The sequence below is a fragment of the Apus apus genome, chromosome 3, assembly GCF_020740795.1.
Source record: "Apus apus isolate bApuApu2 chromosome 3, bApuApu2.pri.cur, whole genome shotgun sequence".
Classification (NCBI taxonomy): domain Eukaryota; kingdom Metazoa; phylum Chordata; class Aves; order Apodiformes; family Apodidae; genus Apus; species Apus apus.
The window spans coordinates 291,742-363,667 of record NC_067284.1 but is presented as its reverse complement, the minus strand read 5'-3'; the positions used below and the strand labels follow the sequence as shown (position 1 = coordinate 363,667).

Sequence of the window (71,926 nt, the reverse complement as noted above, 5' to 3'; positions counted from 1 at the left end):
TTCCTGCTGAATGCATACCTTTTGTTGGTTGGGTTTGGTTTGGTTTGTGTATTTTTTTATTATTTTTTTTTTAATTCAGCTGTCTACCATTTTAACTTTGGCTTGTATGTTCTCCAGTTGCCCTGGTATTTCTCTATAGCTTTAGAAATGTATTGAAACTATGCTATAATTGCTGAGGGACAAAAAATAAATGGATGTAAAACAAGATCCTCTTCACCAGTGTCATTCTTGGAGTACATGTGTTTGAAGTCTGGTGCATAATTGCTTTGCTGAGGGGTTTTTATAACGTGGCTGTAAAAACCTGTTCTGAGACTCGTGATGTCTTGGCCATAGAGTCAATGTCTCTTTTTAATAAATATATATATATTTAAATCCAAGGATTCTTAAAGAGAAGTCTGAATCTCTTCTTCCCTTTTTTTTTTTTCTTTTTTTGTGTCAAACTGTCTGTGTACATATGAATAAAATAATCACTAGTGAAGTTCTTTTCCAGATTTTTCCCAAACTGCTCTCTTCAGACTTTCAGGTTCCATCCTGGCTCAGCTGGTGGAGTTTTCTGAAGCACTTCCAGTTCCTGGTGGTGCAGGATTGCTGCTGCCCCAGGAGCTGGGTTCCTGGCCTGGGGCTTTGTCCATTCCATGGCTTGGCTTGACTTGAAATCTCTTTCCAACTCTTAATGGTAGAATTTCAAAAATATGTCTGAAGAAGACCAGTTGCATGGGCTGCTTTCCTGGGACCAGCAGTCGAGCAAGTTTCAATGATACCAGTTTTCCACCGTGTGGTTTCAGAAGGCAGGAATTGGAAAGGGTTCAGGGTAATGGAAATGGAGTTTTGAGTTGTGCTAGAGCTTCCCTCTTCCCTCTGACCCCAAGGGACTGAGGGTCCCTCCCCTGCTCTTGTAGGAGACCCTTATTTATGTGCAAGGAAAACAAAGGGGCGTTAGTGACTGCTGAGATGGTTCATCCTCGAAAGCTTCATGCCTGGTTTGATTGCACTGGTGGCTGCTGTGCCTCAGTGAAAATACTAGTCACAATAAGTGTTGGAATTTCAAAAAATTCACTCAAAGTTTGCATGCATGTGACTTTAAAATGTGTGATTTCAAGCTGGTTTTCTTGTGGGTTTCTGTGGCTCTTTGCAAGCAGGATGTTACTATTGCTATTAACAAGGTAACTTCTCTTGTGCTGAAACAAGGTAGTAATTTTAGGGAAAATTTAAACTGGAGTCTAATTTAGCCTGACTAGGGGCTGTAGAGGTTTACTTTTTAATGTTTATTTACTTGGACCAAAGTCTTCCTTGTTCAAGGTCAAAACTTGGTTGTAAAAAGTCCTTTCAAATCTGGTGCCTCTCTGGGTTATATCTCAAGCTCTCCAAATCACAAAGTCTTACCTCAAGTACTCGAGTTCTGTACCTGATAGTTACTGATGTCAAGTTGTAGAGACTTTACCTTCAGGCAAAGGAAGTGAGGCCAAAAAAGGGAGAGGCGAGCTGGGCGAGGGAGGGGAGCTTGGCCTTTGGCTTCTGCTGGAGCTGGTCCCCTTCCCCCTGGTGTGCAGGAGCACTGTGCACACCCAGTGTCCACGTATCAACTCGTGACATACCTAGAAACTCCTGCTGGCTGTACCTGTCGCACATGTTGCATATACAAGTGTTTATTCTGTGAGAGAGGACATTGCTTGTGTTTTAAGAATGTTTTTTTCTTACCTAATACTGTTTGAAAGGGTTAACTGGTGAACTTCACTTGCAAATGATTAGGTAAAGGTCAAAGGTTTCCATCTGCTTTGATTGCTTGGATTTTTCTAAGTTGCAGGATCTTTTTTTGTTGTTTGTTTTGGTTTTTTTAAATCCAGAATATGTGTTCTGTATATACCGTAATACCCGTTAATGGTTTCCTGCTAAATCAGTCCCATGAATGTAGTCTCTATGCTGCTTGCCTAGTAAAGGAGTAAAAGGTCACCCGTGGTGATACCCGTCTCATTTTGGGGTTTGTCTGTCGGGTTTGAAGGGATGGAGGAGAAATGTGGTTTCCACCATGAAGGCTCAGTGAAAAGCATCCTGTTTCTAGGTCATGGCCGATTTTCCTACTTTCCTGCTTAGGTCACTGGGGCAGAATAAAGCAGGTACTTCCCAAAGTATGCAGCAAGCTAAAATTTGTGTTCATAGCGTATTGTAGTCAGTGAGCTTCATTTGTCCTCTTTACAATTGCAGGGACCTCAGCTAATTGGCAGTGAATGGGAACTATTGGGATGGCAGCGATTCCAGCCAGGAGGCAGGCAGGTCGGGCAGGTCCCATCCTGGGATAAAGGGATGTAGGAAGTGGGATCTGCTGGAGGGCAGGGTCACCAGAGGCTGTGGCTTGGCTGCCCCGGGAGACCCCGTGAGCTGCTCGGGGCTGGTGCTGCTGGGAGGAGGTGGGAAAGGAGGAGCTGGGAAGGAAGGAGCTGGGAAAGGAGGTGTTGGGAAGGATGTTCCATGGGGTGTTTACTGAGACAGCTGCTGAGATTGCTCTGGAGTGGGAACACTGCCTATTGGAAAGATCAGAAGAGGGCGAGCAATGGGGTCACAGTTATGACCATGGCTAAACAGATGAGTGACCAAAGAGTTGTCCTGTGAATGAAATACTTACATTTGAGCTATGTTATTGAATAAACTTTAGATATGAAAGCAAGAGGCTTGGCTTTAGAACTGCCCCTGGTTTAGGACATGAGTAATGTTACCTGGTAGAGGTGACATAAAATTTCAGTTAATGCTTTCAGAAAGTTTTGAAATCTTACAGGTATGATTTATACATCTTTGTCCTTGGTCTTTTTATAAGAAGATGTGTCCAGAACAGGACTACCAAGGTACTAGATGAAACAGGACATCAGTAATTCCTGGTAGAAAGACCCAGACAAAATACATTAAATATTACTTCTCAGAATTATGATGAATTTAGATAAAGTGGCAAATCCATTATTCCATTAAAAGGAGAGGGTTTTTTCTTTAATTTTTGTTGTAGTTTGGTGCCTAACACGATTCTGATTTCAGAGCAGCAACACGGGAGGTGCTGCTGGTGGTGTAGGTGCTGTTATCACCATATAGGTAAGAGTTCCAGGACTGGAGATTCTTACTTTAGTTACTGTGACCTGCACCGGGAGAGCACTGGGGAGGAATGTTTTGAGCCAAGGAACGCTGCCTCCTGAGGTCCTTTCAGCACCACCGCCGATGCTGTTGGTAATGAAGTATTTCACAGTCTCTCTTAGCAGAGACCACGGTGACTAGAGATTTATTTTTAGGTACAGCCCAAGCTCGACTGTCTCCTGAAGTGCACGGCTTAGTTTCTAAAGAAGAAAGAGGAAGTAAAATAGCTATGAATCTATTGGTTAGGGAAATGGTACTTTGTGGGTACCTGTAATAGCTGCAAGAAGTGACTTCCTAGCCTGTACTGGAGTAGTTATCTCTCTGAAACTTGGTATGTAGACTCCCCTGAATATTTTAAATTAATTTGATAATACAAAAGCCATGTTTGCAAGGGAACAAAACCCACTGTGGAGCTGTTGCTAATAGACTGGTTGCTGGAAAGAACTGTCCTGGACCAGTAAATGAAGAACTTCACAGGCAGGATCTTTACAAAAGGAGAGTGAGAGGTGAAAAAAAAAACAACAACAACAAACCAAACACCAAATTTAGGAACTGAAGGAAAAAACTGCTTTTTTCCTAGCCCTCTGGAGCAAGGCTCTCAGGGGTGTAAAGTAACCCCCTTCTGTCTTTAAAAAATAATTTAATTATGAGAGAGACTGTCTCCACCAGAGTGAAAACCGAGCCCCTTTCAAAAACCACCAAGGAAGCCAAACCCACATCAGCTGAGGGCAGCATTTCTCAGGGAGGAACCATTAGGCCAGTCCCAAGCCCTTCGTGGCCACTCAGGAGCCTGTTAAAGCAAGTTTACCAGGCACAGCAGCTCTGAGGAGACTGGGCTGCAAATATTTTCCATCTCAGTAATCAAACAAAATGGCAGAAATCATAGGCTGATAATCAGAGTGCATGAAGAAACATGATTTTTTTCCCCCGTGGTTCTATTTTTGCATATGCTACATTTGTATTTGGTTTCTAAGAAATATCCAGGAAGAAAATGTAAAACAGTGGAGAGAGAATAATTCCAAAATTTATCAGAATCCATTTCCCTGGACATTTTTATACAGGTATATTTGAATTTTGTTTTCAAATTTTGTTTTTCTGTTTAACATCTAACATTACAAGTAAGTGCTCACATGGAGAAGCAAGGCATGTGCATCCTAAATTAGACAAGAAATTTTGTGAAGGGCTCATTAAAGCTTCATTCTCCTGTCACTGAGATCTGTGAGAGGGAGGTTAACCAATACAAAGCACTTCTAAAATTCCCCCATAGTAATTTTTTTGCTAATGGTAAGAGGAATAAACATGATTTTTCCACGCAGCATCCACCTGCCTCCCAAGATGGAGTGTGTGCAGTAAAAGGTCAGAAGTGCCTGTGCTGGGAGGCTGAGGACACACAGGAGCGTGCTGGAAAAATAGGCAGGAGCATTTCCACGTGTTTCTGTCACAAATGACAGAACCAAGATGCTGTTGGGAACTGATAAACCTGAGAGTTCACACCCTGGAGCTTCTCCAGACCTGGCTTGTCCCCTGCCACCACCACCTGGAGTCCTTCTCTTACTCGACAAGCCTGGACATAGAAGTAATGATGCAGGAAAATGTATTTAAAAGGGTGCATGAAGAGTTTGCTCTTTGCAACGTAAAAATGGTGGGGGTTTGTGTTCATTGATAACAACAGAATGCTCTGGGATCTGGTAAGTTGCTTGCCTTTGTGTTGCCTACGCAGAAAGTTGTCATTTCAAGATCATGAAGCTTCTGATGTTACTATAAATTGGGCCAAAGGGGAGAGTGAAGAGGAAAATATCTTTCCAGTGATGTTAGAATAGGACAATCAACTTTGGTAAACAGAGAAGAGAGATTCCAAGCCAACTGTTCTCTATTTAAATCCCAGTGCAAATCTAATCTCATCTAAAGAGGCTTTAGGGCTTTGACTTGGCGTCTTGTTGTTGTTATTGCATACATGTTATGATAGTCATTAGTTTAATAATCTGCAGATATATAGAAGCAGAAGGGAAGCAGTGCTTCTGAAGCTCATCTCCTCCTAAACTCTTCATGGTAGACATTCCAGGTGTAACTGCAAGAAGCAATCCCTGGAAACGTGGCTCTGTGCTGTGGAGTTGCAGGAGACAGGCACGCTAAGTTGTTCTTGAGGGTTTTCAGAGAAACAACACACTCTCTATCTTTTGTGACAAAATGAGGAACATGTGTAGCTTAACTGTCCAGGCAAGCCACACAGGTTCAGGTGACTCAAGATGCTCCCAGCAGCATTTGAGCGAAGCGACACGCGGGACACGCACCGTTTGCAAGTGCGACTGGACACGTTTGCTCTTTCCAGGGTCTTTCTGCAGGTTTCCTCTCACACCGACCTGCAGCACCGCAGGCAGTGGAGCAGCAGCTGGCAGGGATGTGGCCAGATGGGAAGAAATCCCAGAGGAGGAGCCCAGCCCGGGGTGGGCTCTGGGCAGCAGGGCACGCAGCACAGCATTCCCCTGGGAGCGGCTCCTGGGAAACGCTCGCGTGGTGAGGGGGGCTCAGGGGGCTCAGGGGGCTCAGGTTCTGCACGAGCCTTGCTCGGGCCACTCTGTGAACATCAGCCAGAGGCAGTCTCTGCTCAGAAAAAGCTTCCAGGCTCAATGCAGAACAGGTGAGGCCGTTCCACTTCCTACCATTGTTAGAGTCTCTTCCATTTGTCTCGGTCGAGATTTTGCGGGGGGAGGGAATTAATTACCAGCTTCCTCTTTTTTCTTTCCCAGATAGGTGTTTCAGGCAAGCCGCTGCTGCCGGTGCGTGCTGTGCGGTGCCGGTGCGTGCTGTGCGGTGCCGGTGCGTGCTGTGCGGTGCCGGTGCGTGCTGTGCGGTGCCGGGGCGTGCTGTGCGGTGCCGGTGCGTGCTGTGCGGTGCAGCTCTCTGCTGACGCCCGGAGGCCTCGCCCTGCACTGAAACGCAGCCTCTGCTGCTGCGAGCGCCGGCTGCAATTTCCACCCGGGGGGGCAGTTTGGCTTCTCATGGAGTCACGGAGTCATCCTGGTTGGAAGCGACCTTGAAGGTCATCGAGCCCAACCATAACCTAAATCTCCCTTCATCACCTGGTTTACCCGTTCACTAAGCACTGTATCTATATTTCATTTAAGCACCTCCAGGGATGGTGCCTGCACCACCTCCCTGGGCAGCCTGTTCCACTGCCCAACCACTCTCTGGGTAAAGAAATTCTTCCTGACACCCAGGCTAACCCTCCCCTGCTGCAGCTTCAGGCCATTTCCCCTGGTCCTGTCATTATTCACTTGGGAGCAGAGCCCAACTCCCACCTCCCTACACCCTCCTCTCAGGCAGTTTTAGAGGGCAATGAGGTCTCCCCTCAGGAGAGGGGCAGGGAGGAGCCTAGTTCAGGGAGAGCATCTGCACTGAGATGTGTGGGGCCTCTTTCTGGGCTGGCTAGCTCATTCTTTATCAAAGTATAGCCTCACCTTTCCTAAATACTGGCATACTGAAGTACAAATACGTTGATTCTTCTTGGGTTTTCTTTTCTATCACAAAAGTGCCTTAAAGCCCTGAGTTTTCCAGTTATTTTTTGTGATTCCTAACAATTTTAATAAGACTTCTGCTCAGTCCAAATTGTATTTTAAAACTACAGGTGTCAGAGGAAAATGTATGTATTCCAGCTTACTTACTGCAGGAAAACCAGAATGGAGCTACTGGGAAAGAGGTTCAGACTCATCATCTGAAATGCTGTGAGTCCACGTGAGCCAGCAGCCCGACGACCTGCAATGTACCTGTATATTGGATCAAAAGATGTTTATTAGAGATTTTTCATATTTATCTTCACACAGCTTTGAAAGAAAGCGGCCTCACTGGTTTATACCATTGGTTGTATTCACTGTATCTTCTAGCACACCATGCCAAGTTTATCCAAGGGACTTACCTGCAAATTGCAAGTTCAAAAACTTCTCTAAGATAGACAGGAATGGTAGTGCAGGGATTGCCTGATGACATTTTCACCATCATGTTGCATAAATCAGCTGAAGTGGTAAAAACACTTGTGGTTTGGCTGCATTTGTAGTCTCTGTATTGCTAGCAGCATGGGAGAGCTCTGGGAGGGAAATTCCCTGAAATGGTTATAGCCAGTGGAACCAGTGAGACATCCAGCACTTGTTGCTACCAAGGGTGTTAAACTTGGAAAACTCTTTCTACAACATGCCAAGAGGAGGAAAGAATAAATTAATAATTAAAAAAAAAAAAAGGAAAAGGAAAAAAAAAGTAGCAGTCAAAGGATTTCACACAGCATTAGGAAATAAGCTGAATACTTTCTGAGTCATTAGTGAGAGCTTTTGACAGCAAAAAGAGGTGGTCTGGAGAAATGGAGAAAGGAGCTATGAGACTGATTTTGGGTATGGTTTCACAAAGGAGCTGGGAAAAGAGGAGTGAGAAGTGGTTGGGGAGTAAAAAAAAGAAAACAGAGGGACTGGCAGAAGGACAAAGTGACACGAGTGTTGTGTGGGACCCCAACACTGAGAAGCAAGGACTAGGGGAATTACAGACAGAGCAGCCACCAAAGAGTACTAAAAATGCACTAGAACAAATGCATTTGTAGGGAAAGAAAATAGTAAGAAATAGGAAAGTTCAGCTTCAGAAGCATGACACATCAAGTCAGTGTAGTTTTGTCTGTATATCCAGGCTAGTAGTTGTGAGGGAGTCAGGAGCTGTGGCAGATCTTTGGTAATACTTTTTATGCTGTCTGTGCAACATTCTTATAAGCTTGGCCCGGGAAATAAGAACTAGGAGCACAGATGCTGAGCTAAGTCATCTGAAAAGAATAACCTCAAGGTAGAAAGGTTTGCTTCCATACTGGGAGGACTGGCAGTGCACATAGAAGGGAACTCAGAATCCTGTCCTACCTCACATGGTGTTAAACTGGAGACTTGATCCAAGTGAAGCAGAAGCTCAAAAGTCTGTGCTCCAAGAACCAGAAGAAATCCAATTCAGAGACAGAAAATGGGGAGTGTCCAGGCACAAGGAAGGGAGGCTGTGGTCCAGGTGGCTCACAAACCGTATCAGTCAAGTGTTAGTCCTCTCTGAGTGCAAAGGCAAGGGCTCAACAGGATCTTTTTCAGGGTCTTTTAAGAAAGATGCACTTTAAGAGCAATCTTGGGCAAGATGGAAATCACACCGTGAAGCAACACAGGCTTGGCAAAGAAGAGTTGTGTTTGTGGACTCTAGGCAAGGAGGGGTTTGGAGGGCTGGGAGTTTAGTTTGGTTTTTCAACACATGAGAGGCTATAATAAAGAGAAATCAGTTATTCTCTGTGACATCTGGAGGCAGGACCACAAATAATTAACATAGTTTTTAGGACAGAGGATACTGGTTAAGTTTTAGCAAAGGATTTCTAGCTACAAGCATAATTCCATGGTCTAACAGATTACTCAACAGGAAAGTTGTGGAAAATCTTCTTTCCTGTGGAGGTCTGAGGTTACAACAGATAATCTGAGAGGGACAGTATGTCTTTATCCTACCTTAATGCCAGTGGTGGCCACAAGTACAGCTCAAGATCCCTTCCCTACCTATATATCTTTGCTTTGGAATTTTAATTCAATGTAGAGATTTCCAAAAGATCTTGAGAGACCAGCGAAAACTTTATCTTGTGTTTCAGGAAAAGTTAAGCTGGTGTGCAGGAAAGGGAGGGTACAATAACTGCTGTCCAGAATTTACCTCATGAGATACATGTGTAAACATCCAACTAAATAAAAATACACGTGCTCTAACAGAGCCATGTATTATTCTTAATGGAGTTATCAGTAATGTCTCTGAGCAGAAACAGACTTTGGAAATAAATCAGTTGTCCTCAACATTTATTTTATAAAATAATAGTAATATAATATTCCATTGTATGTTAAGTATTCAGTCCAAGGGACAGATCCCGTTGAGTTAGGTAATATGTCCTTACAGTAACAATGAGATCCCCAGCAAAATCTGTTGCCTGTGGAGAAAAAGAGTTGCAAGCTAAAGAGCACTGGAGCATTGCCATTCCTGTTTCATGAGGAGTCACTGCTTTTCCAGTAGCAGTGTCCCAGTCCTATAGTATTTGGCATCAAACCACTTGAATTAAGTGTCTGTGGTGACCAGAAGTAGAAAGACCATCTGTTAAAGGTAGTGATTTACATATCTACAAGCATAGCCGTGTATTACAATCCATGACAGACCTGCAGCAAATGTGGTTTATATCTCAATAGGGTTGTAGAGAGCAGCTGTACACAGTGACAAGACCATGACATCTGTAACAGGCTGACCAACAGCACAGATTAGTCAGCAAAGTAAAAGATAAGTGCTCATCATTCTTCACCGGGTTCTTCCTTTTGCTCTGATCTTCGGCCACTAAAAACAGATCCACATTTTCAGTCTATAACCTCTTTTATACACACACACGTCTACGTTACACATGAAAACTGAAGTTGGCTGTTTTCTGCAAAAAGCCTTCATGGAAATGTTCATGCTGTCGCCCTGAACGAGGGGATCTTGCCCCAGGTGCCTGGCTCAGCCAGCACAGGGATTCGGCAGCACCTTCCCCTGCGGTGCCTGCAGTCCTGGGACACAGGCTTGTGTCTGCAGTGGATCAGCAAACACAGCAGCAGGGCAGAGGTTTTCCTCACAGCAGAGCAGAACCAGGCCAGTGTCGCTCACGTCTTGCAATCCAGGCACAAAATGGTAAGGAAGAGGAGAAGAGGCAGTTTTGGCTGCTCAGAGCCCTGGTCCCCTGTCCTGGCAACCTGTGCCCTGAGCTGCTTTGCTCCCCAGCCTCGGGCAAGTGCTTCATCTGGCATCTCAGAAGTATTTTGTGGGTTTGTTTTCCATGCTGGCTGAATATTTACCAGCCTAGCCTAACAAAGTAGGAATGGTCCATCCGCTGGTATTTAGGGGTTTTGTACATGAGAATGAAGAATGCAGGGGCACAGGACAGCTTGGAAGCCTCGTTTCTAATCACTCTGCACTGTAGTTCTCTCTCTATAAGGGGGAATAACATAACTCCTTGATTTCACACATGGATTTGATGTCCAGGCTCCCTTTATAATGTCTGGAGAAAGTTAGCTACCTGGGAAAGACATTTCCAATGCCCAGATCCCAGCTGCCCCGTTTAGCCAGTGGGAAACACAGCAAAGAGGAAAAGGAAGGATGTGGGGGACTTTCTACATATGTTTTTATGTCATTATTTTTACAATAGCTGAGAGTTAGAGTGCTCTTGGGAGCTGCTGGCCAGCTTACACGCCTGGCTGAAGAGATGTGAATACCAATCTCAAAGAAAAGCCCCTGTAGTCCCCCCCTGCTCCCAGTGGACACACTCTAGCAGGAGAGAAGGAGCAGGAAAGGCAGAGTTAAAGACCTGACTGGGGCCATTCTGTTGGACTCCACATTATTCAATACTTAGTGGACCAGAGAATGAGGTACCTGAAGTCTTACTTTTTCTTGGGATTGAGTACTTGAGTTTAAAGACATTCTTTGCCTCAACACGGGCTCTTGCCAAAGTGGGTTGTAAGCTCTGTAAGAACATAAAGAGTGTGAAATCTTCACACTGCTGTAGCAACAGCCTTTGGGGTTTTCTGGCTTTCAAGAGGGTATTTGTCAACCTTTCAGTTTAGTCTAGTTTTTGGATATAATTTCTCTGCTTTAGATTAAAAGGGCACGAAAGAGTCTGGCTGTACACATGCAAAATTATGTCACTGTACCAACTTCAGTAAGGTCATCAGGTCTGACCCCTGGACTGGGATGAACTGGTGAAGGGAGCTGACAATGGTCTCCAAACCTTCCACTCCCTCATGGACAGAAGCCATGGCATCCACTTGGGCTTTTGCAACTCAATTGGCCTTCGCAGCTGGAGTTCTTGACAAATGTATCCATAACTGAGATGTCATTAAAGATATTCTTAGTAAATGATCCCTGGCAAACTCACTTTAAACAAGGGTTCAAAACTAAGTTAAGAAGAAGGGAGAGGGGGAAAATGAAAGAGGTCTACATGGTATGCAGAAAAACGACAAGTTGATTTAGAACTACTTACCCAATTTTCTTCAGCCCAAGAGTTTTCTTGAAGTGGCTATATCATAAGCCAACATAAAGATTTCTGCCTTGCCATTTTTGGCTTAAGCAGATGCAGAAGATTTCGGTAACAACATATGGAAGATTTTTTTCCACGTCCATTTAGCTGAAACTGTTTTGTTCAAACTTTTCTGACATAATCCAAGATGAAAACCAAATATGGAAATCCTCAGTCCCAGATGAATGTAAGAAATTAATGAGAGGTGCTAAGTTGAAGCTAAAATGAAAGTTGGCATGGAATTCTACCTAAACAGCCATTAGGATGGATTTTTAACAGTGCTGCAGCCATCTTGGGTACTTTGTTAAGAAGGGGAGGAAAAAAAAAAAAAAAGACCCACAAAAATCCTCCCTGATCACTCATGAATCTTTTAAAGGGCAGCCTTGCCAAGCTCATTACTAGACTTTGAGTTGTTCCACCAGGCCTTTAAAGAAATACTGCTTTTACAGTATGTGTGTACATCAAACCCCCATATGTCTTGCAGGAGATGAGCACAGATGCACGTGAGCTGCAAACAAGCACTAACCAAGCTGCAAACGCTCTGGTGAGCACTGGGAATGGTAACTGGGAATGGTGACTGCCAGAACAGAAACTGGTAAAGCCAGCCCCATCATCCTCCCATTGGAGTCATGGCCTTATGTAAATAGTCCAGCCCCTCTGTCATTTGTCATAGAATCATAGAATCATAGAATCATAGAATCATAGAATCATAGAATCATAGAATCATAGAATCATAGAATCATAGAATCATAGAATCATAGGGGTTGGAAGGGACCTTGAAAGATCACCCAGTCCAACCCCCCTGCCAGAGCAGGGTCACCCAGAGCACATCACACAGGAAGGCGTCCAGGGGGGTTTGAATGTCTCCAGTGAAGAAGACTCCACAACCTCTCTGGGCAGCCTGTCCCAGGGCTCTGTCACTCTCACAGTAAAAAATTTTTTTCTGATATTCACCTTAAACCTCCTATGCTCCAATTTGTATCCATTACTCCTTGTCCTATCACTGGTCATCACTGAAAAAAGCTTAACTCCATCCTCCTGACACTCACCCTTTACGTATTTGTAAACATTGATGAGGTCACCCCTCAGTCTCCTTTTCTCCAAACTAAAGAGACCCAGCTCTCTCAGCCTTTCCTCATAAGGGAGATGTTCCACTCCCTTAATCATCTTTGTGGCTCTGCCCTGGACTCTTTCAAGCAGTTCCCTGTCCTTCTGGAACTGAGGGGCCCAGAACTGGACACAATACTCCAGATGTGGCCTCACCAATGCAGAATAGAGGGGGAGGAGAACCTCTCTTGACCGACTAACCACCCCCTTTCTAATACACCCCAGGATCCATTGGCCTTCTTAGCCACAAGGGCACATTGCTGGCTCATGGTCATCCTCCTGTCCACCAGGACCCCCAGGTCCCTTTCACCTACACTGCTCTCCAGCAGGTCAGCCCCCAACCTGCACTGGTACATGGTGTTTTTCTTCCCCAAATGCAAAACTCTACACTTGCCCTTGTTGAACTTCATCAGGTTTTTCCCCGTCCAAGTCTCCAGCCTGTCTAAGTCTCTCTGAATGGCAGCACAGCCTTCTGGTGTGTCGGCCACTTTGTCAGACAAAGGTTTTATTTATGTGTATTTATTCTGTGCACTGTATCACTGGGGTGGCAATTTGGCCAAGTTGCACAGCCGTGGTGAGAGGGCAGCTGTGCTGAGGGCAGGCAGAGGTGTGCAGCACATCCCCATGGGAGAGGGATGTACTCTCAGCTCAGCCCAGATGCTCTCAGGATGTGGTGGCACCCACACTGCCCAGCCACCTCCTGCAGGAGCAGCCCTGGGGCAGGAGAGGCCGGACTGCCCCAGACAGGTCTGCTCCTGCTCACCAGCCCAGCCAGGAGCTGCAGCTTCCCCAGCTGCACAGCAGACCCAGCAGCCCTGCGTGGTGGCTGCACTTGGGCTCTGCTCAGAGAAACCTCCTGGGGCTGCTGGGTGCTGCCAGCAGTGTCATGCAGCCTGGCTCCTTGCCCCTGGGGAGCAGTCAGCTGGCTGTTGGCCACCTCTTTCCCAGGAGCCCAGCACGGGACCAAGGGTTCCCTCTGCAGAAACTTCATTCTTTGGGTCTTGCTTGTAATTGCATGTGTGGCTGCCATGAGTGAGGGTTGTCTGTACCTACCCGGGTGCAGAAACAGCGTGTTGGAGGATGTCCTTGCTGAGGAACACCCAGTGTTTGACAGTGTTAAGGAATGGGATGAATCATGGTACTTACACGAGAGCATTGCCCTAAACCCCTCCCATGAGCAGATTTTGTGTGCAGGCCTCCCTTGCTGATTGGTTTTATCTTCTCGTGCTTTATTCAGCTTTGGCTATGACTGCCTGAAATAAATAGCAAGGCTTCCAGTTTTGTTCCCTGTCAAAGACTGAACCCTGCATGCTTGCTTCATGGGAACCATCTAACCAGCTTCTGGGCCAGTGATCCAGCCCCTGCCTGCAGAGGAGCGAAAGCTGGCTCTCAGTGGCAGCACTGTGCTCTGCTAAACACTGGCTTAAATACCACTAACGACATAATTAAGGGCCAGACTAGATCCTTTTCATTATCTTGTTCAGCTAAGCAAACACATTTCAAAGCTCCAAATGAGTCACTCAACTTCCAGAAAAGTTGATTTATCAGGAAGAGGCAGCCAAAGATGTCCTGCATTCCTTTCAGAGAAATAGCCCTTTCCAAAGCTAAACAAGTATAGCAACAGCTTCCCAAAAGAAATGTCATTTGTGCAATGAAAATCTTACAGAGAGCAGATCAGATTATTAATGAGCCAGAAAATGTCATTAAAGCTTCTCATTTTTACTAAACTGACCTTACAAATTATCTAGTGTGGAAGTGAAACAGCTACAATGGAAACATCATGTCATGCTACTGTATGTATTAGCAAGTACCTGATTTTAGTTCAATTTTAAATAAAATACTTATTTCTCCTCCAAAAGTTGCATTCCTGTTTAAAAACTCAACGAAGCACCTTTTGCAGGCAAGGGAGTGCAGAGCTGCCTTTGCCCCAGTGCTCTGTTGGTGTCAGATACTTCTGTGGGAAAAGCTGTCTCTGTCTGCTGGAGATGTTTCCATTTTGCTTTTCAGGAACCACCAAACACCACCAGTTCAAAACATAAGGCACTTCTGATGTATTTCAAGTAGCGAAACCATTCAATGAAAATTCTCAAGAACACAGGTCATTTTTTGAAGTGTTAATCATGCAGTTTAATTATCCCTTACAAGCACTGGGTAAATCAAGCCCTTAAGATTTAAGATTTAAAAAAATACCCAGCTGCTAAGCTTGAGGAATATACAACTGTTGACATTCTTTATTTTATTTTTATTGCACAATAGTGAAATATACTGTCCAGTGTTTTAAACAACTGTAATAAATATAACCCTCTCTGATAATTTTTTAAACTGTCAGTTTCTTAGAATAATTCAAGCAATGTAGATCAGAGTTATTAACAAATGTTTCTGAGTCATAAGATCTGTAACACTCATCCTTCTCAGAAACAGCATGTTATTTTAGAAGGGCTGCAGCACAGCAAAAGGCTGCTGGATTTTGGGGACACCGTGAGTGAGAAGCTCTGTGGTCAGCAGACCTGCTGGTGGGCAACCCCAGGGGTGCAGCACCATCCTGGCCCTCTCAGGGGGCTCTGCCCAGAGGATTGCTGTGCCAGCAAGGGTGTCACAGCTCTGGGATGGAGCTTTCCTCACAAATTCCTCAGACTCCTCAGGCTGACACAGACAAGTCCCCACTGCACAGAATTCAGGTGGTCCCAGAAAGAGCATTTGTCTCTGAGCTCATTCCATTACCCCTTCTCCTTGCTGGGTGCCACCAGGCCCTACGTGCAGCCCCAGGACCTGCTTCTCAGCCTTCCCCATTTCTTTTTAGCATCCACAGTTATCTCATTAGGCTAGAAGGAAGGAAGGGGGATCCAAAGTCTCCCCTGATGTCCCCAAGCCCCCTGTGCTGTGGAGCCCTGCTCCTGGGACCACCCGGCCCTTCAGCTCTGGGGTTGCCAACTGGGGCTGACAACTTCAGACAGTAACAGGGCTCTGCAGGCTCCAGTAAGTGAGCTCCAGGCCTGTGGAATGGATCCCTCCTTTCTGACCCAGCCAGGATGCCTGGTGTGCTCAGGCACCTCCCTGATCCCCGCGGCCCCTCCCCGCGCTCTGATGCACACGAGTCGTGCCCGTGTCCCACACCAGGGTGCTTCACAGGGAGAGACTGGCTCAACTAAAAACACCTGCCCTCTGCTTGCCTTGTCATTTCAGCTCCCCAGCAGGGAGGGGGATAGAAGAGACACGCTGCTGGGGGACATGTCACCTTCCCATCCCACCAGTCAAAAAGCCAGACTCCCGAGAGCCATTTAGCAGGATAGATGGAACGTGCAGCTGTGCTCTGAGTTGGCCTTCACATCCCCTTTGAAGTTCCCCTGTGCTCTTCCTCCCCCACCAGTGATCAGCCTTCTTCCCTAGGGCACAGAGGCTGAGTGGGAAAGGGGTGAGCACCCAGGAATTGCATCCGACACGGCCCTTGTCCCACAGGAAGAACAGCTGGCTGCCCCACACTCCTGTTCTACATCTCAATGCCTCTTCAAAGAGCACCCTTCAACCATGAGTTCTTTGAATTCAGTTCCACCTCCTCCACTTCTATCCCTCCTTCTAGGTCTGTGCTTGGAAGCAGCTCCTCCCCAGCCAGTCTGCTAGCCCACCCCAGCACTTCTAGCAGTCACCATCTTCTAGAGACAAGGCGAGAAAGGGTCGTGTCTCCATCCTGGAGGGGATAAAGGGAAGGGATGGACCTAAGGGCCTTCCCAAACAGCAGTTAGTCCTGAGGAGACACACTGTGAAGAGCAAAAATGCTCTATTGTTGTCAAGTGCAAACACATTTTATTGGCCTCACACAGAGAGACTGCTGGCAAGGACCAAGCTCTGAAAGCCAGCCCATGCTTGATAGCCTTCCAGGGACTCTCTGCCCCACTGGGACACTAAAAGAAGAGAAAATATGTACACACAAGCCAGGCTTTCTAACTAGGCTCAGCCTACACTGCAGCCTTCACAAGCAGAAAATATTTTCAGCTAGGCCACCCTTGTTTCTTGGGGCCATTTGGACACCCTCAGAGTCGGTTCAGATGAAAGGTATGTAGAGGTTCTTCTCAGGCAGGGGCATTGAGTTGGGTTATTCTGAGAAAGCAAACATAACACAAACAGGCTGTTTTCTGGTCTGGGCCATAAAAAAACCTGAAAGACAGAAAGACCCCCACCCTTCCAAGGACCACTCATCCTTAGAAGCAGAGTAAACAAAAGCAAGTGCCAACAGCCCTTCCCACCACAGTTCTGAGGCACAAACCCAGACAATAGGCTGCCTGTCCATGCACTCTTTAAAAGCATCTGTTACTACAGGCTGTGAAAACATAGACAGGGCATCCTGCCCCTGGAGATGAAAGCAGCCAGACCCAAAAAGCCCAGGAAGACTTTACATCCCCCAGTGGTCCCGTTACACCCTTCTGGCCCGCAAAGCCATGAGCTCCTCAGCTCCCCACAGCTGCAGGTCCATCTGCCTCTGGGCAGGGCTGGGTGATGCTGGAGCTGCAGCAGCTGCAGCCTCTCCCACCAGTCCCACCCCTGCAGCTGCAGCGGGACACCCGGGGGGCTCCAGCAGGACGGTGCCCCCAGCAGCAAAGCTGTGCTGCTCTGCCCTCCCAACAGCCTTGCGACCACCCCCTCCCTGCTCCCCATCACTGCTACCAGCAGGCAACCCCACCTCGCCCGTCCTCCCGGGTGGCCTGGAGAAAGTGGGTGTAGGCCCAAAAAACATCTCAAGAGCCTGGACTTTCTGGAGGCAGCGTGCAAAGCACCCTGCAGGAGAGACAGCAAGCGAGGCAGGTCTGTGCTGCTCCTGCCCTGGCTCTGGGAGCCTTCAAAGGAGAGATGGGATTAGCTGGAAAGCACAGTGTGCAAATACATTTTTGAGGGACAGTGTGAAGACAGCTTGTCTATCTCTTCATCCTGTGTGCCCTAGAAAGGAAAAAGAGGGGAATCCTTCCTTTGGCTGTTGCAATGACACATATTGGAACAGTCAAACTGTCTGCCTTGCTACAGGAGATATGACAGTGCCAGTGCCAGAAAGCTGCATTCCCCTGCTTTGAAGAGCAGATTTATAATTAATGAGCAGCAAACTCTAAAAGGACCTGCAAAGGTTTTCTCTAATAATAATAGTAGTAGTAGTAGTAGTAGTAGTAATAATAATAATAATAATAATAATAATAATAATAATAATAATAATAATAATAATAATAATACAAAAGAAACAACAGCTACAGCCTCAATTTTACACTGAGGGTTTGGATCTGTTTTAAGTATTTTCACATGATAAAAGGCATTGGCTGAACCAGAAAAAGATGACATGGGCCAGATGTTGACGTGCTCTACAGGTCTCTGTCACTGCCCAGCATCAAGCTCTCTTGGCCATCAGAGATGCCCCTGGGGTCAGGGAGGAATTCTGCTCCTTCCACACCCTGGTGCAGGCAGCAGGAGCTGCAGCCACAGCATCATCCCAGCAGCATCACTCAGAACTTGGCTCTACTGGCCAAAGACAAGGGACAGCCCAAAGTCTTCCATTTTACCTTTCTTCCTTGGCTGCTCCATTTTGTACAAGTCACATCAATGGATCTTTTCCAGCTCAGCCTACAGGAAAAACAAAACCAAAAACAAACAAACAAACAAATAAAAAACACCAAAAAAAAAAAAAAAAACCAAACCAGTGATTTTCAACAGGAGGAGACTCCAACAGTTGTCAGCACTCACAGTTTTTCTCCATAGAAATAATGGAATTGCAGATTTACTTTTTTTTTTTCTTTGTCCTGAAACAGTGTAGGAAATTCATCAGGCAGTCACAGAAGTATCTCTCAGGCTGCTTTCCTTGTAAGGACAAATGTCTTTTAGAAATGGGGGCTGAAGTGTAACAACTGGAAGCATTTTGGTTGGAACTAGTGTGCCTTGCCAGTGGTGTGCAGCCATGGCTTGAGGGACACGCAGAGCCCTTCCTCACTGAACTGCCTCCTTTCACTGGTTACTCTGTCACCTTAGTGACACCACAGCCTTTCAGCTTGAGCTTTCCTTAATGATTGTGACAGAGCTTCAAATCTGTGTTTTCCTAATGAGAAAACAAGCCTGTAGGGAAGTTCTTCCTGCCTCACCATATGCACCACAGATAAAGTCCCTGCTGCCTTTTGCCCTCCTCCAAAGTCCCATGGCATCAAGCTCCTATTTGGTCCCTGCAGATTCAACTTCCCTGCTCCTTCTTCTCCCCAAAACTAAGGCCTTGCATGGGGACAGATGGAGAGGAGAGACTGGTCCTGCTGCTCCCTTGGCTCCCTCTTGCTCCCTCCTCCAAGCAGGCAGAATAGCAAGGGATGCCAACAGCATCACCACCTGCCCTGACTGCTGGTGGCCAGGAGGGAGAAATAGAGTAACCCAGGCACAGACCCTCTGCCAACAGACACCCCTGTGATTTTAGCCAGAATTTCGCATACAAAGCACACGTAGTTTCTCTGCACAAGCACAGGGACTTCAGTCCACAGAGACCCCGCACACCCTGCCTGCCTCAGCCTGCATGTCAGAAACTGCCCTTCATCCTGGGGCTCTGTCCAGGAGGACTGAATAAAATATCCATACGATCCAGATAGTAAACTAGACACCTGACATCTTCAATTCTACCTAAACTTTCCAGACTATTCTAGAAGCACTGTTGTTCCACTACAATTCCAAACCAGGAGCTCAGTGGAAAGCAGAAAAAGGACCATATATTCCTATTTTCTTCTTTCCCAGCTCACTAGTAGTTTTCTCTTTATTGGTTTAAACAATGTTTCTTGACCTGAGCAATCCTCAAAGCAATGTGCTACCACAAGACTGCCTCTACTGCAGCTATTTTCCAAGTAGATATTTGGTCAGAGACAGGGAAGGTAATTAAATCTTTATGTATTTCTTTCCAGCTGTTGACAGGATCCTATCTTTGTGCTCCAAACTGAAGGGAAACAGCCACAAGTTAAATCTGCTTTTCCAGGAAGAAGAGGACCATGCGTTTTTGACACCTGCTCAAGTCTTCATAAGAGACAAGAAAACCTGAAAAATAAGGTACCATATGGGTGTCCATCTGTAGTACGAGAACTGGTGGGTCTGCAGCACAAGGTGTCTGTGGTCCCTGGGAAAGCCTTCTCACAGGGAGCTGTGACTGAGGGAGATCTTGGAGACTGGATGTGATACCCTACAGCTTGCACAGCTGGAGAAGGAAACACAGATGTAACTTCCTCAGAGCAATTTTCCAGGCCCAAGGGGACCTGGAACTAGTATTTGGGCATTTCCTCAGGGCCTCCCAACACATACAAAACAGCTTCTCCTCTGTCTGGGCATCTGGAAGGAGTCTCCTTTCCCCATGGGCTGCGGGGCTGGTTTCCTGCAGAAGCTTCATGGGTGCAGAACATCAGCTGCCCCCACCAGCCCCTGTGCGAGCCTGGAGCGGTGGGGGGGGGGTCCTTCACAGGTGCTCCTTGCTCTGTCACCCTGAGGGGTTTTGGCTCAGCCCTGAAGAAGGAGGGCTCTCCACAGTGTGTGCTGCCCAGTGCCAACAGGGTGGAAAGGGTGTTGCCAGTGGTTCCACGGCCCACATGCCACCTGCAGGCAGAGCAGACCTGCCTCCTGGCTGCCCTGTGCCCTGGTCTCTGCAAGCCACCATGGGCTGCCCACCCTTCCTCCCTCCCCCCAGGCTGGGCCACCCCATTTTCTGCCTGGTGTTTATTTGGTGGAGATGGATGTTCCTCAGGAGGTGGTGCTAAGGAGCGCCTTAATTCCCTTGCTTTCAGTGGCTGTGTCTTGCCTCTCAGGTGAGCCCCGAGAGGGGCTCAACACGAGGATGTGTTCGGTGGCGACGTGAGATGCAAATACAAGCAAAAGCACAATGGAGACTCTCACACGTTCAATGTTACCTGCTCATAATCCCTTCTCTTCCCTCCTGAGGTGTGTTTTTTAATCCCCTCAGGCACTTCTGCAGTGACTTTGTTTCTGCTGAAATAGATCTTTTCAAATTTGGGAGCTGATGGGCTAAATTTGCTGATATTTGCAGAACCCAGGAGGGTGGTTCAGGCTGAAGCTGCTGCTGGGCTGGCTCTGTGCTGCCCAGCCTCTGCATTCCCCCAAAAGAGCTCCAAGCCTGCATCCCAGCCAAGATGACTGCCTTCTTGTTGGGAATACACTATTGATTGCTAGGTAGCCATAAAGGAGAACCTGAGCCCTAGGAGTGTGAGAGACAGGGAGATTCCCCTCACACTTACCCTTAGCTGTGTTCTCTAATTACCATTTCACTCACATCGTGCTGATTATTACACTGGGGCTGAATAGATGCAACCAAGATCACAATTTGGTTCTTACTAAGTTTCTGCAGCCCAGGGAGACAGATCTTGTGATCCCAGAGGAATGAGAAGGGATGGCCATGGAAACAAAAGAGTAAAAGCTGGGTCATAAAATAGCCCAGAGAATTTTTGTAGTTTTTCTTAAGTCATTTGAGGACGGGAGGATGATGCACACAAAGAGGAGTGGATTCAGACCCAGCTGAAAGGAGGAGGACATTTGGTCCATCCAGCATCTCAAACCCATTCTCCTGGAAGCCAGCCCCTTTGGAAAGGTATCCAGTCTAAGTCTCTGTACATTCGATGAAGTGTTTACACAAAACCCAGCTCTGTATGAGTCTGCAGATAAAGGGTTCTCCATTAGGCTAATTTTTCTCTGCTGCTGCTTTAACCTCATTATTTCTGTTCTGTTGTCATTAACTAATGATAGAAATTTGATGTAGCCTGTTCTTTCAGAATCTCTGAAGAGATTCAACAGTCATGTTTACTCCTGCAACCCCCATCGAAATAAACCTTCATTAAGATGCAATTAAGGTTGCTCAAGCAATATACCACTGTAACAGCAACTGGCAGGGGAAACCTTTCCAGGTCACCCTGTCCCCATTGTTTTTGGCTTCCTTCTTTGGAACACCTCATCTGCATCCACTGCTCAGACCTCACTGCCTTTCTGCAAGACCTCTGCAACTTCATGTGATCACTCTCAGAAAATGTCATTTTTTTAACAAACTGCTGGAATTTCAAACACGAGTCATACACAGCCCTGGGTTTCACTGAACAGCTCTTGCTGGGGCCCATCACACTAGCACCAGAGGAGTGACATTGGTACTGGACCTGAGCAGCTGTGTTGGGTGGTGGTTGTGAAACCCAACGAGGTGAAGCTGAGTTGAGGAACAGGTCTTGATGTGACAGGTTCTTGCATTCTGGGGTAGATCCATGCAGCGCTTTTGTCACTTTAGGCTGGATGAGGAAGGGCCTGCTCCTTTGCATTCTGAGGTGGCCAGAGACTCCCTTTAGCAAAAGCTCATTAGAACATCTGCACATTTAAACATGTACCTTGTCTCTGGCTGTTTGGCAAGTTAAGTCGTGGAAACTAGAAATCCAGGAGACTGATGGTTTTGCAGGAAAAAACCCACCACAATTAATAGTACAGGCTTTCTAGTTTAATGTATTTTATATGTTGAATAGGTTTAGTGAACATTCAGTGCCCACAGCAAGAGATCCACCCGGCCCTAAGTTATCCAAGTCCCTGGGCAACAGAGCCCCCAGGGAGCCCCCACCTCTGCTGTTGGGCAGGTGAATAACGATATCCTGGCCTCAGCTTTGCCCTGAGCTGCCTGAAGAAGGACCTCCAACAGAAGTGTTCAAGTCTTGTTGTGGATCTGTTCTTGAGAAGACTGAGCTTCCCTCTTTCCCACGGCTGGTCAGTTTATCCCCCTGCATCCCCGTGGGAAGACTGGCTTCTGGGGCTTTATTCTCTGAGCTCTCAGGCACCATATTCTGACATCTCACATTCAACCTAAGCCCACGTTTCCTCATGGCCGTGCTAACCTCTCAGAGGCCTCTTTCTGGCAAGAAACTGCAGCTCAGGACAAGGCTGGGACCAAGGCCAGGAGGATCTGAAGGAGGATCTGGTGGCTCTGTTGGAGGATCTGGTGGCTCTGTTGGAGGATCTCACTGCCATGAAACAAGGGAGTGCCTGGAAGCTGGGCACTGCAAGGCCCTTGCTTCATCATCTCTCTCCATGAATGGCCTCATTTCTTGCCAGATGTCTAATAAAACAGCCTGTGGAATGGCAACCTCGCAGATCAGTTTTAAAATAAAATTAAAATGGCATGCTCTAAAGAGATATCAACTAGCATCACAGACAGCAAGAGCCATGCAAAGTTATAGCTGGGGAGTGTATATGAGACTCTGTGTCAGAAGTATTCTGGGTTCAGCAAAAAGCAAAAATAGATATTGCAGGAGACACCCTTATTTAGTACTTTTATTGCTCCCTTAGAGAAATGCTTCAACAATTCTCCTCTATCTGAATCCTGTCATTCAGAGAAGAGGGATCATTCTCAAGGTAGAGTGAAAATAAGGATCTGCACTGGCTGTTTCTGATTCCTTCTTGTCCCCAGGGAAGCTCAGGTGATGGACCATAGCATGTACAGAAACATCAGTTGCTGACAGGGACAGAGACACAAACCCAGGCTTTAGAGAGTCACACAGAGGAACTCAAGCTGACCAAAATACTTCCCATCTTTACACGTTTTCCTCCTGGAACAGTATCGTGACAAGTGATATATTTTCATTTACCTACATGCAGATTCTTTGTCTTCCCCTTTCAAACTTGCATCCTCCCAGATGTGGCCACTCCTTGCTGCCCACCCTGCCCTGGTCTCTGTCAGTGGTGACTTCATTGCCCAGCCCAAAAGGCTGGAAATCATCCCCCAGGAGATCACCTCATGTCAGCACTGATCTGATTGCCCTGCACATCTCAAATGGAGCAAACGGGCTGAGAGGGACAGCTCAGCCACTCAGATCATCAGAAGCTTCTGCAAAATACATTCTTTTCACTATAACTATCAAAACATTAATTCAGGAAAGCTGGAGCTGAATAAGTGGAGTTACCCTGTATTTGCCCTTCTCTTTGCACAGACATATATTTACAGGAATTTCTGTCTCTTCTGGTTGGGCAGATAACCTTTCAAGTACAAACTGAGGGGAGTGCTGGCTTGAGTCTGGAGCCAAACACATGGAAACAATAACACCAGACACAAGCTGCCTTCATTCATCTCAGTGGGATGTCAGCAATGAAGCTGCTACGACAATGTACAAGCCAGATTGTTAACTGTTTCACTGCTGCCTGTTGGCAACAGCAAATCTGGTGCATCTGATGGATCCATCACAGCCCCACAGGCTTTTCCTGTGAAAGGATCTGCCACATCATGTGACTGTGCATTTGAAATACGTGCATAATGCATCATTTCTGCCTTGGCCAGATTCCTCTGTGCTTGTTTTAAGAACTGATTTTCTGCATGTCACAGTCTGCTCGGTACTGAACACTGAATAAAACCCTTTCTTGAATAAGTTTTCTTTTTCAAGAAGAATCCTTTCTTTCTTTTCTTTCTTTCTTTCTTTCTTTCTTTCTTTCTTTCTTTCTTTCTTTCTTTCTTTCTTTCTTTCTTTCTTTCTTTCTTTCTTTCTTTCTTTCTTTCTTTCTTTCTTTCTTTCTTTCTTTCTTTCTTCCCTCTCTTTCTCTCTCTTTCTCTCTTTTTCTCTCTCTCTTTCTCTCTTTTTCTCTCTCTCTTTCTCTCTTTTTCTCTCTCTCTTTCTCTCTCTCTGTCTTTTCCACTCTTTCTTTCACTCTTTTGCTCTTTATTTTGCTTTTTCATTTTTCTTTCACTTTTTCTTTCACTTTTTCCTTCTTTTTTTCTCTCTTTCTTTCGTGCCTTCTTTCATTCTTTATCTTCCTTTTCCAAAGGGGAGCTGTGGCTGAGCAATCCCAGGACTACACTGATTCCTTTGCAGGTCAGGGACACCCCTGGCTCCAGCAGTCTGTCTGTCTGTCTGCCTGTCAGTCAGTTGGTGCAGACACTGAACCTGGCCAGCTCAGCCAGCAAACAAGGGCTCGGTCAGAGGCAGTTTCCTCTGGTTCCTTCTGGGATCCTGGTCACTAACAGGATCTGTAGGATCTGAAAATCAGTCTGCCCTGAGCCTCTGCTGGCTGGGGCTGCCCAGCTGGGCAGTGTGAAGTTGCACAGAGTTCCTGGCAGAGCAGGAAGCTCCGGTGTGGGCACCGCAGGGCTGGGGCAGCGAGCTTTGTGAGAGGGGACAGACACCTTGTGCTGGTGACGAGCTGCATCGCAAGAGTTGTCCATCTGCTCCTTCCCTCTGCTGGCCACAGCCCGAGCCAGGCCCCAGACAGCAGCAGGGCCTCTTATCACCTCCCTCCAGTTGGTGTTGAGGTCAACAGGAAACAAATCTATGTAGTCATAGCATTGATGCCCGTCATCTGCTTCTGGTGCTGCCCCTGTCCCTCACAAGGGAGATAAAGCCAAAAGAGAACGTGATAGCACCACTCCAAGGATGGAACTGGGTCACAGCATCAGAGGGACACAAGGACTCAGAGTAGTTAATGTTAGAGCAGGCTGAAAAAACACGCACCCTGGACTTCTAAAAAATGCTGACTCTTCTTGATGCTGGAGCTTCAGTCCTTGTGGTGCCTTGCAGTGTGCTCCTGGGAGATTCTCAGTAATCCCTTGCTTCATTCCTGGCCGTTGTTTCAAGTTGCATGAAGTGTCCCATCCAAATCAGCCCCACTGGAAGATGAGGAGTGGTCTTCCTGACTTCAGTGGATTTGTGCTCAAGCTGTAATGCAGACCCTCAGGGCTGCACGGAGGGCTCTTCTGCAACAGAGGGTTTGGCTGAGCTCTATGGAGCTGAACAAGCCACAGCAAGAGTGAGAAACATTTGAAATTACTTAGTCTTACCAGAGACATCTGGTACACTGGATCTTGTTTCCAAAAATCGTGAGTTCTTTCTTTAGAAGCTTTTCTTCAGGAAAACTGCACTTTCTCCCCATCAAAATGTTTAACATAATTCTTCATGACTACGCAGGAATGTTGTGGCATTCTCTTTCTCCAGCTGCAAGCTGCTGTGTTTCAGAAATGGTTTAGGTCTGTAGCAGCGTTTCTAGGAGAAGTTTACTTTCTTACAAGTATCACTTATCTAATTGTTTTTTTGAAGCATAGAACATAATTGTGATCACTGTTTAGTTCTGATTTGTATTTTGTTGAGGGCTGCTGGTGGTGGGCTGGGAAGAGGTTCTTTGGGTTGTATGGGAAGTTTGGGAGATTCCCTGTTCCCTTCCTCAGCAGCAGGAAGCACAAGAAAAACACAGACCTGTTGGAGAGAGTCCAGAGGAGGCCACCAAGATGACCCTTGGGCTGGAGCAGCTCTGCTCTGGAGACAGGCTGGGAGAGTTGGGGTGCTCAGCCTGGAGAAGAGAAGGCTCCAGGGAGACCTTAGAGCACCTTCCAGTGCCTGAAGGGGCTCCAGGAAAGCTGGGGAGGGGCTTTTCATCAGATAAGATAGTGACAGGACAAGGGGTGATGGTTTTAAACTGAGAGAGTTTCTTTCAAATGCCTCCTAGTGCTCTAGGCAGAGACCAGAATCTGCCTTTTCATAAACATAAAAAGCACATTGTTCATTTCAATGGGTAAATTCAGGCATGAATATCAGTCCTAGTAGCACAGGCTTAAGAGCCTCACACCAGGATAAAGAGTTTCATACCATTTGCAAGAAATAGTGTATTCCCTGAGTTCCAGTTTCACTAGGAGGATTTCTGTGATATACCTGGATAAAGTGCCAGTGCTGACGGTGCTGGGAAGGCTCATACCTGTTAAGCTGTCCATCAGTAGGTGATTTTCTTGTCTGGCTGCTGCTGGAAACAGTCAGATGGGCAGGCTTGCTCCATTTCAGCTTTCTTCTTTCTGTGTTGCACTTTCTCTCTCAGGCCTTTTACTGGACTTAGAGAACGTTAAGCTGTAAATGTGTCCACTTAGGAGGGCTTCTCACAGCAGTGCAGTCCTGGCTGAAATACAGATTTCCAATTGGGTGTGTTGGGAGAGCAGCTTGTGCCTGCACACACACACACACGGGTCTGTGGGTGACTAGAATCTAACCCATAATACTGTGTTTTTTCTATTGCTGTGGTGGGAACAGTAAAAATGTTCAACTTCTCTCTGGACCATTAAATAATGTAAATGTAGCAAAGTGGTGTTTTCCTTCACTCTCTCTGCCCTTGCCTCCAAATGTGGTTTGTCCTCAGCACTCAAACACTTCACACTGTTTAAAGTTCTGGCAGTTCCAGAGCTGTTATTTCTCAAGCAGATGAACACTATCAGTGGGAAGTGCCTTCCAACATAACTAGGTTGGGCTCTGTCCACCTCAGCTGCTTGGGTTTTCATCCTCCCTCCAGCACTGACACACACATTTTTACCCTGAAATCCAAACTCTTGTGATCGAATGTTCTTTACTCTTTCTTTTATGTTTCTACAGACGTTAATTTGTGCTTCTCTTGAACATTTCCTGATGCTCATAGTTCAGGTCTTTGTCACTATGGAGCTTTCAACTTATGCATTGGAATGGAACTGGTTTACCCCAGAACAAAAGAGCATTTCTAGGTTTTACAGGTCAAGCAGGTCACTAAAAAACACTCCTATAGCAAAACTGAAGGGAGCAAACTGTAACAGTACACACAGAATAGGGGCTGCCATTTATTCTAACAGCCAATTGACAGCATTTCAGTAATTGAACCCCTCTGGGAAATGCTGTATCCCCAGGATCCAGCCGCTGTGACTCTGTTGCCTCAGAAGATTTTCTCCCCTGGAGCATCCCTGCTCTGGAGCTGCCCAGACGAACTAAACCATCTCAGAGCCAGGTCAGCCTGAAGCTGCAGACACCAAGAGCTTCCCAGGGCCACCCGTGCCCATGCCCAGCACAGCCTTGGGTGGCTGCACAGAGTGTTGCAGGACGTGGTGACAGGGCTTCCCCCTCAGGAAGAGCACTTCAGGAAGCAGGCACTGGTTTAGCTGCCTGGCATGGTCCCTTTGTGCTCCTGGCACTTTGCTGGGGAGGAACCCAGCTCAGCAAAAGGTGCTGCTTTGCAGGAGGGGTTTCTGCCTGGTGGGCTCCCTGGGAGCACTCTGGGGACAAGGGGGGCACCAGGACCCTCTGCAGGTGTTACTGCCACAGCCAAAATCCACCTCCTGAAATTAAAAGCAGGAAGATGCAAACATGGGCTGCAGTGTCCATTAATTACAGTTTTTCATAGCAAACAGGTCTTTTCCAACTCTCTTGTGCTAATGGTGATCTTTGAACTACTTTCAGTGTCCCTGTCAGGCTGTGACTGTGGTGTGGGCATGGCTGGGACTGAAGGGAAAAGCTTGGAGGCTTCCCAGGCAGGCCACCTGCACTGCACCATCCCGGGGCTCATGAGCAACAGGACTTTGATCCAGGAGGGCACATTCTAGGGTAAAACGACCTCCTTCTATTTCCACATGAAAAGCAGAATGAGGACTCTTTAATGTAAGAAACTGTAGCTTGTCTCAAACTTCTGCATTTTCAGCTAAATCAGGGGAACACACGATTTGAAAGGGCAAAGTAAGTAAAACTTTAGAGTTACTGAATCCTTTGAAATCCTCCTCTCGTGCCTTTGCAGAGGCAGGGAGCATTTCCTGACACCTACATGTAGACAACCTTCCTGTGGGGAAAAATAATTAAAGAAGCAACAAAAATAAATCCTCTGATGGAGTCTGCCTACAAGATAAGTTTGTGGCTACAGTTTAAATGTTTGTTTCTGTTTACATGATTAAAAGGAGAACTGTGACAAGCTCTTTATAGTGAGGATATTCTGCACTCCTGGGATGTTTTCAAGATCTATGGAAGCTGTAGGTTTTTCTCCATGTTCAGTGTTAGCCCATAAAGACCAAGGAAGGCATTCTGGTGCCTGAGGGGGAGACAACTGTGCTAAGCTGATACCTTCTGCTTTTGAAAGGAAAAGAATTAATCAATTCAATGACACCTTGGTGCCATTTTGACAGCCAGCTAGTGATAGTGCCTCAGTTTCCTGCAGTTAGGTGTCCTGGCACGTTAAAATGCCAAATAATAGCCACAGAATTTCAAAGTACTTTTTCCAGATTTTGATCAATATAAGGAACGAATCAGGCTTGTTAAAGTTAATCTGCACGTGGTTAGTGCAGGTCTCCTTTCCCAGGGGCAGGTCGGGTTCAAAATAATGATGTTTTTGGTAAGAAACTCCATTGTTTCTCCTTGGATTTTACCCACATACTTTGTTTGTAAGGGACTACCACTATTTGATTTTTATTAGTTTGTTGTTTTCTAGAGGTTTTAGTGGTTTTTAATTAGTGAGAAACTTGTCCCTGTGATTTTCATAGAATCATAGAATGTGCTGAGTTGGAAGGGACCTATCAGGGTCTTTGAGTCCAACTCCTGTCCCTGTGTAGGATACCCCAAGAATCACCCCATGTGCCTGAGAGCATGTGTTGTCTCACATCAGTGTGTGAGAGAGAACAGACCTACAACTTGATTATTATTTCAAGTGACAGAAACAGATGAAATTCAAAAAGTTTCTGCTTTTGCCAAATAAGAGTATTCCAGCAACTGCAACAGCACTAACACAGGTAGGGCTCGTCCAAGAATAGAGGCACTGAGCTGTTTGCATGTCAAAGGGAGGGCAGGGGTATCACCAGTGTGCCTGGGATGGCTCCATACCAGGAAGGAGAGCACAACCCCCTGATCAGGCAGGCAATCCCAGCCCTTCCCACTGCACTTACTGGCATCCTCTTGAGCCAGCTTGAAGCTGAAAGCTCCAGAACTACCTTCATCACACCTGATCTCAAAACAAGCAGGCTCCAGCCTGCTCCAGCACCATGGAGTGGCTGCAGCCTCAGTGCAGCAACATCAAGCCCCATATCTACCTCTTGTCCTGCTGCAGCAGCAGGAACCATCCTGGGGCTGAGGAGGGATGTGTGGTTTGCTGGTGGAGCTCATCTCCAGAACCCTGACCCTCATGGTCACAACTGTGGCAACCACAGCTCCCTGCAGTGACAGGGCTGCACCACTGCAGGTTCAGGGGTAAGAACAGGCTGGCACAGCATGGTTTTCATCTGGCCTTCATCATGCAGGAAGGTCACCACAATCACTGTCGGTATTTACACACCTCCTGGCACCTGCTCAAATCCATGTCCCTTGCTGCCTTCTCAGAAGTAGGTAAAGTCTTTTCATTCCTTGGCAGGGTGGTGCTCTGCTGGCATTTGCAGCAGGAAGGAGTGCTCAGGTTGCTGCCCATGCTGTTCTGGACACGTATCCTGAAGCACCTCTTACTCTTGGCACCTTTTACCCTCCCATCCCAAAACACCAGCACACCTCTAGAAGTACAGGTCTGTTACACTCCTTTGAAAAGCATCATGAGGAATATTTCTTACACATTCACTGTTTTCCAGACATGCATTTTAATGTTCAAGAGGAGGATGCAATTTATATCCAGCCACTTCCCCTTCCTGTTACTAGAAAAGCAATTTGATCTATTCAGCAACATAAAACCCAAAGTCCCATTACCCTTGGAAGCATTAAATCCATCCAATAAATTATCATTAGGATAAATGAACCCCCTTCAAGCAGATCTCAAAAGACTATTCAGGATTCTGCCATGGACCTCATTTCAAATGAGTTCTGCTCTTCCTCTGAGACTCGTATCTTTTTTCTTCAAGGTGGCCAATTATAAATGTAACTGTAAAACTTAAGCATAAAAAACATTCCTTTCTTTCTTCAAGAAAAGTTCCTATTACAGATATTAGCACAGATTTTCAGCTGTCAAATCAATGGATTTCATAGTGTACATAAACCATGTCCTATTTATTCATGTCTTTGCCCTCCACACGAGCTCAGCACCTGGGGGTTGGTGTTTGTACACAGCTAATACAGGCAGCAACCTGGGACTCAGGTGCAGCTGCACAGACTTTCCCACTGACTCACCAGGCCTGTGCTCACACCTTGCACACAATATAGTGCTCTACTCACCCTCCCAGAGACCCCCACATGCTCAGTGTGTGCAGATCTTGAGTCAAGAGAACAGGGACCCAGCGCTGCAGGCACCAGGGGGAGAAGCCCCAGCAGCACTGGCAGGAGAGCTGGGCTGACTGGTTAGCTGATTGATTGGTTGATTGATTGATGATTGATTGATTGATTGATTGATTGATTGATTGATTGATTAGCTGGTGTGGGTTAATCTTTGGGGTTTGGTTTTGGTTTGTGCAGCTTTTTCCAGCTTTAAAAAGCATCCACAGAAATCTGCCTTCTTGTGATAACAGGGAATCAAAGGAACGTGCCCCGGCAGCGCAGGATTCCTTCTGGAGCCACCATTTCCTTAAAGGAATTTAAAAAAAAAAAAAAAGTAAAAGGAAATATTTTAAAATTAAATATTTGACTGTTCAGCATAGTTTTAGCTTTTGGAAGTGCTCAAAATGATTTCTAGTTGATTCTAAGTGACAGATTTTGGGAATAAGATCTGAAAAACGTAACCATATTCCAGTGTTGAATGACCTACTTTACAGCCAGGACCAGGATTTTAAAAAATAAAAAATCTGGAAACAGTTGATGAGTCTAAGAGCTTAAGTGAGGACTGTGAGACTGAGTAAGTCTGGCAGGTCATGGTATCTGCCAGGAGAAAAATGGAACAGCTTTGGTGTGCACAGAGGTCTGGAAGCTGTACCTTGTTGCACCTCTCCCCAGTGCCATGGGAGCAGCAAGCAGGTTTGCTGGGATGGCACAAAGACTGACAGGAGCTGGCTGCAAAGCAGGGGGGTGGCTGCAAAACATTTTTTGTTTTACGAAATAAAATGAAAGATAACAGAAAACATTTTGCAACACAGAATTCTGGGCCTTGCTGCTGAAGTGGGTGTTAAAAGCACAGACTTTGGAAAGCTGCAGCACGTGAGGGGCCTTGCAGATAAATGGTCTTAACCTGGAAGAGAGGAGATTGAGGTTGGACATTAGGAAGAAATTCTTCCCCATGAGGGCAGGAAGGAACTGGCCCAGGTTGCCCAGGGAAGCTGTGGCTGCCCCATCTCTGGCAGTGTTGAAGGGCAGGTTGGATGGGGCTTGGAGCAACCTGGGCTGCTGGGAGGTGTCCCTGCCCATGGCAGGAGTTGGAGCTGGATGGTCTTTAGAGTCCCTTTCAACCTGAACCATTCTATGGTTCTAGGACTGTAAATCCATCCTTGAGCAGAGGAGGCACAGGGAACACAGCCAGGTCTCATGGCTCAGGATATCCAACAGCTTCACAGCATTCATGGGTTTCCTTTCAAGAACAAACCCTGTAACCACAGGAAGAAATGAAGTCCTGAAGATGTTTAGTTGGCCCAAAAAGCAAAGCTTTAAGTCCCTGACCTGAAATTTTCATTGAATCAATCTTCCTCCTGCAGATAGAGAATAATTGATAGAGAACTGTGTAACTTCCTAAAAATCTCTTTAATTTCAAGCTCAATGAATGAAAGAAATTGATTTAGGATGTGGAGTTTCAGTAACGCCACAGTTTGATTGTCAGGACATACGTATATAATGTAGATAGATAGATAGATAGATAGATAGATAGATAGATAGATAGATAGATAGATAGATAGATAGATAGACAGACAGACAGACAGATAGATAGATGTATAAAGTTAGAGAAAAACATGGGTGTTCCAAAACCATACAATTCCTTTCCCACGTGAGGCTGCAGGCACAGCCTGTGCTAAGTCACCAGGCTATAAAGATGGAAACTGTGTTTTGTTTGGCAGAGAATAACAGACTGGCAAAGCACCGAGTCCAGAGTTTTAAAGAATTACAATCTTCATCCAAAGGAGAAAAAAATGGAGAAGCAAAGTGATGTTTTCCAGGATTGTGACAGGACCTTCAGATTTACCAATGCTAATTGGGTTTGAAGGTGGAGAAACACACTTTGCACATGGTGGGTAAGTAGGACTTGGGCATTTTCAAAGCCTTGAGTTATCTGCAAGGACTCCCAGGGTGAGAAGAGAACCCACCAGCAGCACCAGGGATGGAAAGCATGATTGTGTCCACAGATACAGTGATTTCCATGTGAAAAATTAGCCTAAAACAATGTGCAGACCATTCTTCCTTAAAGCAGAAGGTGTGTTTGTTCTCTGGACAGATGAATATTGCTGCAGGACCTGCCTGGCTCAGCTGAAGGTACCTGCCAGGTGCTCTTCATGACCAGCACACACACAAACCCTCACGGCCTTCATTGGGTACAACAGGAGAATGTGATCTGAACATACAAGCCATTCCAGGAACTGAGTTTCGGAGTCTGGATCTGAGGAGCACACGAAGAGAAGGGGAACACCTGAGGGCCTGCCTGGTGTCTCTGCCCCTCTGCCTTCTGCATCCCATGAGGACACCTACAGTGTGTTTCTCCTTTTGTGGATCAGCAGGTAGGAAACTCACTCAAGATGCAACAAACCTGAGGTTTTTATTTTCTTCCTGAGAATTCAGCTCCACACAGTTTCTGACTCGTAGCAGACAGAGCTAGCCCCAAAGAAAGTCTCATTTAATCATGGCTCCAAAGCCAAAATGGCTTGTGCAGCATCAGCCTCTGACCAACTGTGATTTGCAGGGAGGGAAGAAAGGTTAAGTTTTGGGTTTATTTAAATTCAAGACTCAGGTACCTACATTCAGGAGGTCCAGAGGGAAATGGAGCACCTCTCAGTGTGTGTCTGCCAAGGGTGCCGTAGAGGTACTTTAAAAAGGTACACACCAACTTTTATTAAGGCCTTCCTTAAGAAGCTACTTGTTCAGCAGGCTCCCAGTGCAATTGCCTCACTTATGCCATAGAAAGTTTAGGAACTACACCAAAGATTCTGCATTCTCTCACACAGAGATATTTTCACCAGGTTCTGGATCTGTTGTCTGCTCCAGGCCCTGAAAAGGAGACACAGAGGTGGTTTGAAAGCTTAAAGATTTGGGAGGGGGAAAGAAACACACATATATATATATAAAAAAATAAATTCAATAAAAGCCTGTTCTAATTTGCCTTGGGTCAGGACTTGCTAATTGTTGCCTCCCTGTTCCTGTCAGTAGAAGGAAGCAGCAGAACTCACCCACCTCACACGGGCTCTCCCAGAACACAAAGTGCCAGCTCTTCCCCTCGAGTTTTATAAAGCAACTTGCTTAAGAAGGAACTTTGCATTGGTAAGTAAATTATTCTGGGCAGTCCCCGTGGCTGCTAGTTTGGCAGCTAGAAAAAGAGTCAGCAGTGAATGTAGTGATAGTAAAAAAACTTAAAAAAAATCATAAAGCAGCTCCAAGAAGCCTAATACAATAGAACATTTCAAGGATGCATCCAAGTATTTTTGGCAGAGAAATAATACACTGAACCCCCACCCCCTACAGACCTCACCATGTTGAGAAGCTCCAAAGGAATTTACAAACAAACCCTCTGTCCATAACAAAACTTCAGGCAGAAGTGAAACAATAAACAGGCCTACACAAGGTAGCAGAACCACAACAAATGTTTGTAACAGCCCTTCAGGGCTTCACGGGTAACATGCACTGGCCTCACTCCCTGGGGTTAGAGAATGTGGAGAGGAGGAAAAAGAGATGAAATAGTGAAAATATCAAAGACAAAGTATTTTGCAGATGTTTCCCTTTGTTTGTTCAAGGTGGCCTATAAGGTTTCACTCTGAAAAAGGACTCAAGTTTTTATCATGACTTGCCCAGATGTCCTTGCTAGAGCAGTAGCCAAGGAACGCAACAGGAGCTGAGCATCAGATGCTCCAGGCTGCTTCAAATGGGAAACTGTTCCCCTTTGAAAAGTCAGATAATATTTTCCAGTTGCCTTGCTAAGCAAGGACTCATTTGCTCACTAATTGAATGCTGAAGAGGCTGGGTACTTTCAGTATGGAATGTTTCAACAATCCTGCTTTTAAACTGATGCAATTTGTAACCTGAAGAATGGGCCCTGTAAGCAGCCAGGAGGAAGAGCACAGAAAATCTGTTTTATGAGCCTTTCTGTCAGCACTGGTACCACACTCAGTGACCTCTGCTTCTTCCTGCAGGAGCCTCACAGAAGGGCCAGCCCAGGAGAGGAGAGCTCAGAACCTCCTTGCTGGGTTGTTCCAAGTCCCAGGACAATATCTGGCCCCTTGGACTGTGTCACTGGCACAGGCTGAGGGGGAGTGAGGCAAGAGGAAAAGGAGGAGCAAAGACAGCAGTGCTTGAGCTGACACTGTGGAGAGCAGAGCTGCTCCAGTGCTCTCAGTGTCTGGGACTGGTCTAATCCCACCAGGGTGAGATGGGGATACTCTGAACACATTATAGCCTTCAGAAACACACTTCAGAGCCACAGTGGTTTTAATGACCATTCAGGAGTTCAGGAAAAAGTCTGCAGGAGTTTACTGGTATTTTCCGAGCTTCTTTTCAAAGAAATCAGGCATGTTAGTTAAGTGGTTGCTAATGAGGCTTTTGCCTCTGATGTTTTGCTGAACAATTTCTTGAGGGCTTTTCAGTCTCTTGTATCAGCTGTTTAGATCAAGGAGGACTATCCCATGCAGACAGCCCTTGTTTACAACATTTCAGAGCTGAGCCACGTCCCATCTCCCCTGTTTGTCCCGGAGGAGGTGTCCCCACAGGGGTGACAGCCTTACAAACTGCCACACAACTCTCCAGCAGGGAGAAGGGAAGAGGTGGAGCCCCCAGCTCCTCTTTTTCTGGCTCCCACTCCCTCAGAGCCATAGATTCGTGCTTCCCAAAAATGACTCTAGGTCCTGGTTGGGCACAGAGGGGTCATGTCCAGCAGCTGGCACAGCACACAGAGCACATGCAGAACCAAGCTGTGTGCTGCCCCACAGGCAGAAGTGATCCAGCCACCGGGAACAGAGGAGGGCACCCTGGCCAGCCTTCCACACCCCAGACTCTGTTCATACCTCACCCAGAGGCCCTTCTCACAGGGCTCAGGGCTCCTGGTAACTCCCATAACCTCTTGATGCTGAGATCAAGTAGGAAAAGCCATGGCTGGGACTGCACAGGCAGGACTTGTTTTTCAACGGGCAGAGATGGGACTGTGTGGGGCAGAACAGGACCCTGGTGAAGAGAGGTCTCTAGGGCTAACAGTGAGAGTCCTGTTGCTGCATCCTCTGGTGCCACCAGCAGCAACAGCAACACATTTCCCTTCTGTTTCCTTTCTATCCCTTACCTTAGTTTCAGTCTGAAAGTTCCACTCCCTGGTGCTGGGAGACCCACAGTGTGTGGGAAAAGACACACCTTTACCTGCAGCCTGTCTCAGCACCCATCCCTGCAGCAGCTACCCCAGCCATTTGTCCAGGTCTGTGTCACCCGGGGCTCCAGGGAGCCAGAGCACCCCTGGTGTCCAGCCCTGCTGCTCCTGCTGGACGGGGACACCAGGACCCTTGCTGCAAGGCTCCTGGGCTGCTCTCAGAGCACAGCTTAGCAACCTGAGAAAATGAAAAAATAAACCCATCCTGAAGTGGATTTGTAAAAGTACTGGAAGAATTTTTAGTATTAAAAATAGATATTTGAAAGGAAACTTCATGTCGTCATCAGGCAGCACGGAGGAAGCAGGAGAGGCATGGACACAGGGACTAACCACTGGTGCTGTCACATCAGGGTTTAACTCATGTTCCAGAATTTCAGTTCCCCAATTTAGAAACTACAAGATGTTCAGGCTCTGCTCCTTCATTTGGAGGTGCTGATTTGCAGAACTGCTGTTTATCTGCCTCTCAAAATCAAATCTCAAATGGCACTTTCAGATTAGGCACCCAAAATAGCTCATACCTTAAATTTAACCCATCATTTTAAGACTTAAGGCACCATTCATCTGGAATAGGAAACATCTAGTAAGGCAAACAGAAGAGAAATTGCTTTTGTCAAACTTTAGTTACTAGGGATTTTTTCATCCCTCCAAGGCTTCTTCCCTCTGACCCCAGCAAACAGCTTCAGGCACATGCATGAAGGACAAGGTGGGGTTCCAAACAAAATCAGTTTAGGATCTTGTGAGAGTTTTAGAGCTGTCCCTGGCATGCAGTCAAGGCTAAGAAACACCAGCCTGTGGGGGTAGCAAGGGACAGTTTAAATTAGGCTACACAGAGACCCATATTGTCCCCCTTAGACTGCTGCTGAGAGCTGAGCAAGCGGCTCTGAAGGTTCTGCAGAGCAGGGCCCTTCACCAGAGCGTGCAGAGCAGCACAGCTGTGTGCTGTGTCCCCTGCTTACCAACCACCCCAGCCCTCACTTCTGCAAAACACAAAGCCGTGGGCTCAGCTCCAAGGCACTGCTTTTCTCCTGTTCTGTCACGGGCTCCTGCTGGTTGTGGGGAGAGGCAACAGGAGTTTATGTTTTGTTCCTGTGCCACCAGGGTCAGACCAACCCCATGTCTGAGGAGAGTAGGCTACTTTTACTGGTTTTAATGTTTCCTTTTACATGGAAGAAACATGTATGACCCTGCAGGGCAATTGGAACAATATCTGCCTTTTTTTTCTGCTTTTCTTTAAAAAAAAACACAAAAGAGTGTCATGGTTTTTGGTGTCTGGGAGCACTGTGCAGTTTTTCAGACTGCTACCATGTATCTGCAGTTACAGCAGCATTATCAATTCACAGACTGCTTCAGTGTGTTACCAGCCACTGACCATGGAATGAAACACTTCCAAAAAATAGGGGGGAAAAAAAAAAAGGGAGGGGGAGGGGGAAACAACAAAAAAACCCTGCACAGTGGTGCAAGTAGGGTAGCATGCCCCATGTACTCATATAATGAAAAGGTTAGTGTGAAGACTATGAGCACAGAAAAAGATTCCATTTAAAACCCATGGTGTCTAAGTCTGACAATTTGAGCTGCCTCCCTCATCATTTCAGTCTCCATGGTGAGGTACCAGGGAGAAACTTTAAAATAATGTTGCTATTGTGATTAAAAACCCTCCCAACCAAATGGGGTAATAGTCAACCACAGAGCAGAGTGGTTTTCTGACTCACAACCCTTCTCCTTCACTCTGATCTTCCCTTCACATCAAGCCCAAATGCTGATCTGTTTTCAATTGCTTGCTAGAAAAGAGAGGAAACAGAAAGAGAGGGGAAAGAGGAAGAAAAAGAGAGGGAAAGGAGAGGAGAAAGAAGTAACTGCTTTAAAATATTGAGTCAATTTTGTTCTAGGCTTAATAGAGCAGCATGATACAATCTGCAATGATACAGAATTTTTTCCCTCCACCAGCCAAGTCTCTGGGGCATTTTATGGAATCAAATATTGTTAAAAGCAGCATCACATAAAGTTTCTAAAATAGATGTAAAAAGCAAAGAGCAATTCAGCATATGCATTATCCATGTGGAGCTGGTTTGGCAACTGCAACATGGAATTATTTGAAGCTTGCCCACAGCTTTTTTTTCTTCCCCCCCCTCCCCACTTCTGGCAGCATGACCATGGAAAACACTAGGCCTGGGCTAATATTAATACAAGGTTATAACCTAGGAAGTTACTCTATATTTCTGCCTGCTGCTACCCAGCTTCAATAGCTAGTTTTGCCAGGTCATCTATTTACAGTGACTACTATGTCAAAAAGATAGGGTATTCCCTAGGGTAAGTTGAGAACTATTAAACACTGCACTAAATTTACTGCTGGCTGTGGTGTGTAACCTCTTTTCAAACAAGCTCCTGTAACTCCCCGTTCCATTTGCACGTGCTCTTACAGAGGTGATATGACTAAATGACACAAGTGAGACAGAAAAAAAGGTAAAAGATTTTGAAGGAGTCTTTTACTAGCAAAAAACTAGCAAAAGAAAATGCTTTCAAATGGCTGCAGACATTGGTAGTTTTAGTGAGCTGAAGAACCATTTTCAGGTGCAAAACTACCTCATGTGAAAGAAGAGACTAAAAGAGAGCAGGTTAAATCCAGATACAGCCACAGTGGGCAAGGAGGTGGCAGCTGCTCTCTTGCCAGAGACAAGGAACAAATAACCCATTCGGTGCTGAGGAAGGAGCAACAGAGGGAAGGAGGGTAGGAGCTGCAGCTCACCTGATCCCCCTCTGCCCACACTTCATTCCTGCCAGGGCTTCAACCACACCCCAGAACAGCATCTACAATTACATTTTTTGAAGTCTGGAGTGAATTGTAACATAACAAAATATGGCCACAGTCTCCATTCTTGATATCTTCACCTCACAAATAGGTATTTATTGCAAATTACTAATGATTTTTTTAAGAAAACTCCTATTTCATAACTGTATCAATAATAGACACTATTTCTCCTGCCATGTTCTGAATAGCATCTTACAGACTGGATGTTTGCAACATCTATTAACCATAAGTAATAATCCTTTCTAACATGGTTCAATTTCCAGGTCTCTGAATCCCACTGAAAGTTTGGCTAGAGACACATCATCCCTCTTCAACCACTATGTAAAAAGGGGTAGGCAGCTCTAGGCAAAAGAAATTCTGGTCTCCAAATTCCCTTTCAGAATTTTTTTCTCCCCACACACAAACTAACATTCCCAAAATGTTATGTGCTGAAGGAACGGGAAGCTGGGAGTACAGGAAGTGTATTTTCAGTGGGGCTTGCAAATACATGAAAGTAAACCGTGTTATAAATTCAAGATTTTGGCCACAATTTCAAGTCCATTTTGAAGTACCTCATCTGATGAAAGGAGAAGGCTACTCCTCTCTGATTACTTCTGTCCTCCCTGGAAAACTAGCCAAACATTGCACAGTCACTCAGGAAACAGAACCAAAGAAGGAAACCAAGTTAAAAGAAAAAAACCCTGACCCTTCTCCCTCCCCTACCCAAGAAATAGGTGTTGATATTCATGCACATTTATATTCCCATTGAACAGAGATTAACAGTAAAAATATCTGATTCTGCCTGTACATAGACCTACAGAAAGTGTTTTGAAGAATGTATTGGTAAAGGCACTTCAGCTCATGAAACAGAAACAGGTGACATTGCTACCTGCGCAGAAAATAGTTGTTTACACCAAAAACCAGCCTGTAAAACATCTGAATGCTGAATTTTGGAAACGCTCCTGAGGATGCTGAGCTCTTCCCAAGAGAAACCACTCACAAACTCCTAATGAAGGGACAGCAACATCAAGTGTTTTACAAGATCCTGCAGAAAAGAACTGAGATGGTAGTAACATGAACAACACAAAACAAACTAACAGAACACCCTGGGCTTTGACAGCCAGCATGAACATTAAAACCAACCCCAAAACTGTGGTTATTCTTTGCTTTCAGGGGTTTTAAAATTCAACAGAGACTGCAAGTTTTGGAATTAGCAAATCTTCCCTTGGAGAGGTAAAGCTAAACATGTTCTAAATACAGGTGATAAGTTAAATCTAAACTGTCAGTTCCCACCTTGCGAGCTGTGAAAGACGAGCACAGACAATCCCCATGAACAGCAAATGAATTGGTCTTTTAGGTAGATGCTCATGGTGGGAAAGGTTCTTGGACAGTACAAGGCATGTGACTGCAGAGTTTTAAAGGTTTAACATGAAAATGAGAGTTCATACAACCTTATTCCAGTATCTCTTCCCTCCTTCAGTCAGCCTGTTCAAATCCCACACACTCATACTCCCATGCATGGGTCTGCACCCTGTGCAGAACCCACTGAGATGTGTGGAATTGAGGGAAGCAACAGCTGAAGTTTGTTCCCTGCTGTCCATTCCCAACCACTGCCTGCTCCTCAGGGGAATACACAACAGCCCAGTTCATATGGAGCTTCTCCTCTTTGTAATTCAATGATGGACAAAGGACAACCAAGTACAATTTTTTTTTTAATAAAGATAAAATTACAAAAAAGGTAAAATCAGCTCAGGAAAGGCAAATTACTTTAATAGATCAGTTTAGACATTTAACATAATAACTCACATCCATTTTTAAATACTATTACATAAAGCATGGTGAAGAAAGGAATTTCTGCCTCATAATTAGAAAACTCACAATACAACTTGCCAGAAACCAGAACAAAGCGGTTTGAAAATAAATACAGTCCATGCCAAACAGTACAAAAAGAAACCAGCAGTCTCTCTCTCAATACCAAAGCTTCTCTTCTTTTAGGTATTCCCCAACTCTAGTATCATGTTCTGCAGCTGATGAGAGGCTACCTTTTGTTCAAGGATTGCTGAGCTGTTCTGATTTTGCTCTGTACAAAGGCAAAAATAAACTGTTAAGTTGTTTCATTTTTCAACTGCTTTAGAATTGCAATTTTGAATTACTACTGTCATGAGTCTAAAATATTTAGTATTATGAGAAACCAAAAATTATCTCTACAGAAATAAATACTTTATAATATTTTATATTAATAAACACTCTTCAAAAAGGTGACACTCATTATTAACAAATTAGGGTTTACCCTTTGGCATCCGTCTTTTCACCACTGCTGTCCTTGGATTTATCCTCCTCCTTAACATCTGAAAAATAACAAGATTTACAAATATACCCAAAAGATGCAAGAAAACCTTAAGACTTCAGAGAAAGAAAAAAAAAAAAAAAGCCTTGGATTTACACTGTACCCAAAACCCTACCCAGCTTCTGTTTCAGATAAAGCCAGTTAGCCCACCCCACAACAGCAAACAGGAAGAAACCCATGAATGTATTTAAAGCAAGAACCTCTTTAACCCTGCTTTCATTAAACTATACAAATCCCTGGCTCTAAGATTTCAAGCTTGTGGGGAAGCAACAATAACCCTTGGCTGAACATACTGCTCTAGGATGACTAGCTTTATCTTGAAACTGATACATTTAAAATAAAAGCTTTAAATATGATGGAAAAAATAAACCGTCATCTTTCCCCTGCCAGAACTAACATTTGCAGTTCTAAAATACAGGATGAAGTCACACCAGAGTCCTACCTGGTTTTTTGTCCTCAGTCTCTTTCTTGTCCTCCTCTATCCTGGCTTTCTTTGCTCCTTTCTTATGATCTGCAACATTTCGCCGCCCTCCTTCCCCTTCATCTTCGGAATCTGAGAACTCCTCGTCGCAGGCGATGCGCTTGTCAGAGGCTCGGACTAGGGGTCAGAGTCAGGGAATTAATGAAGCATAAAGTCCAACTACAACAGGCCTAATAGAAAAGAACTATCAAATTAAGAATGAGTAATAATATGCTGTAATAACTTAATGGTGATGAATTAAATGACGGATAAAAATACTATCTTACAGGGTAGTCTGGGAATCTCCCAATGACTTCCAAAAATAGCTTTACAGAGGCACAAGGGGGTGGGGGTGTTTTAACATGTATCAAGTGAATTTCAAATCCTGAGAACTAAATCACAGAAGAAAACATTGTTTTAACAGTTCAGAAGATGGACAGTGCACCAAAAAGAGGTTATAGAATTACTTCAGTCACCATCAAGAAAAGGTTAAGTGCAGCAGGAACCTCTTGGCTGCAGCTGAATAACAACTCCTCGTCCCTACAAAGGCCAGCAGTAACAAAGTGAAGGGCAATGGTGCTAGCGTGGAAAACCTCTCAATAAAAAAAGCAAATAAAAGAACATCCTGAAAACACAGTATCTCACTTTACATCAATGGGGAACATTACTCTTCTCATGACTCCAAAAGGCAGAAGCTAGGTCCTGTATGCCTTGAGTTACAATCCATCTGAGACTTCTGGAGTATGTCTTGAATTTGACATAGCCAGACTATTCCACAAGCTGCAAAAAGCCCATGTTATTTCAGCACTTTAGATCTCTTTACCATTTGTGCACATGCCACCCACCTTAACAACAGCCAAACTGGCAGACCTGAGGCACAGTTTTTTACTCAGGAAACAAAGAGTGCCCCTCTTCCAATCCTGCACTACTAGGACTGAGGTTCTGAGCAATTATATCTACACTCTACTTGGACACGGTCCATCATGAGCAGGTTTTCTTACTAGAGATGCGTTTGTCTGGATCTTCTCCATCCTCATCCCCACTGTCTTCATGCACAGCATCCTCAGGGATAGCCTGCATCTGAACGCCGGGCGCGTGAGGCAACATGCGCAGGTTCTCAAACAAGCGCTGCCTGCAAGGGACAGGGAAAGTGACCACAGCTGACAAGCTCTCTCTGGTCTAAGCAACCTGATGTGACAGAGCCCCACTGCAAAGCACCGTCTGCAGAACGAGGAAGGACACTGGGCTACATCCCTGAAAACACTGCAGGTCAGGCTGGACAGGGGTCTGAGCTACCTGACCTAGTTGATGACGTCCCTGCTCATGACAGGGAGGTTGGACTAGGTGACCTCTAAAGCTCCTTCCAACCCAAGACATTCTGTCATTCTCTTGGACTCAACACATACTGCTCCACAGAAGTCCAAGCAAAGGAAAAGGTTTGGCAAGCATCAAATATGAGCACTGGTAACAACCCTCTCAGTATCCTTCTAAAGAGCTAAATGGGAACTGGTGATGTTTGGGAATCCTTACAGCCTCTGCCACAACTTGGCAAAACAGTTTTGTCACTCCAGGAAGTCCCCTCAAGTCAGGTCTCTGAAAGCACAAAGCTAACTGAAGGGGGATTCTCAGAAATGATGGGTCACTGGTCTTCTAGTGGGTGCTAGAGTGAGGATGTGAGAGAGCACCTGTCGACAGAACACACAGTCTGTTCCCAGGGAGGTGTGAAGGAGCAAGCTTCTGCACACAGCAGCCTGGCAGGTCACCAGCTCCACCACCAGAGAAACTCTGCACAATTGCTTCAAGAAAAAACAGGCAGGTGTTTCTCCCCTTGCACATTATTAAAATCTAAAAGACTTCGACTGGATTGTGATTTATGTATTTGTGTTATGAACATCAACCAAAGTCTATACATCAACCACTTCAAAAATTGGTACTTTAACTGCTTTGGTGCAATTTGTTTCACATCTTTTTTCAGATACTTTTAGTAGCTAAAAGAATTCCTGTGCACTGCTAACAGTCTGTTAAACTCCAGACAGGGGTGGGGGTTTATTCTCCTAAACCCAGAGCAGGGGCAAGCCAAGCAAAGCAGAGTACTTCAGGCTAACCAATTATCTGTTACCAGCTGAGTACAGAATTGATTCTATGTATGCACTGCTCCAGCCCTTAAGTAAAACATTTGTTTACAATCAGGTCCTCAGGGTATGAGGAGGAATAAACTAAGTATCAGAAGTGGCACAGGCTAGAAGCACACCCCCACTACAGCCTGGTAACCAGCACTTCTCAAACCATTTGTCACACCACATCCACGCAGCACTGTCCCTCTGCAGTTCTGGGTGTCCGAGCTCACAGGGGACTTTTTATTTCACAGCTGCCAGTTACAACAAATTACAATCTCAGCTCATGTTTAGACATGGAGATGAGAATTAGAAATCCTAATCATGACAACATGCCAGCTTATTTTCTGACTGGATGAAATTTCTACAAAATGGGACTGGGAAGCCAAGTAAAACAATCACCTTTTTAGTTGCTGGAAAAAGTAAAAATCCAAGCTGTGTCTTAAATGCTCATATTATAGTCATAGGACTTCATAAGCATATATGCTGTTGTAGAAACAGACTTTTTAATAGTATCTCTTTGGACAGCAATGAAAAATACATCAGTTCAGTGATATTTTTCTTGTGTAACTGAAAAAGGCACAGAGTTTTTCAAAACTGCCTAACAAAAATTAAACCTTTGGAGACATGGGACCTACACGACCCACTGGATAGGGAAGCTCATCACCACTTACTTGATCTTCTCCATGTACTCTGGAGTATTCTGATTAGTCATATTTGAAGGACTAATGTGAAGCTTGAAGTCTGGTCCAAAATACTCAAAGTAGTCATTGTATGGCAACTCTACAAACCAAAGCACAAGACAGCTTTGTGACCCAACAAAGATTTTAAACATTTTAAACACAACCATAGTTTTGACAGAATTTTAGTTACAGACCCATCAAATCTGAAGCATTTGGGTAAGCAATAATACTTAGATACTGACTCACCTGTTCAGTGCTTTTCCTCTAAATTATGCAATAGTTGAACTTAAATTGGTTGGCAAAATACAAAGAGCAAAAAGGAAGTTCCACTGTAGTCATGTTAAAACAATCACTGGAACAATCTAAGCCACAAGTTTTGTAAAATATTCAGAAATGCTACTTCTGCAGAGAAGATCAACTGATAATGTTATAGCTGTTTGCAAAGGTAATCCAGTTTGAAAGGTGCAAGTGAGCCATTCAAAATAATCTCTCAGTAAAACATATAATACATACACTCAGGTTGAAGATCCCAGGGATTCCAATATCCCTGGTGAGCACAGCACTAGGGTTCAGTGCTGCCCATGTTGGGCCGTTCCCTGCTCCCTGGCTTGTTGTGTGTACAGATCATGGACTCCTGCCTGCAACATCTCATCCCCAAAGTGAAGCCAACAAAGGTTCCATATCCAGGAAAACCAAAGTGCTTTATTTTGCAAATGACTGTAGCTTCCCAGATATGGAAATCTAACCAACAAAGAATGCTTAAGAACTAGGACACTGAAATCCACTTCTAATTGAACACTCTGTCTTGTTTCTTCATTTAGGATTATTACAGGATAAGTGACCTTGCTAGACGGACAGGGAGGAGACAGGAAGGTTAACTTGCTATTGCAACATCTCAAAATGCACTGCTCTTTCTCAGAACAGATTAAGGATGACCGGGACCCATGAAGCTGAGAGGAATGTTAAAAAAAACAACCTCCAAATAACTTCATATATATCCACTGAATGGGACATACTAATGGAAAAAAGTCCCAAGATAACAAATACTACTCTCTCTTCAAAAACTTGGGCTGGCAAAGAACATATCATGACATGCAAGATGGAAAACACACATCTGGAAATGTCCTGTCTAAATGCTCTTTTCTCACTGACAGCAGCATTCCGGTGAAGTCAGATGGAAACACTACGGATCCAGCAAGAGACACGTGGACAGCAACAGCTTCTCAGCAAAAGTTGCAGTCAAACATGAAAACTGCCATGACTGATGTGCAACAAACCAGTCCAAACACCAATTTCATAAAAAGGCAGTCCAAAAACATGTCCAAAAGTGTACTCGGCCAGAAGCAAAGGGAGTGGCAGATCTTTGGGGATCTTCCTCAGAGAGATATCTTCACTATTCAACTATTCAAAAGAAGTGTACTACTGCCTTTTTGATCTCAATTTTTTAAAAGACGGCTTATATAGTCAAAATTGAGTGAATGGAAGAGTGGAAGTCAATATAGTGGCACAGTTACTTTAAGTCACATATAAAATGAAGACAGCAGGTTTTACTACATAAAATGGACACTCAAACACATTAATTTCTTGTGAATACCATGTCTGAGTTGCCCAGCTCACACAGGTCCATGCCCTTACAACCACAACACAGTGCATGTTCTATCTTACTGATGACATTCATGTTAAAAAGCTACAAGGCTCCGTAAGCTTTGAATTTTAAGTTTTGAATGCTTTGAGTTTTCCAAAAGTGATCCAGTCATTTAAAGCTGTTGCTGAGGTGCAAGAAAAGCCCCAAATGCTTCAGTTAATTTAATGCATAAGATACTGAAAATGTATTGGCTAAATCTAAACAATAGTTTATTCTAAAAGGATGCATTATAGCTAAAGAAATAGTTGCTCTCTATTCACTTAAACCTTCCCATGATTATTTCTTAACAAAATATAAATTGGGGTATTAGTATTTACCATTAGGAATTTCACAATCTAAGGCAACAGCAGTTTCATACGTCCAGCATCGAGCAACATTCCGAATAGTGTATCCTCCTCCTCCCAACATCAGCAGTGGCAAGTTAAAAGTCTTGACAACTTCCACACATTTAGCATGACCTGCCAAACACAAAGGGAGATGACAATACATGCAAAACATCTATTAAATAAACAGAAAAAAATATCTAATTAACTATTTCAGACATAGTGACACTTATCAAGACAGAACTCAATTGATTCAAACAAAACAGACCTGTCTGCCCTAGAGCTACAACCTCACCAGGAGTCAAGGTCTACAGAGAGGAAATGCCCAAAAATACATCAAACATTATCCACCCCCATCATCAGAAACTTTGCAGGAGGGTTTATCACTGCTGTTCTTAAAGGCTCTTAGAATGTTTAGCATTATATCTTTTTACAACTGGTGTCAAGTCACAGTGACAAATGTAGGGACAATTTCCCACTCAAATGCACAGGGGGAGGAAGGGAAAACAGCAAATCAGTACTGGGTCCTTTCTACTTTTAAATTTGAACCTGTAGTAGAGGTTGCTAAGTCTTGCTTACACAGTGAACTGGTGCCAAGACAGTACACACTCCAGGGAGATACAGCATACTGAAAGGCATCTGCAGGAGGCAGCAGCTCTCTTGGTTTCCAAGATATGTAAGATGGAAAAAAATCTGAGCTGTTTGGGCAACTGAAGTAGCTTTGCCACCTGGTGCAAATCAAGAAAAGAACCCTGAAACACTGCAGACCCAACAGATACTCTACTGTATTTTGTTGCCTACAAAACTCTAATTGCCTCATTAAGACAACAAAACCCAAGAAAATCCAGAAAATGAATTATTCAGATAGGCTGGATTCAAGCCTTACCAGAAGTTCAACACACACATGACATTTTGTTACTTAAAATATAACAATACTAACCATAATAATGTTTGTTAAATTAGCATCTCATTCTAATTCTGATAATCCTGCTTTTACATAGGAATGTAATACCAAGATAAATTCATTCTATAAAAATTAATACAAATTAATATTAACACAAGGTGCAGTACAACAATCAACACTATAAATTCAACAATGCAATGAGTGCTCTCATTTCAGCAATTCCTATTTTATGCCCAACAAGGTATGTGATATTTACTGTCTGATGCCCTACTAAGAGAACCTCCAGTTTTGTTATCTGCCATCCTGGTAAGTGCTGCAGTTAGGACAACTGCTGCCATCCTGTCCCTCCAGAACACTGCTTTAAAGCTACAAAAAGCCTGTGCATCAGAGAATCACTTGAGTGGCCAGGAAAAACATGGAAAAAACAGGTTTTTTAATTTTTTTAGAGAGATGAAAGGAAAGAGGCAACTTGTGGGTTTCTTTTGGCCATCCTTGTACAGCAAAGAAAGAGCCAATTAACAACAGTAACAAATAAACCTTTGTGACTCCAGGCCTCATCATAGACTTAGTGTCTTGAAAACCAGCATGAAGAATAGACGTTTCTATTAAATAAAAAGTTACAAAGCAACCCTCTTCTGCTTACCTTTAACAGTCAGATTAAAGCATCCCAGCCTGTCCCCCGACAGTGAATCTGCTCCACACTGTAGCACCACAGCACTGGGCTGGTACATCTCCATTACTTTGGATATAATCTATCATCAACATAAAACAGCACGTTGTTAATTCACAGCATGAAAGTGTTTCCACAAAACAAAACTAGTATCTTCTCAGAGAGCTTCAAAAGCAAAAGTACTCACTGGTTTGAATATCTGTCCATAAGATTCATCATCTATCCCATCCCTCATTGGAAAGTTGACAGCATAGTATTTGCCTTTTCCAGCACCAATGTCCTATAAGCAAAGATGAGAAGTGCTTTATTACAAACATAGTAGAATGCAATGGTTCCATGGAAAAAAGTCTAGACGAGTCTGATGTGCTATTTTGTACCATTATTCTTATCTGCAGTGGGAAGGGAGGGGAAGTATCTTACTTGAGTCCCATCCGCCCATAAAATTTAGTTTACATTAAGCACACTGCATTTTTTTAATTCCATGTTTTAAGACAAAAGGATAAAACATAACTGATCAGTTTAGCCTGGAAAAATAGTTAAGCAAAAACAAGCAAGAAAACCAAGAAGAGCAGGGTGATATGGGCTTGAGGATGTATAGAAGTCTGGGATATAAGCAAGTTTCTAGAACTATATTCCCTGCTTCAAACATAGGATGAAGAACTAGGTGTAGCAAAAGGAAGAGAAAAAAATTAAAGAGGATATTTATAGGTGGCCCTGACTTTTTAAACAAAAAAAATCAACTTGTAGATGATTCTCAGTTCCATCAGGTGCCTAGGTGTCTTACCAGCTTTCCTAGACAACTTACGTATTAAAAGAAAAATCTCTTTGCAAAAAAATATTAAAATTTAATTAATAAACCCTGAATCTATCCACTTCTTTTCTGGTGATCAGCTCAACATTCCCATTTCTTCCCTTTAGTTCATCACCAAGACAGACAGGAATGATCTTTGAGGTCCCTTCCAACCTTAATGATTCTATGTTTTGGAGCAGGACAGTTTTGCAGATGCTCCGAAAGTGAAACATCTAGACTTTCAGATGCTGGTTTTGCTGAGGTGTCTTTCCAGACTTGACCAAAAAAAAGCATTACAGCAATATTATCCTGACATATAGCAAACCCAGATTTTCACATAATTTCCCACTAAACAGAGTAATTGCTTTCCAACCTGAGCTACTCAACAGATGCTTTTTGTAACTGATACTTGCACTGGCCATAAACACTAGAGAAGCAACACAGCATCCTGCTAGTTGGCCATTCATCACCAGATCAAGTTTCCCCAGGGACCAGGTTTCTGTGTAGGACTAGTCACAACCAACCTATCTATGTATATCCAAGACAAGATTAGTGCCAGCATCTCAGAAGTGTAGAAAGTCAAATAACTGGTAGTTCAGACTACCCAATATCTTCAGTAAAAACTGGATGAATGCAGCTGAACCAGACACCTTTCTGATTAGCTACACTGATGGATCCAGACAAAACGATCAGCTGGAGCAGGGTTTGTTCCCACATCAATTAGAGTAACCTGACCAGCAGGCCAGGCCAGCTGGCTCAGGAATTGCAGAAACAAGCTGGAATGGAGCTCACTGACAAAAAAAAATAAGATTTGGTTGTTAAAGTTGATGTCAATAACCAGCCACAGCAGGTCAAGTCGGGCAGCAGCAAGCAGCACATCCCTGGTCTCCAGAAGGAACACTGACTTTTCAGAGACCCAACTCTCCCTTTAATTCAATTAGCTTTGAAAGCTCTGGAGAGAGAAAAAAGTTAATGTGGGTTGTTTTTTCTTCCCCATGGGGATGCAATAATTGTAATAAAGCCTGCTGAAGTCTGGATGCAGACAATGCTCATTTCCAAATACTAGCTAGCACAGAACAACAGTTACCATGCCTGAGGTACTGTTTGTCACTGACACTGTGCTGAAAACATCCCACTAACATACAATGTTCTTCTATTTATTTCAGCTGTGTATCTTTAAATTCTTTGTACTGGGTGTGGTAAGGTGAAGAACCCATAAACTTCTCAGTCAACGGGAAGTGCTGTTTCTAAAAACGCCAAGATATCTAACCCTTAAAAAAAATTTCGAGCCAAATTCAGCAACAACAGCTTGTCTTTATAAACATCCTGGTCTGAGCTGCTCTCTGTCTGAAGCACCACTACCACCTTGTGGCCAGTCAAGTTAAACCACGTGGATGCCTAATCCAATTTCTACCTAAATCAATTTAGAACACACTTTAACAAAACATACCCAATGTAATAACACTCAGCTCCAACCACCACACTGAAATGAATGCTTAGCACTCCACTGATCTAAAGCTCAACTTTCATTTACTCCTGTGTCCTCTGGGTATCATCAGCATGCTGAGGAGTACACATTCTGGGAACATCAGCAGAAACACCAGTATCTGCATCTCTTGAATCAATTCTAATCGGGTAAAACAGTGGAATTCTTTACCAATACAGCATTTTTGTAGGTCAACTTTTTAGACATGTTTACAGGTTTTATAAAAAATCACTAACTGTATGTGCAAAGCTAATGTACAAAATTGCTAATACCAGAGGAGTGACATCCTGGGAGTGCCTCTGACAAAAAGGTTTAATGCAAGTCTGAACTAAGGAATGTATTAAGCCTAATATTCCAAATATTCTTTCAAGTTGTGAAATGGAACAATTTCCTGTACTAATGGACAAGAATCTAACATGAAGAATGACTAACTTCCTTAAAATTAATATGAAGAGTGAGGACAATTAGCTTCCATTCTCAGCTTTGCCAGAGTCTACCACAGCTTAAATTATAATTCTTCACAGACCAGTGCTCCCTCCCTCAAGCCAGCTGTGCACAACTGTCTGTGGGGCATCCTAAAGTTCTTCAGCAGGGAGCACCATGAGAACTTAAAACACACTTTATGGCACAAGAAATAGCCCAAAAATGAGCAAACTGTGTTACTAGGTAAATAAAACACCATAAATTCAAGTTGCAACTGAAGCTTTGTGACTACTAAAGCTCTGGCATAGAGTTATTCTAAGGTTTCAAATAAGTTTTGAAGTCATCTGATCTCCAAACAGCTACTTTTCACTGTACGTGCAGAACTGTAGTATACAGATAATCATTATTAATATACCACAATGTCTTCCTAGAGACATTTCCAAAATCTGAGTTAACTAAACTAATTGTATATTTGAACTAAACTTTCAGGGACTTCATCCAAAAGCAAAGGTGTGGCTTTCCCCACTACCCTGTATTTTTTTTCCTCTAAGGTTCTTCAACAAATCTATCACCCTAGACCAACATTTTGTGAAAACTCACTGATGTATATTATTGCTGGACATAGTTATTGTAACCTAGTACTGAAACAGTATCTACAAGGAAGAAAGTAAGAGAGAATTTATCACCTAATGAAATGTCACGTTCAACCTTACCCTAAGGTCCCCTGTGCCCGGAAAATATTCACCATACTTATGGAATGATACTGTCATGACACGATCTGTAGTATAAAATGCTTCTTCAACACCATCACCATGATGGATATCAATATCAATATACAACACTCTTTGGTGATACCTAGAAAAAAAATTATGTATGAGAAATCGTCATTACCTGTTATGTTCATAAGGTACCAATACCGAACAAGGACAAACCTAACAAAAACCCCCAAACAAACACTAAAAAGCAAGTTTATGATAATTTTGGTTGAAGTCACCATATGCTCTTAGAATTCTCTGCACAATTTGGATAATAATGAAAGTAAGTTACTTATTTTGAAGATAACCTTAATGCAATGTATTCAGGATTTACCCCAAGTTGTCTCACTCCATAGAGGCTCTACCTTGTGTTTCTGTTCACAGCTGCTCCCTTTGTCCTTTTCACAGAGCACTTCCTTCCACCTTCTCAATAATGACCAACACAGTCTGCACTGAAACATCTTAGTGGCCCACAAGTAATACAGTTACATACTTATTTTCCATCGACTTTGCTTTCATTACCTCTGCAACTTGTACAGATGTGCACAATTTCCAAGTGTATCACACTATTAACATGGAATCATTACACTACTACTTAGCATGTCCTTAAATACTAAAAGTTGCAGATCAGTTTGCTTGAGATGGATAAAGAAACCAGTCGTTTGTTTGAAGCCTCAGAGCTCTGGAAACAACATCAAGTACCCCTTAAATTCTATGTTGTTCAGGAAAGAACAAAGTCTATCAACATCAGAAGATGCATTTTCGCCACGTTTTGCATGGTGCTGTAGAATGAGAGCGTGAGCAGCCACCACTTCAGGTGGGCTAAGATGTTTTGCTTACCAAGACACCAACCTGGACAGCTCCCTGTGACATGACCCACTGCTATTTGAACGTTTCCTTTCTTCACATGAACATTTAAACTAAAAAATTCAAGACCAGACCACAGAAAATCCTATTGGTTTTCTTAAATTGCAGAGACAGATCCTGAACACATGCTGTACATTAAAATGAATGTCTTCATATGTTAACTGCTTGCTAGTGTATTTTGAAGCTTCTTCCATCTTTAAAAAACTTCCAGATTACAGCTGCTTCCCTCAGCCCCCATCAGCAGTCTCAGGTGCTCCATTCACAAGAGTCAAGCATCAAGAATATTTTTTGTAAAAAATTAATTTGTGTTATTAGAAGGGATACAGTCCCCTATAGCAGTACAAGTAACACTCAAGATTTTAAATTTTAGTGAAGCATTACTGCTTGAAGGTAATTATACCATCACTTTTTCATTACTCCTCATTTTTTATTTTGCAGTCACAGCAGCACAGCTGTTATTTCATTATTTATTCATAACAGCCACTTTAATTCATATAACAATCCAAGGAAGCAAAGTGCATGATCTTCTCTGAATACTCCTGTTTGGTTTAGTAAGGACTCAAAGGGACAGTGGCCTATCTCTCCTGTCTCCATCAGCAGCAACAGGAATTCACTGTTACAGAAACTACGTAAGTGCCCATTTCCTCAAGACTGCTATCCTAGTACTTCCCCACCATGTGGAATTACAGCACATGGCATTTGACAGAGAACATGGCTGCTTCCATCTTTAACATCCATTTACAGACCTGTTGTCCATTAAAACGTCTAATCTCCTTTTTGAATCTGTTGTTGCTGTTTGCTTCCTTCGGCCTCTTTTAGCAGCAAGTTCCAAAATGTTACTAGCCTCTGTGTAATTAAGTACTTCTGTTCCAACCTATATCCTATTAGTTATCTTTTCAGCTTCCTTGTATTTTAGTTCAAACATGTTTCACATGAACTATGAAAACTCACTGAAACAATTATTACAATCCAGATCTTAAAACATGCAAATACTTGAACTTCACACTGTCTATAATTTTAACATTTCCACCAAAAACTTACTTCAGTAACTCAAGGATGGCAAGCACGATGTCATTGACATAACAGAAGCCAGATGCCTCGGATTTCTTGGCATGGTGAAGTCCTCCAGCCCAATTAACAGCCATGTCTGTTTGCTGCCTGTTCAATTTTACTGCCCCGGCTGTAAAAAGAAACACACAAAAACAAGAGGAAATGGGAGTCAGAACCTCCCAGAGGCCTTTAAATCTGGTACATGAAATAGTATCTTAGTTTTTAAATCAGTTGATTCTAGATCAGAACTCTTGCCAATAGTGAGATATAAACCATCAAATGAGATCAAGCAGCTGACACATAATTATTATTTCTTTATTTAAAAAAACAACTTGCATTTGTTTCAGTTTTAAATATACCAAAGTTTCAACTTCCTAACATAAACTTTAAAAAGCTACAAAATAGCTGGCAAACACTTACCAACAGACCCTCCAGTTGACAGCTGACAAAACTCAAACAGGCCATCAAATACAGGACAGTCTTCTCCAACATTGACTGCATAAGAAACACATTACTTTTCAGAACCAGCATTCCAGTGGCACTGCCTTGCTACATGCATGGATGACACTGACAGATGGAATGCACAGCCCATTCAGCATTCTAACTGCTCCCCCCTCCTCCCACCTCATTTTGGTCAGGATAAATTTTAAACAATGTAAAGTCTTATAATCTAGGAGGATTCTAAATGTTTTTTTGTTTCCACAGAAAGCTTTGTCTCCTCATTAACAAGAAGTTAGATCATTTGGGGAATTGTGAAGAAGTGCTGATTAACACAGGTCATGCTAAGAAATGCAGAACTACTTGGGAAAATAATTTGTTGAGACTCAGGCACCATAAAGAGGTTACAATACTGCCTTTTTAATTGATACAATAGCTTTCAAACTGCATTCCTAATAGTACTTTGAGCCTATTCCTATAATTAAATAAATTAACAAAAAGGCTGTGCAGTAAGTAATGTACAGTTGTTACTATCTCCCTCCAATTGGAACAAGTAACTCTTTTTCTTGACTTAAACACATTTTCACACATTGATTTTTATTTCTAAGTAAAAGATCTTTACTTCTTCTAAGAGCAGAAAAGATTTTGCATTACAACAGATTTTAAGACAATTCTATGAACAGCTCACAGCTGAAGCTTAATCTGTGTGTCAAGTCTACACAAAGTATTCTTTTACATCTGGAATCCACCCTGGGAAAGGTAAAGCAAACATCCTTCCTTAAGCTTAAAGAACACTTCTGCCAAAATGGTTGCTTTAAAAAGAAAAGTCCCCAAATCGGTGTAGCTAAAAGCTAGAGGCAGGCACATTAGTTACAGAATTTTTCTAACCCACCCACTTAAGCCACGTTCATACCTCTGTGTTGGTGCATATTCAGCTCTAAACAATGCTGACCATCAAAGCACATGCACACAGAGTCAGCCTAACGTTGCCACTTACATCTCTGCATTTGCTTGCTGTACTCAGACATATTGTCAGGCCTTATGGAGCGGAGAAACTTGATGTATTCATCACTGTGGTACTTGGTCATTTCCTCAGCAGTAGCTTTGTGAGGTCGCTGGCAACAAGAAAAGGGTGTAGAAATAATCAGTGCTCTGCAAAATCAGCTAGCAGTTGGCTGACACAGACAACTCAGAAGAAATCTCACCTACTTTGTAGGGAGCACATTGAAACTGATAGCAGTGCAGTTTTACTCTGACGCCAGCACACAACTTAATTCTTAATGCAGTTACCCCAGTCCCCCAATACCCTAACCCTTCCAATCGTAAAAACACTGGTGAAAAGTCCCTATGGGGCCCTGCCTCACTTTTTCCAGATGTGGACAGCAATCTGCAATCCTCACCAGTTATAAAATGCTGCTTCATTTCTAAAAGTTCTGAATACACCAAGTATTTTCTATTCCCTCTCCTCCCCATTTATTTTTGTGAGACTACTTGAAGCCCTTTAAAAGGAACTTAAAACACTTCAGTGGACATCCTATTGTACTCACGTAAATCTCCATTTTTCTGTACAAGCCGTAATTGAGCAGCAAGTTGTGGGTCATTCGGATCCTGTGAGGTTTCATGGGATGCCCTTGTCCATAGTAGTAGTTTCCAATATCACCTGCCAACAGTACACAGATGAACAGCCATTCATATCACAAAACAACTTTTCATTGCTACTTAAAACAGTCATTCCCAGAAGCAAGCAGGTACAAAGATTAAAAAAACACAAACCAACCAACCCACCCCATAAAAACTTCAGAAACGACAACTGAGTATTCCAGAACAGACAGCCAGGAGCTAGGTGTTGACCAATTATTTTTCTGGATAACTGCATCTTACATTACACTAAGTTAAGTCTATTTTCCTGAGTGCCCTTACTCTCTCTCCTTGTCCCTGTGAAATCTGACAGCAGAAATTCAGAATGCTTTGAGACTTAGCATCTTACTGAAATGCATGCTTTTCTTGGTAGTCAGTGATGCTACTGATGCAAGCTGACATCTTTCCTTCCTCCTGAGCTGGAACTCATGTTGAAGAGGTGAAACTGAAGCCGTTCTGTAGCAATGCTTATTACCTCTGACCCGAAGTTGTAAACTAGTAGGACATTCTAAAAATAGTATTTCTTTCATTCCAAGGGAACGAGGCAGAGCTTGTTAGAAGATATGAAAGAAAAGTAAAAATGTCAAGAACGTAAAGTTCACTAATCCTACCAGGAAACTTGGTCAAAAAGAAAAGAGTGGTTGTTGCAAAGAGTTGCTATGGAATTCTCCAGCTGAATGGCACTGACAACTGGACACACCTTTTAGGCTTGTCTACATTTCCAGAAGTGTGTGGACCATGCATTCTTTTTGTGACCACACATTCTATTTAAAATGTTTTGTGACTTGGGAATGTCCACGTTCAAAGTGGAGGTGTGTGTTCTAACAGTACCCAAGCTGGAGACAAAACTTTACTAGCCCATGGTAGCAGCCATTCTTTTCTTGGAAGCAAGTGTCAAACTTATTACCTTACTTGTGTGTTCAGTGGCTCTCCAGCCTGGCAGAGCCTGGCTAATCTGGATGACAAGGTTCTGTGGATCCCTAGCAGCAGGTGGCTGGGAAATGTCTGTACAGGTGGTTACAGCAATGGATCTGAAATTAACTTCTGAAATGTAACTGCTAAGGGCAGTAGTTAAGGGCAGGCTGAGGATGGTATCTGGAGATCAGCTCCTGCAAATTGGTAGGTTTTACACAGCCTCTGGTGTGGTATCATGTGGTTTAGCCCTCAGTAGTTTGTGCTCTCCTCTTAACTCATCTTTTGTTTCCCATTACTTTATTCTTCAGTTTCTGCCCACTATTTTCTGCACTGCTGATTTGAAAACACTTCTTGCAGGCATCTTTGCTCCCCTACTACTATGGGCTTGTAGCAAAGGTGTAAGAGTTGGCCTCCTTTTTGCCCCCTGCTTCTGACATACAACCTTTTATGGACAGTGTTTTCCTTGTGGACTTTTTGAAATAGAGCAGAAGGTATTAAGAGAGTATACCCCTACCCCCTGCCTTCAGCAAAAGCACTTCCAAGCATTTTACAAACCACTACCTTACCAACATCCACCAGGGCTCTTGGAAACTAACAACTGGAAGATGGCAATTAACCATTTACTGGCCTAACATTGTTTTACGAAGTTATTGTTAAGTCCCAGATTTACAAAGCTTCAAGTTAGTAAGAGCTTAAAATTTTGATATTAAGATAATAGTAACTTTCAGTAATGTGATGTTTTTGAGGAAGCTTCATTCCAAATACATTTGAGGCTTAAAGGATATGTAGGTATTCCTTTTTTAAAACAGGTTATTGTAATTTTAACTGCTTCAGCTTGTGTAGTCATTATCACGAACATGCTACTCAGAACGCTGATGAAAAGGAAGCAGACAATTAAGAACTATGTTCTCTCTCATGTAAAATGTAAGATGTTATCTTCCCTTATGTAAAATAAAAATTTGTGACATGCCCTTTGATATATTGCAGTTAATCAATTAAACATTCAAAATTAAGCACACTCTACGTATCATACACTGCACTGTACACTTAAAAAATAAATAAATCAAACAATAAATGAAGCATGACTTTCACTTTATTTTTTACCAGAAATAACTTTTAAAAGAAATTACACGTTGGTAAATTTAATGGGAGCTTCTTCAATCAACAGAAGACTTGTGGGTGTTTATCTGGCAGAAGCATATTGGTCCTTCCATATCAGAGGACAGAGGTAATGACTAACAGTAGATATCAATATAATACATTTCACTAACAGGCAATACCATTCACACCTTTCAGGCCTTCACAACACCACCAAAAAAGGGTTTTGGCATTACCCTCACTTAAAATAAGTGAAATCAAACATAGGGACAAAAAGACAAAGTGTCAAGGGCTTGTTGCAATGTTGGCAGCAGTGGGGAAGGAAAAGGCATGCAGGAGGTTTCCTTTTCTTCATTTCTACCTTGATTTCTAGCCAAAACCACATCACAAAGGGATTCCATCTTGGACATCATTTTGTGATGAAGGTAAAAGTATCAAGTCTCTCCTCCCCTACCCAGTAAAGGAGAAGGTATCCTTCCTGGTACAAACACTTCATCCACTGATGCCAGAGCCTTTAGATACATCTTGTTCATGTATCACTGGAGTGTACTGGAATACTATGGGGAGAAAAGCAAGGTGTACCAAGAGCTAGGTATGGAGTCCCCACAGATGGAGCTGACAGCTCTGCACTTCATGCCAGGCAACCCTGACTGGAATATGCGTATGTAGGAGAAATGGGGCCAGGTGCACAAGGTCACTACTGCAGACAGCATTAGTATCTGATCCCAAACTTGTCAATAGAAAGGCAAAAATCATACAAATGTGTTGTGAACATATTTCATCACTCGTTAGCATGGGTACACACAGAAAGTGCAAAAGAAAAGAACAACTGAAAGAGGAAGCGGAGGGAAAAAATGCAAAGTAGTAAATGCAGAAAGTTGGCAAATTATGAATCTTGCACAGCAAGACTTCAAAGACTGAAATTTATTGGTTTGTACCAGAAAAAGTATCAGCTAAGAGCCTTCCATTTAAAGTAACAATATAGTCTCTAAAAAGTTAAGCAGTGAACTAAAACAAATTTAATCAGGTGCCAATTTAATGTTAGGATGAGGTTACTGTCCTGCACTGTTCATCATGACATGCAAAATGTGAAACCAACAACAGACCAGTAGACCTGCTTGAAAATTGTTACATACACTGCCATGTTCTGAGTTCAAATGTATAAAAAATCCACTACAAAACAAACAACTTCTCCACTAATATAAGTTATTTGCCTATATTCTGAAGGCAGTTATCAAATAAAAATAAACACACATGATTCCTTCAATGAACTTAAGTTTTAGACACTTCTCTATCCAAGACTTCAGCAAGGTCTACAGATGTGCAACATTCTAATACACAGAAAAATGCAGGAGGCTACAAGCCCTGAAGGAACTTCAGTCATGTCTGATTAACAAAGGCTGCTATGTCTCCCAAAAAGCAAGTCAGTCTCTCTAGCTACTAAGATACATACAGAAATAACACCTTTAAACTAACTCATTACAAAACAGTCCTAACTGCCTGAAGAGGCAAAACAGGACATTTATGTAACTTTTTTGATACTTTGCAGCTTTGATACAATTAAATTGTTACCAACCCTGACCATATCTGCTTATTTAACTGATTCCCATGAAACCACAAGGCATTTCAGAACTGCACCAAGGGCAAAAACCCAACCGCGACAATGGAAACCGCAGGGGAAAATCTTAATAGCAGTAGACACATTTAGATGTACTTCTGCTCTACTAACAAGGAACTTGTATAAAAATCAACCTAGAGAAAGATTCTAAATGCCTGATCAGTCCAACAAACAGCTATTCAAACAGGCCTAATATTACTGCACTAGCACCCGAAGGGCTGGGGTTTACATTGTTCTTTTAAAACGAAGCGGGCAGCAGCAGAGCAGCAAAGCTCCACTGGTCGAGCCCCAAGCAGGTGAGATACCAGGGCCACCACAGTGCAAAGCACTCATTAATTGCCACAAAACACCCCAGGTAAAGCTCACATTTGCAGAGAAGATGAACTCCAAGTGGTAATGTACTCAAACAAAGCCTGAATACAGCAGCATACTGTTCTGTTAAAGCAGGCAGATCTTGCACATTTTTCATGAAGGTAGAGCCTTTTGAACACCCACACTGAACAATGCACAACGTGCCATCTAAACAATACTGCTGGTGCACTGGCATGGAATAGACACACTAAGTGTAGCCATGCTAGGAGCTGAGTGATTCTCCAGAGCTGTGCTTTGCTGCACAGATGCACAGAGCTGGGAAGACCATCTGGGTCCTGCCCTCACTGCTATGGGCAACTGCACAACACAAACCTGTTTGGGAAGAGGCCACCAGATCACCTGAGCCACATGGTGCAAGATCCTGCCAACAACCTGAAGACACATGGTCAGAGGCTAAAACAGAAGCTACAACAACCTTCCATACCTAGCATGGGTCCAAGCAGCATGGGCAACAGACTTTGATAAGCTGTGGCTATACAGACATTAATGCTGGAGCATTTATTAGAAGTATTTCCGATAAGACAGCTAAAGTACTTTAATTTGTACTGGTTTAGTTCTTATATACTTAAATAAAATTCCTCACCTAAACATGATCACAAACAATGCCAATTCCACACACTGGATGTGGCCATCAGTCTATTACAAACCACTGCAGGAAAGGAAATCAAGCTTATTCTACTCAAAGTTTATTGGTTTGGGGCACATAGGAAGGCTATTAAAACTCTTCATTATCAGAAAACGTTAACACCAAAACACTTAAGATAAAACTTGGTAAGTGACAGGGCCATTTAATAATGCAACTTGAGATGACGATCACCCTGAGATTCACAAAAAGCACGTAGGAGTTTATTGTATCTCAAAAGTTATGCATATGTGCTTCTAGTACCTTTTTTAGAGAAACAGAGTGAAAGTATGTGTGGAGGGACCATTATGACCAAAAAAAAAAATATAGAAAAAATCGTTTACTCCAGATATGAAATCCTCAGAGATACACAACCACCTCAGTTGCATGCTTGAGGCATCTTTTTTATTTTTTGGTTCCGAGTTATTTTAAGGCTTCAAACACTCGCTTTGCTTTGTTTCAAGACTTTGCTGGTACAACACACAAAATACTCAGAATTGTCAGACGAGATGCCAACTAGTAGTAGAAATATTCATTGCAGGTATATGAACTCTAAAATGCCTTCTAATAACTCTAGGTAAAACAACTCTTGGCTTTGGTCATAAAAAAAAATATCAGTAACATTCCAAAGTTGTTCATTTTTGCCACAAACCATTTTTTAAAATCACTTTTACAACTGGTACTCCTTTCTCTACGTTATTGTTAACTGCATTTATCTCAGTCCACATATTCCAGAGAGATCCTACAACTGCTTTTAAGTTGCCATTATCCTGCCACCTCAAAACTTCTTCCTTCTCCAGTTTCTCCCTCCTCTTTGCTGGTATAGCTTTTTGGCTGTTAAGGGAGCCTGACACTGGAAATGAGTACCAAAATCCAGGGATCAAAGGCATATTGGTTAAAAAAACAAAACTAAAACCCAAACCAAAAAAGCACACAAAAAACCGACCGCACAAGCATTCGCAGCTTTTGAACTAAAAATGCAGCCTTCCTTTCAACAAGGCAAAAAGTGACTCCTCCTTCCAATAAAAAGTGAGATCCCAGCCTCACAAGAACTACCCCGAACAGGGGCCTCCCTTCGCCTTCAGGCTGAACAAAGAACCAGAGCCAGCAACAAAGAGAAGGGGGCGGCAACCACCACTGCCTGCTTTACTGTGGTAAAAAAAAAAACACAACACAAAACAGGGCAGGCCCCACAAGATCTGCCATTTCTAAGGAACGGCAGATCTGCTACAGCAACAGACGCCTCTGCCGTCCTGGTGGGTTCAGCCATTCGTTTCCAAAAAGGTGACAAGACCGAAGCCCACGGCCCAGCAGCCGCCGCCGCCTCCTGCCCCCCTGCACGAGTCCCAGGCGCCAACTTCAAGGACTGTTAGAAAAGGACACAATGAAAAAAAAAAAAAAGGCACAACAAAATAAAAAACAATAATCACATCTCTCAACCCATCTGATCAACGAGTTTATCCTCCCGGCACCAAAGAGGGCAAACACGCGCGAACTCGAACAGGGAAACGCAAAGTTCTCGCCGCGGCGGCCGGAGCCAACCACAAACAAGTCGCTGCCAAGATCTGAAACTCGGGACGAGCTCCCGCGTCCCTTTCCGCAGAGCCCTCTCCGGACACGCCTGCAAGCCCGGGGCCCGCGAGCGGCCCGGATGCCGCCGGTGCCGAGCGCCGGGCAGGGCCCCCCGGTGCGCGGCGGAGGCGGGCGGGGCCGGGGCTGAGCCCCCGCACCCCCACAGCGCGGGGCAGCCCCCGCACCCCCACAGCGCGGGGCAGGCCCCGGCCAGAGCTCCCGGCCCCGGGTGCCGAAGCCACACACGCCGCGGGCTTTTTTAGCAGGGGAGGAGCCAGGCCGGGCAGCGGCTCCGCCGCCCCCGCGCTCGGCGGAGGGAGGAGTGTCCCAACTTCTCGCTTTTTTTTTTTTTTTTTTTTTGTGTGTTTTTTTTTTTTTTTGGGGGGGGGGTGAGGGGAGAAACAACAGACACCGCCTCGCCGGCCGGGCCCGGCAGCCGCCCCGCGGCAGGCCCGGCAGCTCCTCGGCCCGCCCCGAGCCCGGCCCCTGCCCCGGGGCTCGGCCCGTGCCCCCAGCACGGCAGGGCCGGTGGCTGCGGAGGGGACCCGGGAAGGGGGCTGGCTCCCCGGCGCAGCGGGCGCCACGAGCGCGGGGCCGCGGGCAGGCCGCTCCGCGGGGCCCTGAGCGGGGCTCCCCCCGCCCGCCCGCCCGCCCGCTCCCACGCTCCCGCGCCGGCCCCGCTCACCGTCATAATAGTAGCAGACCTTCTTCTTGCCGCCGCCCTGACTGTACGCCATGGGGAGCGCGGGCCGGGCCGGGCCGGGCCGGGAGGGGCGGCAGAGCGGGACCGCGCGGCGCCGGGCGCGGGCAGCGCGAGCGGGCCCGACCCTGGGCAGCGGGAGGGGCAGCGCGCCGGGCGCGCCCAACGCCCCGCCGGGGGGGGGGGGACGGGGGGCGGGAGGCAGCAGAGAGGAGACGGGCAAGGGCGGACGGGCCCTCGCCTGCTCGTCCCTGCCCTTTATGGCCTTGTCACGCGCACGTGCGGGGAAAGAGCCAGGGGGGAGGCCCGAGAAGCGAACTTTCGGAGGACGCGCTGCCTTCGCGCCCCACCACGCCGAGCAGTGGTACGGCCCGCCGGCGGGCCCGGCCTCCGCCCCGCCCCGCAACGGAGCCTGCGGCGCATGCGCAGAGCGCGTCCCTCCTCCCGCCCGCCCGGGGGGCCCCGCATGGCGGCTGAGGCGGGCGCGGGCGGCTGAGGCGGGGCGGCCGTGGCGGGCAGGAAACCCGCACCGCACCGCACCGGCCCCTCCGCTCAGCCCCCCTGGGGCCGGCCCCGGCCGCGCTGCCCGGCCCGGCCTGCCCGGCCCGGCCCGCCCGGCGCGGCCGCTCGGGCCCCTCCTCGCAGAAGGGGGGGAAGGCCCGCCCCGCAGCGCGCCCCGCAGCCGTCACCCCTTCCGAAACGAAGGCGTGCTGCTGCGGGGTGGGCGCGGGTAGGGCTTGAGGTCTGATGGCACCGGCTCTGGGAGTGTCTGTCGCACGACAGATGACTTTCTCCAGCCGGCATGAAAATGCTGGGCGTGCTCGCTGTGGGAATCTTGATCCCTGGCTGATGGGAGGCTGGAAACCCAATGAAAACCCTCATTGCTGCTGCTTGAACCTTTATACTACATGATACAAATGCCTGCTCGTTACCAGTGCCACTCATCAAACCAGCAGGAGCCCGAGCACAGGTTAGATCTTTGTTCCCATCATTAGGTTATTTTCACTCCTAGAGGTACCCAGAGGAAGGTAGGCTCTTGTAGCCTATAAACATTGCCTTTAGGGAGAACAAACTGTAAAATGTTTATGTTCTCCGCGTGCATACACACGACACCCTGAGGATAAACCTGGGAACTGCTGAAATAAAAGCGGGCTCTGGAGTTTTTCCCCCTCCGTGTTGTAGCAAAAGGACACTGTATTGTCACGTAGCCAGGTGGGGGTGCAGCGTATTAATTAATAAGTGACATGAAAAAAAGGAGTAATAATGAGCTTTTCAGCAGAAGAATAACTTCCAGCATTTGCAGCCAGCATGGCAATAGAAAGCATTACTATTTCTTACATACTGCTCCTAAAGCACATCAACTGTGAAAGGTCAGTGGGTGCTTATGCACTTTTACCTCTACAGGTGTAAGTTTAAGTCTTTGTTTTTCTTAAGAAAAAGTGATCAAGTGAGCATTCTCAAATCCAGAGGGCCCTCCTAGTAAGAGCCAAGCAGACTAATGTATTTTAAAATATAGGGCTTAAGTGAAGGATCTATACAACTATGCTTTTTTTCCTCCTGGCAGCTGCTGCAGAAAAGTGGCATCACTCACGTATCACAGAAATCATGACCTTCCTTCTCTCTTCTGCATGGCCTGGAAGCAGAAAGGTCCAGGCAGACGAGCTGATTCCTTCCCCAGGCTGTGCCACCCAATTAAACAAGGTACAGACAAGATCTGTTTATTAGTTTGCCTTCTCATGGAGTAGTTATTCCTTATACCATACAGTACAGCCCAAGCACCACTCCTCCTCTGACTCTAGTCACACTGCTCCTCACCCCCTCACTTTTTGTCAAGGGCAGAGAGTTTCTTCACTCCTCACTGCCCTGGGGATCCTGAATTCCAGCGGGTCAGGTCGCTACAGCCCAGTCTCCTTCTAAGTCTTGCATCATCCACCAGCCCGTCTCTGTTGGTGAGAACAAGGTCCAGCAAAGCACCTTTTCTTGTTGGTCCCTCTACCATTTGGAGGAGGCAGCTGTCATCAGTGCACCCCAGGAACTTGCTGGTGCTTTGCTGTGTTGCCCCTCCAGCTGATATTGGGGTGATAATCCCCCATGAGGACCAGGGCCTGTGAGGGCAAAACTACTCCTGTCTGCATGTAGAGGGAGGCCTCGTCCACTCAGTCATCTGGTCTGGTGGCCTGCAGCAGAACCCCACTATGACATCTCCTGCCCCTGGCTTCCCTTTAACCCTGACCCATCCCCAGAGAGAGCTCAGGGAACTCCAGCTGGTCACTGATGTAGAGGGCAGCCCCCTCCTCTCGGCCCCTGCCTGTCCCATCCAAGTGCCATCAGAAAATGCAATAGTTCTAAAGCTTGTCTTTCTCCTATAAAAAATGGCTACATCGTATTTTTAAAACACATAATCTTCAATATTAACATATTTATTTTAAAAAACTACTTTTTAAAAAGTTATCAGGAAGATTAATTAGAAGAAATTTGCAGTGCTGGTCACAGTGCAGTGAGAGTAATGGAACTGCTTTTGTATTTACACTGAAAACTTCGACACACCTAAAGAAAAAAGTGTTCACTCACCTCTATAGGAACTCCAATGGTTGTGACTTGCTCCTGCAGTTCACATTTCTTGGGGACTGCTGGAGTTCCCACTATGTGCAGGCTTCCCATGTTCTCTGTTTGCAAAGGGAGATCAGTTTAAATTCTACCAGCTTTTGTTGAGATGAGGTTTTGGATTATATTCTGTGTATCTGGGAATGCCTGAAGACAGACAGACAACTTTTTAAGAGAAAATCTGGCAGATAGTGATGCCATTCAAAAAAAACAGATAAAAAAGTAACCATCTCTCACAGTATATTGTACAGAGCCACAGGCCACCATGCCAAGCACGGTACTTGTGACTTACCAGTGCTTTACTTTGCCTTATCCTATCTGCTCCTGAGCTAGATAATGGAATATAAGCTTGTGTAGAGTAGCAGACAGGTCTTCTTGACCAGTAAATGGTGTTTTCATAGCTCTGTAGGCTTACAAATTGCTTGGATTAAGTGTTTGTGTTCTTAGCAGCAATCTCCTTTACAGAAATTCGTACAGACAAATAAGTTTTTGTTTTCAGTAAGTAGTGGGAAACTTCTACCTTGATTGGAGGGAACAGTCTGCTGGTAGAAAGTCCCCAGAAGAGGAGCCTGTCAGACCATGGAGAGCAATGTGCAGAGTACCACTGCTCTCCAGCCACTCCTGAAGAGCAGGTCCTGAACAGCTACAACCTATAAATCACTTCCTTATTTCTTCTCTGTGGCAGGAGCTGTCCAGGTCACAGCTGGTAAGACATTCTGGTGGATGCATGATTCACTCTCGCTCCTGATGCCTGGACATCTCAAGCAAACAAAGCCCAGTGAGCCACTGGCCTTCTACACAAATCCCTGCCAGTGTTGGGTTTTGTGTATCAGGTGTAGCACATGAAGTGTTATTAAAACAAAACAATATCTGCACAAGGAAAATGGACCGATTTGACTTAAATTTAAAACCAAGTTAAACTGTAGTGTGGCACTGTATGAGCACTGTTTCAATTTGACAGTGGCAGGTTATCTTCAATTTAAATAGATTATCATCTTTGGAGACTAATCTGATATAAAGCAGCATCCAGATAGTCATTTGTATCCATTAGAAAACAACTGAAGGTAAGCGGGCAAACTCCTCATGTGACTGGAGCCCATCAGCTTGAATTTCCTATCTGATTGAGTCTTGGCAATGAATAAATTGCCGATGAATAAAACCAGACAAAATAAATGGAACTGTGGAGTCTGCAGACTCTTGGCAGCTTCCAGGACAAGAGTGCTCTCTCCTCAGCCAGGCAAGGCTCAGATGCACACAGGGCGACCTGGGGAGGATGTGTCTGAGGAGACGTGCAGTTCTCAGCTGGCAGATGAGACTCTTGGCAATTCTCTTTGCCTTTATTTCCCCTGTGCAGGAGTTACTATCAGGCTGTGGATCAGCAACCTCCTTGCTGCATAGTCATGAATGTTCCTGTCTCCTCACTGTCCTGGGCATGGATGCATCCCAGGTGCCAGGTACCAATTCCTTTGCAGCACAGCAAACCTGGGAGTCCAAGAAGAGAAGCAAGGCTGAGGAAAAGTAATTTTTACAAAATAGGTCCCAAAGAAAGGTTTTCTTGTTACTTCTCATAAATCTAGTTTAAAAATAATAATAATTTAAAAGCTTTTAAGCAAGACATTTTGTTTGTTGGTTTTTTTTTTCAGGAACTCCACCAAAAACCTCCTCTCTCCAAATACCAAAACACCCACTCTACCCCACTGACTGGGCTTAACATTACGCTCTAGTAACCATATTATATTCACATTTAGGACCTGTGTCCCATTGGTAGCTGTCTGCAGCCATGTGCCACATTGAACCAAGATGCAAATTCTGCATTTTACAGACTGTGTTTCTGTTGTCACTTTGCTGGCAGCACAGCCTTTAGAAAAGGAAGCTGGTCCTTCTCCATCCCTCTCTGCCACCACCAATGCTGATGTCCTGGCTGAACACTCACTTCTCTGCCAAGATTCCTGTTTCCTCACCCCACTTGATAAGCAGATTTCTTCTGGAATATCCCACTTGTGCACAGTTGCTGGGAGATCAAAGCATTTGAAGGGCAGGCTGCAGCATGTTTCTTGGCTCTGAAGTGATTAAGGACCAAATTTAAACAGTTTTTACATTCTTGCAGAAGCAAAAAGAAGGTCACTGTTATGTTTTTACTCACCGTGAAATTGTCCATCCCATGTAATTGGTTTCTAATCAGTTGGAGCCCATGATATATTCAATGTGAGGGTTGAATAACACACATCTTAGAAGGCTGTCAGAGGGCTGGCATGGTCACATCTGTCCTGCTGTCCCCTAGAGCACTTTTCCTGTTCCCAGAGCTGGCCGTGCCTTGCAACAGCAGGACAACTGGACCAGAAAAGTGTCTTTTTCATGCACCACCCTCACCCCCTCAGTCTCTTCCTTGGTTTCTCTGCAGGACAGTGGGTCCCGTGGCACATCCATCAAAATGCCATTCTGGGCAAAGGTCAGATAGGTATGGGAAGTGCCACAGGGTGCTTCACCAGTGAGGAGACTGTGGGGACCATTGTTCTCCAGAGGGAAAAGCAGGGAGGAGAGTCTGCTGAGTACTCGTGGCATTATGTGTTGAGAGGACACGTGGGCAGGGAAGGAAGCTGCTTCAGGGGAAGTTCAGATTGAACATTAGGGCAAGGTTCTTCACTGAGAGAGTGGCCATAGGAAGTGGTCCTGGCATCAAACCTGCCAGAGTTCAAGGAACATCTGGATGACACCCTTAGACATGTGGTTTAGTATTAGGTAGTCCTGTGAGGAGCAAGGAGTTGGACTTGATGGTCCTTACAGGTCCCTTCCAACTCTAGATACTCTGCAGTTCTGTGGAGCTAGTGACAAGGCAGACAGGAGCTGAGGGCAGAGGTATGAGAGTCAGGAACACATGGGCCTAGGAATTAAGTGAGATGAATGGATAGACAGAGTCCTCCCTGGATGCTGGCCATGGATGGAAGAAGAACAACTACTGTGATCTCTGAACTTATATGGAGTGTGATATATATAAGGATGGAACACTGTCTGGCCAGTTCTGCCATCTGTCCAACCTGCTCCTCCCTACAGGAGGGTTGTAGATATCACCCTTCTGCTCCTTTAGTGCCCGAAGCAGCAGATCCAATAAGCAAAGTGTCCTTGGTCTCTCAGCACTAGCTATAAACATTCGGGCATTACCAGTCCACCAGCTGGAAAACTTGTGTGCTGCCTAAGAGAGTTCCCTGAAGAAAATAAAAAAAAAACAACAGTAAGAAGAAAATTGCCCTCACCCCAGCTCAAACCAGGACACTTTATATTTAACAGAACAGTTTGTGAAGTTGTTCTGAGGCGACTTCTTGCTGTAGGGGCCTTTTGGGTTGTATAAGTATTTCTTCTGTTTCCAGTCATGTAACATTATAGCTGTTTTTTATTTCATAAAGTTGAACTGTCTATTAAAGGAAAAAAGACTTTCTTTTCACCCCAAATGGGGATGCTCCTGGTTTTGTCAACTAATCTTTGTGTTGAATCTTGTTTTGAAAAGACACCTGATTCTCAGAAGTTTCCACCTTTGAATCGTGCACACCAAGTGTGCACATTTATATCTTAGGTGTACATGATTTTAAACAACTGGACTTCAAAACACCATTCTGCAGTTTTGGGATCATTGCACAATTCAAAATATGGTCTAATCTTAGCAGTGAATTAAATATTTAATTTTGCCTGTTCTTACAGAGCAAACCAGACAGGTGTACCAGGCATGTATGGAGCTCCTTCCCCACAGGAAGGTAGGGCTGTTTCAGCACTTTCTAGGGGTCCTGGATTAAAATTCCCAAAATAAGATCCTTCAGTTTTCTTTCCCCTCCAAGGTCAGGTGGGTGAGCAGCTTCAAATGGCTACTAGCACATTCATGAAGCTCGACTCAGGACTTTACATGCCCTCTTCAGTTTTTCATGACATCCGTATTCCCAAATTATCAGGATCTTTTTTCCCCAGCTGAGGTGTTCTGTGGCTGTCATTTGTACCATCAATGGGAAATAGCAGGGCACACACACTGATGGCAGGGATGCAACACAAGGGTTTCACCAAGATTTTCAAATTACCTCATATGCTCTAAGAGGCTGAAATAACACCTGAAAGGAAAATCTCTTACCCCTTGCTTGCTTTCTCCCTCAGCAGGTGCTTCCCTGGCTGCTCTCAGCCTGGTCCCTCTCAGCTCCTGCAGACTCATCACTCTACATTATGTGCCAGAACTGCCTTTTATAGCAAATGCTTCTGTCTCCACACTCCCAGCTGATGGGGGTCCATGTGATAATCCATTTCCCAGGTGTGCATTCTCCATTACAATTCCTCTTCAAGACTGATTTTTTGGTTTTGTGATTTTTATTTATTTTTATTTTTGCCAGTGAGCTTTAACTAAAATATCCACCTGGCCAAACCCTTAAAACCATCAATCAGCATTTCCTTGGAATGTCAAGAAATCTTAGTTCATGGACTTCCTTTTCTATTTTTTCATTAATCATGTCCTCTGAGAATCAATTATGTAGATTAGGATTAATCTGTAATTATTAAGAGTCAATTAGCTGTTAATTATAATCAGTGATAGCTGATATTTTGCAAATCGATTGGTTAATGAACCACTTTCTTTGTTTAAAAAGACTTCTCTCCTGGCCATTTTTGCTTTCATCTATGGAGGAGTGTGCTCTCCTGTTATGGAGAGTTTGTTTTGGATAATGACCTTTTAACTTACCAGTAGCAAAGCACTGAGATAACATTTAATTACCTGTACCAGCTGCAGTATCTTGTATAGGCAGAGTGGTTATTTTTTAAAATAACATACATTATTTTTTACTAACCTTCTAGCCTAAGTATCACATGGTACTTTTTCTTGCAGTTTACGTTTGCCAAAACTGGCTGCTGTGTGCCCAATTTGAAATTTGCCAGAAGAGCTTTGGTAAGCTTTTGTTAATTCCATAATTGACTTTATTCACTAATAGGAACAAGGGAATGGTGTTAAAAGACCTTAAGTTGTCCTTTATAAATTGCTGGTTTAATCCACTTAAATAAAGCATCTGAGAAGTCTGCAGGGACCAGTATTTACTGTCATGTGTGACTTGAAAAGAGGTGTGGCCTGATATGATGAATTGGCCAGGGGCAGCCTCCTGGTTTCAGCTGCCAGGACACACTGCAAGAGCACCCAGAGCAGCTTGGTGCACCGGGAAGTTTTCAGCTGCTGATGATTTGTTTAAATGATGCTTGTGCTAACAATAGTGTTTTGAAAAGCATTCTAAGTAAATAGGAGGTTTTGACACTCAGAAATGAGGACCTGCTGAATGGAGTGTTTGAGTCCCAGCTACCAGCTTGCTGGCAGAAGCAGTCATGGGGACTTGGAGCAGGCTGAGGAGCTTCTGTGCTGATTCTTTGTGTGAACATCAGCATGTCTGGGAACAGGGGACATTTGGGCAGCAGAGCCTTTTGTAATGAAAAAGTTTCTTTCCCTTCAGTCCAGCTGAGCTGGACTCAGTGAGAGCAGTAGGGATTCTGAGGCAAAGCTGGTGCTGGTTACAGCTGAGGTGGTTTGACTTCCAAGAGGAAACTGCTGGGGCTTCCACCCAAGCCCTGGCACAGCAGAGGTGAGAGCACAACCAGCTTGGTGGGCTCCTGCCCCACCAGGGACAAATGCAGGGGGATGTCCCCTGTGAGGCTCTGCTTGTCCCCCTGCAGGAGAAACAACCACCTGTCCTGCAGCACTTGGCCGAGCTGGCTTGGCTTAAGGCTGCCGTGGTCACCAGGCAGCACCCTGCTCCTGGCTGCCTTGGTGTTCTGGTGGAGTCATGTTCATGGGGAGGTGTTCTGGTGGATTCTGGAAAGGGTGTCGTGGCCCACCTAGAAATGTACAGTTTCCTCAGTTTGTTACAGGCTTCTCTTTTGTTGATCTTTTTCCCTGTTGTTTAATTTCTTAGACAGACTTGTATTTCATAGGTCACCTTTTTCTTACTTTGGAAACCAGATTTTGCCCCACAACCATAATACTTTTTTGAGCATATTTTGAACTAGAAAAGGCATCTGTAGAGCTGGAGGGCCATAGCAAGGACCACACTGGTGTTCCCAAGTGGTGGTTTCCTCAGTTTTTAATAAGTACCAAGGTAATCAACATGTAGGAAGGTTGTGCAGGAGAACTGTAGTAAGGGAATTGGATCCCAAACTACTGAATTCACATTAGCTTCAGGGAACAGGCTGCAGTGCTTAAGAAGTAATACTTGTCTATGCAAGGGAGTCCAAGAGTGAAGCTCACTGCACACCTGTCTCAGAAGTCCCCATTCTTAACTCTTCCTGGAAAAGATTCCCACATGAAGAATCAGAAACTGCTTTCTCACAGCTTGGCACTGTGCCTCAGGACAGATCATTTTTTCAGATGTTGAAGCATATCAAAAAGGAAATATTTTTTAAAAACATTATTCTCCAGCTCCCCATTACCATAGGTCAGCCTGGACCAGTCTTTGTGTGATGAGGAACAGCAGTGGTGGTTCAGGAGACACTTTCTCTTGATATAATTTGTTTTATGAGCTTTTTGGGAACTTCTTACCTGGAAGACTGGCACAGACTGGTGCTATGATTTCTTCAGCTTTTGATGCAAGATGAAGTATCCATTTGATGAGCCAGGTTGAGTTTCAGCTAATATTTTATGGGGTTGTGGATGTGATGTAGAAGGTTGTCTGCTTTTGGAGCCTTTGTTGATGATTATGGATGCACACACATGTTGCAAACATTGGTTGGATTTCACACTGGCCCTGACCAGACTCTGAGAAAATGAACTCTGCTCAAAAATTAAATGTAATTTCAATACTGAGAGTAAACAGATGTTTAGAATATATGGGGGGGGGTGTATGTGGTTTCCTTGCAAGATCTTTAAGTGATTTTTTTGTTTGTTTTGTTTAACGGGAGACATCCTTAGGTAACTGTCCAAAACCCAAACTGTTTCAAGGTTATATTGAATTGAAGTTACATTGTGAGAATTTGCTGCCAAAAACTGTATGAAAAATTCCTGTAGTTTGCACTGGAAAACTGCACATCCTGGTTGAAATGTGCTGCCCTGGAGGCCATTCCTGGAGACATGGATAGAGCCCATGCGATACAGGAGGTGGCTGCTGGCCAGCCCTGGCTGGACGTGCCAGAGGTGAGGGGGCAGATTAAATTTACAGGTGGCACAATTTCAAGGTATTTATTTTACAGTGTGGCTAATTAAACTGAATAATCTACCAGCTTGAACAGAAGTGCTGACCACAGTGGCTTAGCCTGTGTCTCATTACTGAAGCATCTGTCTCCTGGCAGGGGATGCAGGGCTCCCAAACCCTGGTAAAATGTGTAGGGAGCAATGAGCTTACCAAAGCTAAATGGGTTATCTGCACATGATGCTGTGGGGTCACACTCCTAGCCTGTGTGGTCAGTTAATACTCAGATCTTGGAAACTTTTTTCAGCAAAATTTCACATTTGTCCTTGCTCTTGCTCTTCTCCTTTTCCATTACCCCAGTGAGCTGTGAACAGAATGAGAGAGTTCTCTTTTGCAGGTTCTTTGGGAATCCTAAATTGAAATTGAGCAAGAGGAGTATGAGACAACGAGATCTTTACTGCAGGTTTC

At 44.6% G+C, this 71,926-nt stretch overlaps 1 protein-coding gene across 1 annotated transcript; it reads right to left on the bottom strand.

Annotated features, from left to right (window-relative positions):
• Window positions 1-39,933: 39,933 nt before the first annotated feature.
• HDAC2 (histone deacetylase 2) lies at window positions 39,934-61,853 on the bottom strand. Its single transcript, XM_051614126.1, has 14 exons — window positions 61,710-61,853; window positions 54,737-54,849; window positions 54,187-54,304; window positions 53,172-53,246; window positions 52,743-52,881; window positions 50,793-50,934; window positions 47,568-47,660; window positions 47,354-47,462; window positions 45,801-45,941; window positions 43,830-43,938; window positions 42,043-42,173; window positions 41,024-41,179; window positions 40,525-40,582; window positions 39,934-40,314 (listed from the first exon to the last, which is right to left on the bottom strand). The coding sequence occupies exons 1-14, from the start codon at window positions 61,759-61,761 to the stop codon at window positions 40,284-40,286; spliced, it is 1,467 nt and encodes a 488-aa protein (XP_051470086.1). The 5' UTR covers window positions 61,762-61,853; the 3' UTR covers window positions 39,934-40,283.
• Window positions 61,854-71,926: the final 10,073 nt, after the last annotated feature.

Coding starts and splice junctions, on each gene's coding strand:
- HDAC2 (XM_051614126.1), bottom strand. CDS start 61,761: ATGGCGTACAGTCAGGGCGGCGGCAAGAAGAAGGTCTGCTACTATTAT. Junction 50,935..52,742: donor GCCATCCTTGAGTTACTGAA/GTAAGTTTTTGG, acceptor TTTTTTTTCTAG/GTATCACCAAAGAGTGTTGT. Junction 47,463..47,567: donor ATGGACAGATATTCAAACCA/GTGAGTACTTTT, acceptor TGTTGATGATAG/ATTATATCCAAAGTAATGGA.